The 72,089-nt window shown below is 33.1% G+C and overlaps 1 protein-coding gene across 1 annotated transcript; it reads right to left on the bottom strand.

Moving 5' to 3' along the window:
• Window positions 1–37,557: 37,557 nt before the first annotated feature.
• LOC139868257 (uncharacterized) lies at window positions 37,558–39,681 on the bottom strand. The gene has a single exon (XM_071856584.1). It carries the CDS (start codon window positions 39,679–39,681, stop codon window positions 37,558–37,560), a length of 2,124 nt encoding a protein of 707 aa, XP_071712685.1.
• Window positions 39,682–72,089: the final 32,408 nt, after the last annotated feature.

Genomic DNA, 72,089 nt, shown 5'->3' with positions numbered 1-72,089 from the left:
CGGGAAAAGTGTGCAAGTAATCGGTCCGAAGGTCCTCAACCTAAGACAAATAGTACTAAGTCAGTAAATCGTCTTAATAGGTTTAAAAGTATGTAAATAAGGTCTTAAGGGTCATCATCATTCATCATCAAACAAAAGGTGTAAAGTAGGTTTCGTTCATGAAAGTAGTTTAAAACAAAGGCTGATTGCGATCAGTCACCACAGCCTCTACCCTTACTGAATTAAGGTGAGACCAGTGGCCATGGCTCCGTATATGAGTCCTTTAAGTGTGGTAAAATTTACAGAAGCAAACTCGTCTTCGTTTAACCGTGGTGACGGTTTAAGTGCGAGTAGGTCAGAAATTTCTGCACAACGTTAAAAGGACATAGTGACGATCGGAGGGCCATAAATCCTAAACCGTAACTCGGATTAAGACAAGTCCTATATGAAAATTTATCTACTCGAAAAGAACTATTTGAAAATCAAGGTCTATTGCCCAGGTCTACTGGTATGTTACAGAAACAGTAGGACAGAGGGCTGTAAACAGAAAACAGGAAGTTAAAAGTGAGTTCCGGTGGTCTTGGTGCTTGATGTTCATCATGGTTCTCATCCTTGATGCATATAGCTTCAAGTGTACAACTCAATGATGTGCTTACATCATCTTGACCAAGATTTGACCATCATAACCCAAGTGCAAGTCTAAGACATGAAGCACAACTCACTTAAGTGTTGCAAGTGTTTTGATGAACCAATGTTACATCAAAGTCTTAGATCTAACACATACATGAACTTTAAAGGTAATATTGAACTATAAACTTGAAAGTAAGCTAACTAATCAAGATCTTAAGGTGTAGAACATGGTTCTTAGTTAGATCTTGAAGATTCAAGACCCAAAAGTCTAGATTAAGCATAAGTATACAAAGTTATATTTAAAGAAAACTTATTTGTGTGTTCTTGTACTTTCAAAGTTAACTTTTAGTTCAAGATTAATGAAATCAAGACTAACTTGTAGTACTTGACCATTTAAACTAGTTACATGAAATTAAAGTGCAAGAATGAAGAAGTAAACTAAGTAAACAAGTAATTAGTTCATGGTTTGTTCATACTTTAAAGATTCAAACCAAAGTTTGATCTTTAAGAAAGTAAACTTTAAAGTTTACTAACATGACTTACAAGTATGATTTTAATCAACACATGAACTTGCAATCTTTAAAGAAAGTATATGTAGAACCTAAACTAGAGAGTTTAGTTCTTGAATGTTCTTGTTAATACAAGATAAAGTGATGAACAAACTAGTGAGTTTGATTCATAATAACATGTAAGTAACTAACTAACAAAGACAAGTAACTAACAACAATGAACAACAAGTATCAAACAACAATTGATGATGATGATTAGAGGTGAATATGTCACGGTTTTACCAACAAAAGAAAAGAAGAAAATTTGCTCAAACACTTACAAGAAAGAGAGAAAAGTGAGAGAGAATGGTTGAGAGAAAATGAGAGATAAGTGTGTGTTTTGGAGAATGAGAGAATGAGAGTGAGGAAGTAATGAAAAATGAAAACCAAACTCTCCCCATATGCCATTAAGGCCGACGGTTTGAATGGGCTAGGGGAGGAGGAGAGTGTTCAATGGTCCATGCATGGTAAAACTCATAAAAGGTGGTTATTAGATGGGGTTTCATGGGGATAAGTTGCTAACTAGATTCCAAGTGCAACAACTAACTAGTTTCCATCAAATTTGATACTTACACATGAAAGAGTGGGCTAACTAAGTCCACTTAAAAGGTAGGGTGGGCTTATAAGCCCAAGTTCAAGAGTCCATTAACTTTAAACAAGTCCAAGTCCAAATAATAACAAGTTAATCCAATTAAAGCCCAAGTAATTAACTAATAGTTTTAGTTAATTAAAATGATTAATAAAATTAATCATGAATGCAAATAATATCTAAAAATATTATTCGTGAAAGTTTCGTGTGTCACAAAGACGTTTCGGGCATTTAAAGTCAAGTACGGGCAATCATGGCAACATGTAAATGTAATAACATACATTCGTTTAATCACAAGTATTAATAATAATAATTATTAATAAATAAAAGTTGAAAAATCCAAGGTCGTTGCATATCTTCTCGATTGAGATATTTTCAAGAATCATGAAAGGTTTGAACGCAGATTGGAATCGTCGAGATACAAATGAGGTTTAAGATGAAATCAAGTGGCAAACTTGAAGAAATGTTTAGTTTCATATGTTATAATCAATATTTTAATTTATTCTAATTGTCCAAAGTTATTAGTCCACAGTCGACAGTCCACAGTTGACAGTCCAATAATTCATATATAGTTAAATATATAATATTCGAATTAATTAATACGTATCGTGACCCGTGTACATGTCTCAGACTCGATCACAACTCAAAGTATATATATTATTGTAGAATCATCCTCAACCCTGTATAGAGAACTCGATCATTACTGCATATAGAGTGTCTATGGTTATTCCAAATAATATATATATATATATATATATATATATATATATATATATATATATATATATATATATATATATATATATATATATATATATGCGTCGATATGATATGTCAAAACCTTGTATACGTGTCCTCATATTTAAAGTGCGTAAAATAAATACATAAATTAAATGACGATAAATAAAATGCGTAAAGTAAATAACAGAAATTTAAATGACAATAAATAAAATTGCGAGAATATAAATTGCGATAATTAAATTGATATAAATAAAGTGTAATCAATTAGCTAGGAACAGTTAGCGTGGATTCTTAACAAAAATTTTCTCATAGTTAAATTGTTTGTTTCTAACAAATTTTATTTTTTTTTTTTTTGTCCCATGTTTTCTTCATTATGCCACTTGTTGGATTCTGATAGGTCAAAATCCAAATATGAAATTGAATGAAAATGATTTTCCTGCGGCGAAAGGATACGTATATTTGTGGATGTACATAGGATAGTAAATGACCGTTGAATCAGATTCGAAGAATGTACAGTGCAACTTATTAATGTGAAATCTAAATATTTCTCGGGTATTACCTACCCGTTAAAATATTTTCACCATTAACAGTTTGTACGAAAGAATTTTTAATTACAATCTTTATGAAAATATATATACATATATATTTTCTTCAGATGTAATCATGAATTTAATGAGTCAATATTGTGATGCCCCGTACAAAACCATCGTGTACGAATCATCAACAACAGGATCATTACAAGGTTAAGTACTATATGCGTTTTCAAAAAAAAAAAACAGTTTGCATTCATTAATAAAGTGATGTCTAAACCAACATCGAATTTTTTACAATCCAAAAGCATGCTTCACTAAGTAGAAGTAAATAATAAGTGTAAGTGACCACAATGATCGTTACAAGTCATAGTTCAAAAGTACTAATGTTTGAATGCAAAATAAAGTAGTTCATGCGATGAAAACTCTAAGCAGCGGGTGTCTACATCACAACTAGTACACAGCGGAAGCTAACCTCAAGCACCTGAGAAAAACATGCTTAAAAACGTCAACACAAAGGTTGGTGAGCTATAGTTTAAGTATAACCAGTAAGTAAGGTAGGCCACGAGATTTCAGTGCTACAAAGAGCGTTTCAAAATAGTATGATAAAGTATATGTTAACCGTGGGTACTTGGTAACTAACTTAACGTTTATACCCCCTGAAAGTACACTTGGCAAGTGAGTATGTCTACGAAGTATTAAACACTCGTTAAATTCTAGCGCTACTAGCCAGAGTGGGGAAGTCAAACCCTATGGATCCATATCTAAGATTCCCGTTCACGGTTCAAAAACCAATGATTAAACGTTACCGAGCTAAAGGGAATGTTTATGCCGTTGTATAACCCACACATATATAAGTTTAAGTACTCGTGCCTAGTATGTAAAACATAAAATCCGTATGTATTCTCAGTTCCCAAAATAAGTTAAAGTAAAAAGGGAATGCTATAACTCACAATGATAAAGTAGCGGTAAAAGTCGAGTCGGGAAAAGGTGCAAGTAATCGGTCCGAAAGGTCCAACGAGTCCTCAACCTAAGTCAAATAGTACTAAGTCAGTAAATCGTCTCAATAGATTTAAAAGTATGTAAATAAGGTCTTAAAGTTCATCATCATTCATCATCAAACATAAGGCGTAAAGTAAGTTTCGTTTATGAAAGTAGTTTAAAACAAAGGCTGACTTCAGTCAGTCACCACGGCCTCTACCCTTACTGAAACAAGGTGATACCAGTGGCCATGGCTCCGTATATGAGTCCTTTAAGTGTGGTAAAATTTACAGAAGCAAACTCGTCTTCGTTTGACCGTGGCGATGGTCTAAGTGCGAGTAGGTCAGAAATTTCTGCACAACGTTAAAGGACATAGTGACGATCGGAGGGCCATAAATCCTAAACCGTAACTCGGATTAAGATGAGTCCTATATGAAAAGTTATCTACTCGAACCAAGCTATTTGAAAATCAAGGTTACAGCAGCCCAGGTTTACTGGTATGTTACAGAAACAGCAGAACAGTAGGCTGTAAACAGAAACATGAAGATAAGTGGGTTCCGGTGGGTTTTGGTGCTTGATGTTCATCATGGTTCTCATCCTTGATGCATATAGCTTCAAGTGTACAACTAATTGATGTGTTTACATCATCTTTACCATGGTTTGACCATCATAACCCAAGTGCAAGTCTAAGACATGAAGCACAACTCACTTAAGTGTTGCAAGTGTTTTGATGAACCAAAGTTTTATCAAAGTCTTAGATTTAGCACATACATGAAATGTAAAAGTAATACTAACTAAGTTTTGACAATTATGACACAAGTGTGAGTTTAAGACATGTAGATCAACTCACTTAAGAGTTGTATGAAGTTGATGAACCAAAGTTACATCAAGGTCTTAGATCTAACACTTACATGAACTTTAAAAGTAAAAACAAGTTACAAACTTGAAGTAAACTTATGAAATCAAGATCTTAAGTAGTAGAACTTAGTTCTTAGTTAGATCTTGAAGATCCAAGACTCAAAAGCCTAGTTCAAGCATAAGTGTACCAAGTTATAATTATAGAAAACTTACTTACATGTTCTTGAACTTTTAAAGTTGACTTTAGTTCAAGAAAGTATGAAATCAAGACTAACTTGTAATACTTGACCATTTAACAACAAACATAAATTTTAAAGTGCAAATAAATGAAGAAATAAACTAAGTAAGCATGTAACTAGTTCATTGTTGTTCATACTTTAAAGATTCAAACCAAAGTTTGATCTTTAAGAAAGTAAACTTTAAAGTTTACTAACATGAATTACAAGTATGCTTTTTACAACCATGAACTTACAATCTTTAAAACTTTAAAAGTAGAACATAAACTAGTAAGTTTATGTTCTTGAGTGTTCTTGTAAATACAAGATAAATGAAGAATAAACTAATAAGTTTGATTCTTGAAAACATGTAAGTAAGTAACACAAGTAAGTAAACAACTATATGTAATCAGCAACAATCAAGGACAAGCAACAACAAACAACAAAGTATGATGATGATGAAGATCTAGGCCACGGTTTTACAAGAGAAGAAGAGAAGAAGAAAACTCAAGTTACTTACAAGAATTAGAGAGAAAAAAAAGAGAGAAAGTTTGAGAGAAAATTTGCAAGTAAATGTGTGTGTGTGAAATGTGAAGTGAGTACTAGTGAATCAAGTAGGAAAAAAAAGATTTTGAACTCCACAAAAGGGCCCTTGGCCGACGGCTAGAAGGGGACCAAGAGGGAAGCAAATATCCACAAGTTAATCTCATGCAAAGGTTCCAAAAGATGGTTACAAGAGGTGGTTTCATGGGAATGGTGTGTAACTAGATTCTTCAAGTATTAAACTATCTAGTTAATCCCTAAATGATACTTACACATGGAAGACATGGGCTAATGAATCCATTTAAGATGTAGGGTGGGCTTATAAGCCCAATATGTATGTAAGTAACAAGTTAAATAAATAAGCCCAAGTCCAAATAAAATAATAATCCAATAAAAGCCCAAGTAATTAACTAATGACCTTAGTTAATTAAAATGATTAATAAAACTAATTGATAAGGCTAAAAAGGAACATATATTTCATAGCATTATCCCCCAAGAAAGACAAGATTTTAGTTGCAATTGTTCCATTTTCAAGTAATATTCGTTTATATTAAATAAGTGCGAAGACAAAAGGCGAAAACGACGAATTGAAGACACAAAGGTCCAAAAAGCTCAAAAGTACAAGATACAATCAAAAAGGTTCAAATTATTGATGAAGAACGTCTAAAAATGACAAGAGTACAAGTTACAAAACGCAAAGTACACAATATAAAATTGTACGAAAGGACGTTCGAAAATCCGGAACCGGGACATGAGTCAACTCTCAACGCTCGACGCAACGGTGTAAAAATTACGAGTCAACTATGCACAAGAATAAAATATAATATTTAAATAATTCATAATAAGAATAATATTAAATATTAAAAAGTTGTTAATTGAGCATAGTTCAGGGGTCATAAGTGAAAATTTCAATTTATCATTTGCCTATAAAAGGCCATCTAAATCGATGATTTAGATACAACTTTTCAATTCTCTTTCTTTGTAACATATATATTTATATTTATAATATTAATTTTAATTTTAAGTTTAATAATAATTTTGGGGTAGTGTAACAAATGTTTAACGGGTTTTAAGTCGGAACTCTGTCCGTGTAACGCTACGCTATAAATAATCATTGTAGGTTATGTTCTTCCTTTTTAAATTAATGTCTCGTAACTAAGTTATTATTATGCTTATTTGAGCCGAAGTAATCGTGATGTTAGGCTAAAATATTAAGATGGGGTTATTGAACTTTGGACCATAATTAAGGTTTGGGCAAAAGACCGACACTTGTGGAAATTGGACTATTGACTATTAATAGATGGGGGGTATTGTCTAATTGAGTGACAACTCATTGGAGTCTGTCGAACCTATCTTCAAATTAATTAACCTAATAATTAATAATGATTATGGTTGTCCTATTTAGTGACGTTCATTTGGAATCTGTTATAATCATTTAATTAATCAATTGGGTTGGGTAATTGATTATTCATTCTGATCAAGTGGATGAATTAATATTCATAAACTAATTAAAACAGGGGTGGATTACATACAGTGATAACTGGTGTAATTGTTGACAGAAGTGATAACTGCGTCACAGTTTAAATCCTTAATCAGTTGGAATATTTGACTTCGGGTATAAGGGTAATTTGACGAGGATACTCGCACTTTATATTTATGACCGATGGACTATTATGGACAAAAACCAGATAGACGTATCAAATAAACCAGGACAAAGGACAATTAACCCATGGTAATAAATTAAAATCAACACGTCAAACATCATGATTACGGAAGTTTAAATAAGCATAATTCTTTTATTGTATTTCTCATCGTATCTTTATTTACTGTCATTTTATTACTCGCAATTTTATTTACTGTCATTTTATTTATTGTCATTATTTTACGCACTTTAATTATCGTCATTTATCTTTGCGCTTAAAATATAGAATCGACAAACCGGTCACTAAACGGTAAAAACCCCCCTTTATAATAATAATATTACTTATATATATATATATATTTGTATTTTTACAATTATTGTGTGTAAAAAAATATAGTGTTATACTTCACGAGCTCCCTGTGGAACGAACCGGACTTACTAAAAACTACACTACTCTACGATTAGGTACACTGCCTATAAGTGTTGTAGCAAGGTTTAGGTATATCCATCCGTAAAATAATTAAAACTTGTGTAATATTTTGTAGTATTTCGTAGTAAAATTAATACTATTTCGTACCCTCACGCTACAACATCAAGTTTTTGGCGCCGCTGCCGGGGAGCGCTAAAACGCTATATTTTTAAATATAATAATATTGAAATAAAATATAATAATATAATAATATTGAAATAGAATATAATAATATAATAATATTTTAGATAGAATATAATAATATAATAATATTTTAGAATCAAAATTTGATACGTAAATTTTAAAAAAGTTGTATTTATTAAATACTTCAGGGGTATATTATGTAACTTATAATTAATAATTTCTATAATGTCGCTTTCATGTGAATAGTAAATTAATTAATTTCTTTTCATTTACTATTCATGAATAGTAAATGAGTTAAAAAAAATTGTGTAAAAAAAAACGTTTTTTTTAAGAAAAAAAATTCGTTTTTTATAAAAAAAAAATTGTAAAAAAAAAACGTTTTTTTAAGAAAAAAAAATTCGTTTTAAAAAAAAAAATTGTAAAAAAAAAAATCGTTTTTTTTAAAAAAAAAAAAAAATTTAAAAAAAATAATAAATAATAATATTTTTTTTTAAGTTTTATTACCTTTAGATTTTTAGATTATAGTCGCAACTTTTAGTATTAAGTTTATTTTTGGCGTAGTTATTTTTTTTATTTCTAGATTTTTAGGCTTTGCCGTAAAATCCCTTAAGTGCTTATTCCTTAGACTAAGATTTAGGTGCTTTAGAATTTTGCGACGCCATTTTTCGTGCTACCTTCTTATTTTTATTTTTCGACGCTTATTTTTCGACCTTTTTATTTTTCGACACTTTTCGACGCGCAATCTTTTTCTTTCTTATTTCTCGACGCTCTAGTTATAGGATATAGAATTTTCTTTACTTCTTATCTAATTCTTCAAACGGAAAGAAAAATTATTTAAGCGGTTAAGTTAATAGACGTTGACATTTTTCTGGTTCGTAGTAATAGTTGGATTTGTTAGTGGCAAGTTGTGGGCTTCCGATTTAAAGGGTCCTGGCTTCCTGCTGCATCTTTTGGCTATTCGAAACGTGAGCAAAATCAGAAAAGTCTATTAATTGGACAACTTATATAAGTTTTTCTTATTTTTATAACTAATAGGATATTCTGTGAATGCACCGAGCAAAACGTTCACCACCTTTCATACGTTCACCGCCTGTAACCAGATCAAGACATCTAGCCAATATTGGCGCCGTTGATTTTTCTTTAGAATCGTCATCTAGTCGACCAAGAACTCCAACTCAAATTTCTGACAATCCATCTTTTGAACCCGACTTCACAACTAAGAACCCGGAGGATATTCAAGGACAATTCAGAGATCCTGAACCACTAATCATTCCTCCTGAACCACAAACCATTAAATCAGAATCTTCTAGTGATTCGTATTCAACAAATTCAATTATGGAAAATCTGGAACCTCTAAGTATGGAAGACCGAATGAGAGCCACACGCACGGGCCAAGGTCACGCCATTATTAAGCCAGACATTAATGCGCCAGATTATGAAATCAAAGGACAAATCCTACACATGGTAACTAATCAGTGCCAATATAGTGGTGCGCCGAAGGAAGATCCAAACGAACATCTTCGTACGTTTAATAGGATCTGTACACTATTCAAAATCCGAGAAGTTGAGGATGAACAGATCTATCTCATGTTGTTTCCCTGGACTTTAAAGGGAGAAGCCAAAGATTGGTTAGAATCGTTACCTGAAGGGGCGATTGACACATGGGATGTTTTAGTTGAAAAATTTCTTAAACAATTCTTTCCGGCATCCAAAGCCGTGAGACTTCAAGGAGAAATTGTTACGTTCGCGCAAAAGCCAAACGAAACTCTATATGAGGCGTGGACAAGATTCGGAAGGATGTTGAGAGGATGTCCTCAACACGGTCTAGATACTTTTCAAATAGTGCAAATCTTCTATAAAGGCGTAGACATCGCTACAAGAAAAGACATCGACATAACAGCCGGTGGTTCCATCATGAAGAAAACCGCAACTGAAGCTTACAAAATTATTGATAATACAGCCTCCCACTCACATGAGTGGCATCAAGAAAAAAATATCTTTCGATCATCTAAAGCGGCTAGAGCCGATTCTAGCCATGACTTTGATTCCGTTTCCGCAAAAATAGATGCTTTCGAAAGACGAATGGAAAAGATGAATAAAGATATTCACGCAATACGAATCAGTTGTGAGCAATGCGGTGGACCACACTTATTGAAAGATTGTCACATTGAACCAACATTGGAACAACGAGAGAATGTTTCCTATATGAACCAAAGGCCTGGAAATAATTATCAAAATAATTATCAACCGCCAAAGCTAAACTTCAATCGAAATCAAAACATTCTTTACAATCCAAAAGGACCCGAAAATAACTGGTATAACCAACAAGGTCCGAATAACCAACCAACTCAAAACAACACTTTCAATCAACAAAGACCTGGCTTATATAAACCACAACAACAAACCGAAGAGAAAAAGTCAAATATGAAAGACGTGGTATTCAAGCTAGTTGAATCTCAAACACAATTTATTGAAACTCAAACCCAAACGAACGAGAGGTTTGATCAGTCATTAAGAACTCAACAAGCTTCCATTTTGAATCTTGAAAAACACGTAGGTACTCTTGCTAGCATGATGAGTGAGAGGGAACAAGGAAAGCTACCGAGTAATACTGAAGTAAATCCTCGGAAAGAGAATGTTAATATGGTGTCAACAAATTCTGAAAAACCAGCTCCAGAAGATGGGAAGGTTTTAGATGTGAGTAACAATGAAGAAGTTACATCACCACCACCACCCGAGTATGTAAAGCCAGTGGTGACACCATACAAACCACCCATCCCGTTTCCAAGAAAAGGAGTTGAGTATGAGCAAGTAATAAGTAATAAAGATTGTGATACTTCTGGAAAGAAGAAGAAGAAAAAGAATAAGAAAGTACAAGAAACAAAAGCCGTAGAAGTAAACCCGGTGAATACAGTTCCACCAAAACCTCCACCTAGGGTAGGTGATCCGGGTGAATTTATTGGTCCTTGTCTACTTAGTGATTGTGTCATGTATGATGCACTAGCAGATTTAGGTGCAAGTGTGAGTGTTATGTCTCTTTCATTATATAAGAGATTAGGAGTAGGTGAGTTAAGTCCAACGGATATGAGTGTTCGACTCTTTGATCAAACCATTAAGCACCCAGTTGGAATTGCTGACAACCTACCCATTCAAGTAGGTAATTTAACCTTTCTAGTCGAATTCATTGTCATTGACATAGAAGAGGACCCAAGCATTCCTCTAATTTTAGGTCGACCATTCTTTGCGTCCACCGGGGCGTTATTTGATGTAGGAAATGGAAGAATGACACTTAAAAGTGGTGACAAATCTATCACCTTTATGATTCGAAAGTCTAAATCTCCACCAACCAAGACCGTTGAACCAGAAAAAATGATTGGTAAGAACCATGTTGTTTTACCAACTCCAATGGTAGTGCTTAACAATAATAAAACGCCTAAGTGTGGGGAAAATGAAGTAACACCTAATGATGACATGATAACAAAGAACCCCGTTGTTGATACGAAATTAGATAATCCCGTTATTAATAGTTCAATGAAGAAACTTATTAAACGGATTCGCGATGCTAGAACCAAAGGGAACTTTAAGTTATGTAACCGGTTAGTATCCAATCTGTCACCTAAAGAAAAGGCGAAGCTAGTTGAAATTGTGGATATAACACATGAATCCGACCAATGGCTTAAAGAAAAAGTCACAGATATGCAAGTTGATTATGGACCAAGAGAAATTGACGATGAAGTTAATCACAATTTCAACACCACAGCTACCTAAATGTGGGGAGATTCAAATGTTCTAAAAAGAAGACGATGTTATCTAGAATTAGTTGTTCCATTCTCGTGTAGTTCCGAGAATGGAATCCGATTGGTCTTTTCCGCTAGCAGACACTAAAGAACTAGTTTTCTCCCTCCATTCTGAATTTTTTTTTTAGGTTTTATATGAAATTAATATGCTTTTTAAATTTAATTTTTGTGTGTATTTAAAAACAAAAATTTACTTTATTTCATTAAGTTTAAAAAAAATGATTTCTAAAAATTCGTCGAACACTAGGTCATTGAACCGAAATTGCTTTACCCGAAGGCGAGGCAACAAATTTTGTTATCATTATTTTATTGATTTAAAGTATGCCAAAAAAATATTATATTTTATAAATTTTTGAACGTGGGGTTATATACCAAACTTCAAAAATATGTATATATATGTTTGTATTTTATGTTATATACAAAACAGGGTAAAACAACGCACTTTCAAAGACTGTCATTAAGTTCAGCAAAAGGTACTAATTTTGATGACAAGAAGCAAAATATCAAATGTGAGATAACAACAAGATGTTTGCAAACTGGGTATTTTTAATCATTTCTCTACGCTAATCACCCTCATGAATTTATAATTATAGTCTGATTTCATGCAAATGAGGGCATTTCATGATCTTAAGTGTGGGGAAGGGTTATAAATTCTCTCGGGTTTACACTTGGTTTATTTGCCAAATTTTGTAAAAATTTGAAAAATTTTCAACTAAACGAATTCAAAATCATGTTTATACATATTTATGAACGATGAAAACTAGGTGTTAATACCGAAATTATCGTTACCTCGGAAAGGACATAAATTGAGAAACAACCTAAAACGCTTGAATTCATTTAAAATGGAATAAAAGAGAATAAAAAGGCAAAGAAAGAAACTAAGTGTGAGGAGAATATACCAAGTTATTCAATTAAAAACTATCTATCACATGTTTCTGTAAAGTTATTGCAGGTACTTTTGTTTTGAACGAAACTAATCAGTTTTACCCGATTTATTGTAATACTTTTGAATGAAAGATGGATCTACACCATGAATCAATTCCATCATTTAAAAGGAAGTAAAGTCTTCCGAAAAAGACACGCGCTTCTTGATTTAGGTCATGAAGTTGTCGTCCAGACCAGCTGTAGGTTGACGAAAAATCTAGAAAAGTCATCTCTAAAATCAGCAGGAAATCCACGGACCTCAGCATCAAACAGGGTCGCCAAGTGGTCAGATTTATCCTAACCATGAGAAGGATTTATCTCGTACAATGGGGAGGCACCGTGCAAGTTAGCTTGATAAGACTAATGAATCAGATCCCTAGAAAAGGATAATCTCCTTAAAGATTAAAAATCAGCTTTTAAGACTGATAATACTCAATCCTAGAGATTGACCTTAAAGATTGAGAATTCAAACTCATGGAATTCGATGATATCTAAACTCGAGCATGAACGAGAAAATATTTTGATCAAAAATACAAACCGATTTGTTTTCTGAAAATCCATTTTCAATGCGTTCATTACCATTGAACGTAAAATCCTAGGAATTCACCTGGAATTCATTAGGTCACCTGAACCAAATCAGGTGTCAACCGTAAGAACGGTGGTTGCATAGCATGGTCGAAGACAGGACCTTGTGCCAGACCGAAAAATCAAAGGATGATCTTTACTATTGCTCCTACCAAGGATAGTTCTAGCATCCGACACGTTAAAAAGACCATAATCATCTGCATGTCACAGGACATTGCCCTAACAGTTTCTTGTTCATCGCTTTCCTTTACAACCGGACGGTAGTTTACCGAAAGGTAATATACGGAACAAGTAAATTGGATGTGTGCTTTCCGATACCGGGATAGCAGTGGATTACACGAACCTAAAAGTTTTAGCCAAAATATTGATCCACAAACATATTTTGCAACACCGATAGTGGGTTAAATCAGAAAACTTGTCTAGGGTAAAATCTAGCTTGAATTTTCAAAAGATCAAATGTTTTCATAAAGATCCAATTTCTTTACGGATCTAAATTTTCATAAGTCATGTGGGACTGTAAACCGCTTTTCAAATGTGCACTTTGCTTTGGAAACCGAAAGTAAATCGGCTATTTGATTGCAAGTGTCGTTGACCTAAACCCAAGGCAACTGTGGATGACACAACCACCTTTAACCATGGTTCTATTGTTAATATCATTGTTTATACCGCTCTATCAAAATCACTGATGTACAAAGTGTGAAGAATAAAGAAGTGATTCGTGTGATGTATTATATTATTTCAAGACTATATTGCTTGAGGACAAGCAACGCTTAAGTGTGGGAATATTGATGAGGCTAAAAAGGAACATATATTTCATAGCATTATCCCCCAAGAAAGACAAGATTTTAGTTGCAATTGTTCCATTTTCAAGTAATATTCGTTTATATTAAATAAGTGCGAAGACAAAAGGCGAAAATGACGAATTGAAGACACAAAGGTCCAAAAAGCTCAATAGTACAAGATACAATCAAAAAGGTTCAAATTATTGATGAAGAACGTCTAAAAATGACAAGAGTACAAGTTACAAAACGCAAAGTACACAATATAAAATTGTACGAAAGGACGTTCGAAAATCCGGAACCGGGACATGAGTCAACTCTCAACGCTCGACGCAACGGTGTAAAAATTACGAGTCAACTATGCACAAGAATAAAATATAATATTTAAATAATTCATAATAAGAATAATATTAAATATTAAAAAGTTGTTAATTGAGCATAGTTCAGGGGTCATAAGTGAACATTTCAATTTATCATTTGCCTATAAAAGGCCATCTAAATCGATGATTTAGATACACCTTTTCAATTCTCTTTCTTTGTAACATATATATTTATATTTATAATATTAATTTTAATTTTAAGTTTAATAATAATTTTGGGGTAGTGTAACAAATGTTTAACGGGTTTTAAGTCGGAACTCTGTCCGTGTAACGCTACGCTATAAATAATCATTGTAAGTTATGTTCTTCCTTTTTAAATTAATGTCTCGTAACTAAGTTTTTATTATGCTTATTTGAGCCGAAGTAATCGTGATGTTAGGCTAAAATATTAAGATGGGGTTATTGAACTTTGGACCATAATTAAGGTTTGGGCAAAAGACCGACACTTGTGGAAATTGGACTATTGACTATTAATAGATGGGGGGTATTGTCTAATTGAGTGACAACTCATTGGAGTCTGTCGAACCTATCTTCAAATTAATTAACCTAATAATTAATAATGATTATGGTTGTCCTATTTAGTGACGTTCATATGGAATCTGTTATAATCATTTAATTAATCAATTGGGTTGGGTAATTGATTATTCATTCTGATCAAGTGGATGAATTAATATTCATAAACTAATTAAAACAGGGGTGGATTACATACAGTGATAACTGGTGTAATTGTTGACAGAAGTGATAACTGCGTCACAGTTTAAATCCTTAATCAGTTGGAATATTTGACTTCGGGTATAAGGGTAATTTGACGAGGATACTCGCACTTTATATTTATGACCGATGGACTATTATGGACAAAAACCAGATAGACGTATCAAATAAACCAGGACAAAGGACAATTAACCCATGGTAATAAATTAAAATCAACACGTCAAACATCATGATTACGGAAGTTTAAATAAGCATAATTCTTTTATTGTATTTCTCATCGTATCTTTATTTACTGTCATTTTATTACTCGCAATTTTATTTACTGTCATTTTATTTATTGTCATTATTTTACGCACTTTAATTATCGTCATTTATCTTTGCGCTTAAAATATAGAATCAACAAACCGGTCACTAAACGGTAAAAACCCCCCTTTATAATAATAATATTACTTATATATATATATTTGTATTTTTACAATTATTGTGTGTAAAAAAATATAGTGTTATACTTCACGAGCTCCCTGTGGAACGAACCAGACTTACTAAAAACTACACTACTCTACGATTAGGTACACTGCCTATAAGTGTTGTAGCAAGGTTTAGGTATATCCATCCGTAAAATAATTAAAACTTGTGTAATATTTTGTAGTATTTCGTAGTAAAATTAATACTATTTCGTACCCTCACGCTACAACATCACTAATCATGAATGCAAATAATATGTGGAAATATTATTCGTGAAAGTTTCATGTGTCACAAAGACGTTTCGGGCAATTAAAAGTCATGTACGGTTAATCATGGCAACATGTAAATGTAATAACATACATTCGTTAAATTTCAAGTATTAATAATAATTATTAATAAATAAATGATGAAAAATCCAGGGTCGTTACATTACCCACCTGTTAAAGAAAATTTCGTCCCGAAATTTTAAGGAGTGACCAACAATGGTACCGTATTCGAACAAGAAGAGGCGTATTAAAGCTCCGTGGGACTCGTAAGTTCAGAAGTAAGTTGTTTTACCTTGAAAGGTATTTCGGTGTACGAAAGTAAGAATAGGCATCTGCTGTTAATTAAGTCTCTTGTCCTAAGTGATCAACAAATTGATTCCGTTTCCGATTAACCTGAGTATGTCATATGAATGTATATCCACAAAGAAAAGATGGTGTGTTTAGCCTTACAGGCATCTTCGGTAAGTTGGATGCATGAAATGCATCATGAATGTTTCTAGGCTCATCTAAAACATCGAGTGCTTATGTTGTAATACAAAGCTGACAGGTAGGATGGAAAACATGGTGATCACAACCATGCGATTTGATTTCTGGATAGTGTTAGCCACGAATTTTTACTAACCCCTTGACTTCGGAAGGGGACCATAGGCATAAGGAATCCGATATTTAAGAATGTTTCATTCGAATGAATGTATTGAAATTTTAGCTGGAGGTAGCTAATCGGACTTATATGCAATGCAAGCCGTAACCACTTATAGTGTCTTCAGGACGGTGTCTGAACGAACAATGAGGAATATCACCTAGTTTACCATACTGCAGGTGAACCTATCCTTGGATGAAAATGAAAACACAGTTCCGCAATGTAACTACATCCTTTCAGTTACATGTTGAAGTTAGGGTTAACGTTAACTAGAGCAACATATAGTTGTAACCAATGAAGGAGGAACATATAGAGTATCCATATCGGTGTCGTAAATGTTTTAAGCAGTCCCCTCCCAAGTGATAACAAGATTCATAGGTTCTCAAAGTATCTTATATTACATTTCCGAAGGAAGGTCGCATGAAAGGTGTGGTCTTTGAACGAGAGTGAACTCTTCGAGTGGTTCGCTTTGAATTTATCTGTGTACTTAAGGGGACAAGAGGATGAGAAGATACGTGAACTCTTGGTCCTAACGAATGGTTTATTCTGAGTGAAAAGAATCTCCAAAATGATTCTTGTATCTCAACATACTGATTCATAGAGATGATGTTTACGAGGGTGTTGCGTTTAGCCGTGAAATTTTGAGAGTAGGAACTCACCTAGTGCCTGTCCTACGATGGGGTGACTACTGAGTGTACCCTGGTAAACTGATTTATTGGCCCGCGTTTTTATCATGTCTAACTTTAAAGAGAACATTTTATGGGTGCAGAGATTTTTCTAACAATTTTTATAAAACCGCCATCCAAAGTGGCTCAAGAGTTTTTTTTTTTTTTTTTTTTTTTTTAAACAAAAGATCTGAATAGTAAGTTTCATCTCTTAACAGAGGGCGAGAAAAAGTGTGTTCCATACATGGTGTAGTATAATACGAAATCCTTTAATAAAATCAACTAACGGAGTTTTGAAAAACAAAACCTTTAAATGTTTGTTGTGACAACGTAAACGGAACGAAGTTCCTAGTAAATTTAGAAGTAGGTACAACGTGTACCATTTTGCACAAAACTATTTGACTTAAGTTGAATAACTCGGTAAAGGAGCGGTTTTTAAATAATTTGAAGATATAACTTAGTATCAAAATAAGTAAGTATAAATTTATACATATACGATTTTACAAATCGTATAAGTGACAGAAAAGTTTTTAGTATTTTCATTGTTTGTAAATCTTGTGAGGACCGCACAAATAAACAACGTGTAGAAATTTTGATAAACATAGTTTTTCGTATTTCAAAGGTTACGAGTTGAAAAAGATTGAGTGGAAAAGCTTTGAATCATAGGGTGACCAGTTACTAGGTAATGAAAATTAATGACATAAATGTAGTTTTGGTAATTATCTGAACACAAGTCTTTGGGCCAAAATATTCACGTGCGAAGCCATTGCTAAAAAGTGAGGTACGAAGGACAGAGCACGAGGATGTGAAATTAATCGCTTCTTGAATTTGCAAAATGCCAAACAGGTCGTGACTAATAATGAAGTCAGAATACCGATGGTGTTAATGTTACTAAATGAGAGTTTCTTGGAATGAGTTAGGACTTAGAGTTACGTAAGAAAGAGCATTGTTCCAACATGTGTGGCGAAGTAAATCCATGGGGTAACGGAATAGTCTTGAATGGTTTATGTGGATGTCCGAAGGCCTTACATGACGTGGTAGTCAGTGCCTTTATCACATATACATGAATCTCTCGATTTCGACGGTTATAAAGCCTTTATGATGACTTGGATACGAATAACACGAAAAGTTTTATATAATAAGCAACGAAAGTTTTATAGAAATTGTTTATGGTGACAATGTAAGAGAAGAAACGAAGTTCTTAGTAAATTAGGGTCATGTACAACACGTACCGTTCAAGGTATAATATCTTTTAAATGAAAGATTTGATTTGTAAAAGTGAAAGTAAAGTTTCATATATATTTATCAAAAGTAACCATTTACTTTATTTTATATAACGGGTAGGATTTCAAAAATTTGTATGAATGGCAAACAGAATAAATTTATTTTTATAAAGCCTTGAGAGGATAGCACAGTAAAATAAGGTGTGTAAAATTTTGGCAAACAAAATCTTCATATTTCGGAGGTTACAAGTTGGAAAAGGTTGATGAGAATCGAGTAAAAGACTATTGGAAATTTCGTATGATATTTGAGGTAATAAAAACCATTGAATTTATATGTGTTTGACGACTATTAGTAGGGTATAAGTCCTTGACCAAACATGTTTAAGTGTGAAGTTGTTGCTTATAAGTGAGATACGAATGGGAGAGTATGAGGATGAGAGTTAACCACTCATTGATTTTAGGAAAATTTCGAACTGGTATGATTAATATCGAAGTAAGAAGGATGATGTTGTGGTTATCATCGAATAAGGAATCTCTAGAAATAGGTGAGGGTTTAGAGTCACGTAAGAATAAGTATCAAATGAGATTCTTGGGTAATATTTAATATAGAATTTGAACTGCTGAAATAACGGAAAAGGATTTCCTTTATGTATTGTTGTACAAGTTTGTTCATTGTATCGGTTTCTTTCATGGCTAGAAAGTAAGCAGTTTGGCGAGACGGTCAATAATAACCCAGATGATGTCCTAACCGCCTTACCGTCTTTGGTAGTTTAGTGATGAATTTCTTCTCATTTCGATTGTGGGATTTGGGGTTGTTGTCATGTTAACTAATAAGGTTAAATTTTCGGGCTACATCTCTTCCCATAATAGTTTCACCATTCTTGCGAGGTATACGAATATATTTTCCTTATTATAAATAAATTCTGCTTTCATCCTTGAAAGTCAGTTCGTTCCAACTATTTCATCAAGCTTCCTAACTTGATGAGTATTAAGTTAATCTTAAAGTTCATTCCAACTAAGTCTTATTATACTATCGCGAAAAATTCTATCAACCTTCTCAAATAGCATCTGCTTGTGCGTAGATAACCAGTCCTTTCCAACTACTACTTTAAAACTCCCAAGTTTGGTTAATATGAGGTCATTTCCAAATGACCCACCTGTTAATCTTAAAGTATTACCTTAAATTATTCCTCTATCTTCCTCAGCTTACCATGTGCTTGCCCTATAGAATACTTAACCCTCATGGTTGTTAATGGCTTATTAGTTGTAACACTAAGGTTCTTAGATATAAGGTTTCTATCGCTCCAATATTAAACAGCCTTGAGATAATAAGATGTTGTGATGAAACGTACCCTAACTAAAATCAGGATCCATGCAAGTCTCCATAACGATTGCTTTACCGCAGGAAATTTTAAAGTTTTTCCCATGTGAGAACTTTTTCCTTAAATGTCCAGGGTGTCGATATCTACAGCAAATTTTCGGGTTATCAATTCTGCAATCAAGGCCCCTCTTGTACAGTATCTTGGCTACGTGGTTATTCTTTCCCTACCTTTAACAGGCTACAATGTGTATGCTCAAGTGATTCCTAACAAAATTTTTCCTGGATCACCCCATATTCCTCATGTAGTAACATTGGAACTTCTACATGATTTACTTCAATATAATCACGCTGGCCTGGCGTCATTATATTGTACTAAATCGTGCGTTCATTCCAATACCATTCCATATGGTCAATGTAACGTGATCACTTTCAATTATACACAATTTCATCTAACGGTTCTTTATCTATACCATCTCAAAACAGAATCGACATAACTAATCTCGCAGTTTCTCGATGTAGGTGCGTAGGTTCCGTAGATCATGTATTAATGCCTAAGTGTCCCGAAGTTTCTTCAAAGGTTCGGATTCAGGTAACGTTGTTAGGTTCCTTCTAAATATTCAATCCGGGTCTCGCGTCGGGTTGTACGTGTAGCAAGTAGTAATATGATATGTCTTGAGGCGACTCCCAAGTCCTTGGGTATGGCTGAGCATCAGTAGAAGACACTATGACCTCATTAAAGGGAATGCCTTCCCGACTTCTTCAATGTCTAGGAGTGTTAGGGACCTAAGTCCAGAAGTGTCGTGAGATCGTCGAGCAGTGGTAAAGAATGAAAGAGTTAAGTGACGGTCATGAAAGCGTACAGGGTATGTGTCAACCGAACAATCTTCCAGATCGCGTGAAGAAATGTTTCGATCTCTGGAACGGTGGAGGAGTAGTAACAGGTGGATGACACTGTCATAACCCTAACTTTTTCTACTAGGTTATTTAATCTAACCTTTCAAAATTAGAATTTTTTTTCTTGACTAGTATATTTAATAAAATACGTCTTGATTTATTTTAGGGTTTGTATAACCCTGGTTTTACATTTAAGTCTTGATTGATCGAGGATTGTTATACATATACAAAATTCCTAGAAACCCTAGTTTACCACCATAAATTCTAAGACTTGAAAAAAAAAATACACACTTGTATACTTGTGAAATTAAGGATATAACATGATCAAGTATTATTGATTAAGTAATCATCCTTAATCCACCTAGTTAGTAAAATACTACAACATTAGTCATTAACTAAGTCTTACTCAAGATTATAACACCTAATTATATACTTACATCTAAACTTAAAACTAATCTAAGATTAACCAAAAGACTACATGTAATTAACATTACTTAATTAGCACTAATTACATGCAAATATAACAAACACTTGTCATTTCCATGCATAATTAACTAAGTAAAGATTGATTAGTCATCTTCTCTTTTCTTCTCCTTATGCCACATTACATACACATGTCACTTCCATGCATGATTAGCTAGTAAGTGTGCTTAGTCATTTAACCTCTTTTTCTTCTCCATGTTACATGCCATCATCATCATTTCCATAAGATCAAATTGGTAACTCTTGAACTCACTTACTAATCTTAATCATTCACTAAATCCTCTCTAAGTTACAGCCATTTCTTTCTTCTTTGTTCATCTTCATCAACTCATACATCATCATTACTCAAGGTATAATTACCAAGAACACTTCTTTTATTTCATACCAAGTTACTTTCAAGAGAAATGGGTGTAAAAGCTTAATCTAGAGTGTTAAAAACACTCAATGATGATTACATGGCTAACTCTAATCTTGATCATAAGTAACTAAAAATATGTTTTACATATGTTTAACGACCTAAAATAAACTTAAAATGAAAAGGGATATAGCTAAAATGTATTAATATTACTAGTTAGTTCTTAACTTACAAAGAAACCAAATCAGTCTTCATTTGGTGGAATTTTTAGAAAATACTTACACTCACTTTTGCTACTGGAATTGTTTAGATTCTAAAACTTTTATGAGTCCTAGACCTTCTGTAAAAATCCCATGATTTATAAAGTAGTTTAAGTATTTCTTTTGTATTTTTACTTTTTATGGGTACTGATTTGGACAGAATCTGTCCAACACACATGTATCACCAAACATGAGGTACCAACGTTTAGATATGAAAACTTAAGAGATTTTCATTATAAAATAGACTAAAAATAGAACATGTTAGGCTTTGGAATCATATAAAAAGCTTAAGAAATGATTAGGATATGGTCTTGTACATTTAAATAATGGGTTTTAAACTTGTTGAAACTGTCACCACTTAGAATATAAAGAAAACGTACACAACTTATGTTTTCTGAGCAAAACGAATTTTTGAACAAAAATATAACTATATTGGAGTAAGACTTCAAAAGGATAAGTCTAAATAAATTAATTTACTATTTTTAGTGATATTAAACTTTAAACTAGTCAAAACAGTCCACTTGTAGTAAAATAATTCTATAAAATTCATTTTTATGATATAAATTACAAACCTTATATTTTTAGACCTCCAACACATATACCTTCACATATAAAATAAGAATTACCTTATATCACTACTTTTTAAATAAGAAATCAACTTCTAAAACTACTTGTAAAATCAGTCCACATAGAAACCTTAACTTGTAAACCGAGAAACCGTCTTTTAAAAGCCGAGTACACTATGTTACATTTGAACATAAATCAAATCATTAGTATTACTAATGTTAGTAATAACACACCTCTAACCTTAACTTATGTATTTAGGTCCCGAGCTCGAAGTACATCAAAGTACTTAAACCACAAATCCAAGCTTTATACCGCATAACATCATCTGTGAGTATCATAGTCCCATTTTACTTGCTTTTAGCAAACTTACTATTTTGGGATGAGAAACATGCTTCTTTTATGTTTTACATTATGGACATAAGTGCTTAAAACTTTATTCTATTGTGTTGAGTTTGTGACTTAGCTTAAACCCCGATTCTGATATCGTTAATTACTTGTTTATGGTAAACGCGAATAATGTGGATAGATCTATTTGAGGGTGACTCCTCACATCCGGCATAGTCTTCAGGCTAGCAGATGCATAACCTTCGACTTTGTAGCTCTAGCTAAGTGAGACTACATGATTTCGGGTTCTTGATTGTTAAGTTCGATATCGGGAGCTCATGTTTATTTAGAATATATTTACAACTGTTTATACTTGAAAATCTTATGGACAATACATTTATATACATTAAACCTATGATCTCACCAACATTATTGTTGACATTTTTAAGCATGTGTTTTCTCAGGTCCTTAAGCAGGAGTCCGCATACATTCAGGTTGGCTTTTGGGATGTCGTCAGGATGTCGGGACGTCGTTTTAAAAATAAATCATCATGCACTATGTTTAAGTGTTGTACTTTGTTATGTTATGGTTGTAATTATTGTACTTTACTTTTAAGTCCCGACATGTAACTCAAAACTTGTACTTGTGTGTTGAAATAAAAATGTTTCCGCCGTCGTCTTTAGAAATCGTTAACTATAACTGGGACACCTATCACGTCACATTTCGGGATCGAAATGGGGTCGTGACAGACACTACTAGTTCTTAGGGTTAGACGAGTGGGAAAGTAGTTCAGGAAAACATCTGAACTAGGTAGGATAAGTTCTCCAAGTTGGTATAGCGAATAGCAGGCATGTAGCAAGAGTGTAATCAGGCATATCAACTACAGCAGCCTAGATCATTTACAGCAGCACGTAGCATGGCAGTAGTAACAGTATCATGCCGAAGTAACATGCTAAAAGAAGATAGTAGCATGCAGTAGCGAGAGTAAGCAAAAGCATACAACGAGTTTTCATAGCAGTAGAAGGAAACGGTAGCATGCAGTAAGTTCAGTAGAAACAAGTAAACTAGCAAGTTGTAGATTAGTCCTATTAGTGAATCCTACTCGGGTCGGTCTTAGACTCACTAATGCAAACTAATTCCCTACAACCAATGCTCTGATACCAAATGTGATGCCCCGTACAAAACCATCGTGTACGAATCATCAACAACAGGATCATTACAAGGTTAAGTACTATATGCGTTTTCAAAAAAAAAAAAACAGTTTGCATTCATTAATAAAGTGATGTCTAAACCAACATCGAATGTTTTACAATCCAAAAGCATGCTTCACTAAGTAGAAGCAAATAATAAGATGTAAGTGACCACAATGGTCGTTACAAGTCATAGTTCAAAAGTACTAATGTTTGAATGCAAAATAAAGTAGTTCATGCGATGACAACTCTAAGCAGCGGATGTCTACAGTACGACTAGTACACAGCGGAAGCTAACCTCAAGCACCTGAGAAAAACATGCTTAAAAACGTCAACAAAAAGGTTGGTGAGCTATAGTTTAAGTATAACAGTAAGTAAGATAGGCCACGAGATTTCAGTGCTACAAAGAGTGTTTCAAAATAGTATGATAAAGTATATGTTAACCGTGGGCACTTGGTAACTAACTTAACGTTTATACCCCCTGAATACACTTGGCAAGTGCGTATGTCTACGAAGTATTAAACACTCGTTAAATACTAGCGCTACTAGCCCGAGTGGGGAAGTCAAACCCTATGGATCCATATCTAAGATTCGCGTTCACGATTCAAAAACCAATGATTAAACGTTACCGAGCTAAAGGGAATGTTTATGCCGTTGTATAACCCACACATATATAAGTTTAAGTACTCATGCCTAGTATGTAAAACATAAAATCCGCATGTATTCTCAGTTCCCAAAATAAGTTAAAGTAAAAAGGAAATGCTATAACTCACAATGATAAAGTAGCGGTAAAAGTCAAGTCGGGAAAAGGTGCAAGTAATCGGTCCGAAAGGTCCAACGAGTCCTCAACCTAAGTTAAATAGTACTAAGTCAGTAAATCGTCTCAATAGGTTTAAAATTATGTAAATAAGGTCTTAAAGGTCATCATCATTCATCATCAAACATAAGGCGTAAAGTAAGTTTCGTTTATGAAAGTAGTTTAAAACAAAGGCTGATTTCAGTCAGTCACCACGGCCTCTACCCTTACTGAAACAAGGTGAGACCAGTGGCCATGGCTCCATATATGAGTCCTTTAAGTGTGATAAAATTTACAGAAGCAAACTCTTCTTCGTTTGACTGTGGCGACGGTCTAAGTGCGAGTAGGTCAGAAATTTCTGCACAACGTTAAAGGACATAGTGACGATCGGAGGGCCATAAATCCTAAACCGTAACTCGGATTAAGACGAGTCCTATATGAAAAGTTATCTAATCGAACCAAGATATTTGAAAATCAAGGTTACAGCAGCCCAGCTTTAGTGGTATGTTACATAAACAGCAGAACAGTAGGCTGTAAACAGAAACAGAAAGATAAGTGGGTTCCGGTGGGTTTTGGTGCTTGATGTTCATCATGGTTCTCATCCTTGATGCATATAGCTTCAAGTGTACAACTCATTGATGTGTTTACATCATATTTACCATGGTTTGACCATCATAACCCAAGTGCAAGTCTAAGACATGAAGCACAACTCACTTAAGTATTGCAAGTGTTTTGATGAACCAAAGTTTCATCAAAGTCTTAGATTTAGCACATACATGAAATGTAAAAGTAATACTAACTAAGTTTTGACAATTATGACACAAGTGTGAGTCTAAGACATATAGATCAACTCACTTAAGAGTTGTATGAAGTTGATGAACCAAAGTTACATCAAGGTCTTAGATCTAACACTTACATGAACTTTAAAAGTAAAAACAAGTTACAAACTTGAAGTAAACTTATGAAATCAAGATCTTAAGTAGTAGAACATAGTTCTTAGTTAGATCTTGAAGATCCAAGACTCAAAAGCCTAGTTCAAGCATAAGTGTACCAATTTATAATTATAGAACACTTACTTACATGTTCTTGAACTTTTAAAGTTAACTTTAGTTCAAGAAAGTATGAGATCAAGACTAACTTGTAATACTTGACCATTTAACAACAAACATAATTTTTAAAGTGCAAATAAATGAAGAAATAAACTAAGTAAGCATGTAACTAGTTCATTGTTGTTCATACTTTAAAGATTCAAACCAAAGTTTGATCTTTAAGAAAGTAAACTTTAAAGTTTACTAACATGAATTACAAGTATGCTTTTTACAACCATGAACTTACAATCTTTAAAACTTTAAAAGTAGAACATAAACTAGTAAGTTTATGTTCTTGAGTGTTCTTGTAAATACAAGATAAATGAAGAATAAACTAATAAGTTTGATTCTTGAAAACATGTAAGTAAGTAACTCAAGTAAGTAAACAACTATATGTAATCAACAACAATCAAGGGCAAGCAACAACAAACAACAAAGTATGATGATGATGAAGATCTAGGCCACGGTTTTGCAAGAGAAGAAGAGAAGAAGAAAACTCAAGTTACTTACAAGAATTAGAGGGGGAAAAAGAGAGAAAGTTTGAGAGAAAATTTGCAAGTAAATGTGTGTGTGTGAAATGTGAAGTGAGTACTAGTGAATCTAGTAGAAAAAAAAAGATTTTGAACTCCACAAAAGGGCCCTTGGTCGACGGCTAGAAGGGGACCAAGAGGGAAGCAAATATCCACAAGTTAATCTCATGCAAAGGTTCCAAAAGATGGTTACAAGAGGTGGTTTCATGGGAATGGTGTGTAACTAGATTCTTCAAGTATTAAACTATCTAGTTAATCCCTAAATGATACTTACACATGGAAGACATGGGCTAATGAATCCATTTAAGATGTAGGGTGGGCTTATAAGCCCAATATGTATGTAAGTAACAAGTTAAATAAATAAGCCCAAGTCCAAATAAAATAATAATCCAATAAAAGCCCAAGTAATTAACTAATGACCTTAGTTAATTAAAATGATTAATAAAACTAATCATGAATGCAAATAATATGTGGAAATATTATTCGTGAAAGTTTCATGTGTCACAAAGACGTTTCGGGCAATTAAAAGTCATGTACGGTTAATCATGGCAACATGTAAATGTAATAACATACATTCGTTAAATTTCAAGTATTAATAATAATTATTAATAAATAAATGATGAAAAATCCAGGGTCGTTACAAATATGATATTAAACTCATCTAATTTATTGTTAGAACTAGAATACATAATCTCTAAAACATTAGAGATTACACAATCGCCAGGTAGAACGAAGATAATTGATGTAGAACGATATGTAGAATGATGATTATACTCGAGGTACAGAATGGGATGCTGAGGCATGTGTTGTTGATGGTACGGGTGCTATTGCTGGTGGTCTTGTTGATGTCGGTGATGTTGCTGAAGCTGGTAAGTTTTGCACCATATTTTCCAAATTGATTACTCGAGCGCGAAGTTAGTTGACTTCTCCTATTATTCCGAGATGATTGTCGGTCGGAACAAGCGGATGAATAATGTTTAGAATTTTAGATAGAATATAATCGTGACGAGATATCCTGTGAATAAGGGTGAAAATGGTGTTTCGGGCTGATTCGCCGGAAAGTGTTTCAGGTTATTCGCCAAGAGGGAAAGTCGGTGGATGGAAAGGATCACCTTCTTCTTGTTTTCGATGATTAAGTAGACTACGAACTCATCATGTGAATTGGAGATGATTGATTGATTGATTCATTCTGGTGACACCGCTTTCGGAGCTTAGGTGAATATCCCTGTCAGAATAGCTGTCGGAATAACTATTGGAATCTAAGGGACTCGAACTGGTTGAGGGATTCATCTCCTACGATCAATTGAAGGATTTTCGATAAGAAATAGATTATAGGAGATAGATTAGTACTCTTCAATACATAATTTACATATACATATATAATACTAAAATCCCATAAGTTACGAAGGAATATACGGAAGCTGTCAGGCAAAGTCTACAGTAACAGATATGCTAAGATATAAATTAGCAGATACGCTAAGATACGAATTTTGTCTATACACTATTCATGCAATCATTGCAGTAAGATGTGTCTAGACTAAGAATGATAAGCAGATAATTTCCTAAGGATGATAAACAGATGATTTCCGACAAAAATGATAAGCAAAACTTTTGACATGCAGACACGGTCGAAGTCCAGACTTACTAATGCATCCTAACGACTATCAGTTAGACACACTAATGCAAAACCTGGTTCACTAAGACCACCGCTCTGATACCAACTGAAATGATCCGTCCTAATCTGTCTGGAAAAAGTCATCAACATCTGGTTCCATTGCGATGATCGACTCTAATTAAGGTCTTTACAATGAGCAAATGCACAGCGGAAGATTTCTTTCATACCTGAGAATAAACATGCTTAAAAGTGTCAACCAAAAGGTTGGTGAGTTCATAGGTTTATCATAACAATCACTTCAATATCTTAATAGACTACAAGATTTCATATACTCAAACATTTTAAATAAAAATATTCTAAGTGGTTGAGCACTTGATAACCATACTTAACATTTAATCAACGTCGCATATTCCCTTTATTATGAAATCTCACTACACCGTACCAAGTGTAGTCATCGAAACGAAGTAATGTGCAACCGTTGAATACTGGTCATCCAGTCCGGTTGGGGTTGTCAGGCCCGATAGATCTATCAACAGGATTCGCGTTTACAATACCGCATGTAAATAGTAGTTACCAAGTTACAGGGAAGTATGCTAGTGGTATAACTCAACGTAGAATATATATTTTTAATCACTTGTGTCCATAGCGTAAATCATAAAATGCATGTATTCTCATCCCGAAATATTTAGAGTTTAAAAGTGGGACTATATACTCACCATACTGTATTTTGTAGTAAAAATACATATAACATCATTGAACAAGTGTAGGGTTGGCCTCGGATTCACGAACCTATATTAATTATATATATTAACACATATAATTTTTTAATCGCACAATATATATATATATATATATATATATATATATATATATATATATATATATATATATATATATATATATATATATATATATATATATATATATATATTATTAATTGTTATTTTATTAATTTATATTTTAATAACTTAATTAGATATATTTATTTTTAAATGCTTTAAATAGATAACTAATGTTTATTACAAAAATATTAATATAGTTATGTTTTATGTCATAAATATATTTTTATATAGAGAATCTTTATTTGATATTTTAATAATACTAATAACAATATTGATAAGAATAATACTAATTATACTAAAAATCATGATAATTCTAATAATACTAATAATGAAAATTTTAATAATAAATAAAGATAATTTTAATAATAGTGATACTACTAATAATATTCTTATTGATATTGCTAATACTAATGTTAATAATAATAATAATAATAATAATAATAATAATAATAATAATAATAATAATAATAATAATAATAATAATAATAATAATAATAATAATAATAATAATAATAATAATAAGGGGGATGATTCTAACACACCCTTTTTGATCCTCACACACCTATTTTAACCTTTTACTCTTCTAATAATACTCCATTTCTTTAAATTGGTGTGTGAGGATCGAAAAAATGTGTGTGAGAATCATCCCCCTAATAATAATAATAATAATAATAATAATAATAATAATAATAATAATAATAATAATAATAATAATAATAATAATAATAATAATAATAATAATAATAATAATAATAATGATGTTGATGATGATGATAATAATAATAATAATAATAATAATAATAATAATAATAATAATAATAATAATAATAATAATAATAATAATAATAATAATAATAATAATAATAATAGCTACCTCTCAGGAAAAAGTTTCAAAAATAAATGCTAAAGCCCGGGCTCGAACTCAAGACCTCTCGCTAAACACAACACCCTTATACCACTCCTCTATTCCAGTTTTTTGATTCATGATGCACTTAATTTCATTTAAACCGAATCATTGGCCCATCGGTAGTCTCAAAAGCCCAAGTTTTACACAAGTCCACTTAGCAATTAAAAAGCCCATGATGCAAATCACAGATTTGGGTTTTGTTTCTGTGTTGCTCGATCAGGATCAAAACAAACAGCCGCCATCATAACATTATCATTATCGTCCCATCATCTAATCATAATCATCATCATTATCATTCGTAATTCTTCATCATCCTACTCGCCCTTATAATCCATCATCATCATTAGGTCATCTTGTCGTCATACTTAATTATTAACATAATCATTAACATAATCATTAACATATTCATCGATCATAATACACGGTATCATCACAGTGACATCACAAAATTATTATTGTACTATTCATCTTCTTCTCCATGATCATGCTTCACTATTCATCACCTTCTTCATCAACTTGTCTCATCATCCCTTGTTCGAACAGACATAAACGTAGCAGTAGCAAAATTGTGGATTCTTGGTTGCCATAACAGTCCAAAAGTGATGGTTTGTGGGTTGGTGTTTGATGGTTACAGAAAGTGGAAGTCACAAAAAAAAACAGCGGTGATGTTTGACGATGGTAACAGGAATTTAGCAGCAGTAGGTTGCAGTTTAATGGGTGGTGGTTGTAGGATGGAGCTCCGGTCAACAGGAACAAAACAGAAGGAGTCTAGATGGTGTGTTCATGAGCTTCGATATAGTTGCAGAGAAATGATGGAGTGGATGTTAACGACGGTTGTGGTGGTTTCACGTGGTGATCGAGCAGGTGCAGGAGGTGATCGGTGGTGGTTTGTCTTTGGTTCAAAACAGAAACGTAACAGTAGCAGTAATATTATGATGATGGTGGCGGTTTAGGTTGATTCGAAATGGTGGTGTCTGTGAGTTCACGAAGAAGAAGAAGAAGAAGAGAAAAGAAAGATGGTGGCGACGGGTTCAAATAGAAATGGTCTAGTTTTCGTGTAGCTTTGTAGTTGTAGTTGATGGTGGATAACGAAACAAAATTTAGAAGTAGAAGCAAGCGATTTTTGGTGTGGTTCATGGGTGTTGTATGGGATACCGGTGGAAAATGATTTTAGGATGGAGGCCACCGGTTAGGGTGGTCAAGGTGATGGTTGCCGTAGATTAAACAGAACAAGCATGAGCCATGGTTGGTGTTGGTGTTTAATGTTATGTAGGAGTGAGTAATCAATTTGTTTGCAAGGTTCATATATAAATCTATATACTCCATAAAATTTAATCTAATGAATCCTAATAATAATATAATATTAATATTAAATAATCAAGTGGAGAAGGAAAATAAGAACGTGTCCACACATTTAACAGCTCATGATTTGTTGTTTATCTGCCGACACTTTTCCCCGGATGGCTATATCGTGTCCATTGCTAAACAGTTAATGTATAAAAGTGTCCCTAAAAATCCTAAATTTTTAGATTAAATATATTTAATTATTTCACTCATTAACTGTTTGAAACCTGATCAAAAAGGTTCGATAAGTATTTATTTTCTGTTCCAATTTATATGTACGGAGTACTAATATTTAAACTTAAAAAGGTAAAAATATTTTTAACAAACCTAACATCTTCGTAATTGATTTACAGTTCAACTTTTATTTTAGTCCTTTATGGACATGTAATATATCTATATTAAAACCAACGAAACGTCAACCGTGTGTTACTGACGTTTACTAATTAGGCTCGAAATCATTCATTTTCAATATACACATTCTATATATATTTATATATATATATATATATATATATATATATATATATATATATATATATATATATATATATATATATATATATATATATATATATATATATCCAATCTTAGCTAACAAGTTTAAGTAAATAAATATATTAATTATATTCTTTTAAACAACTAAATATAATATTATATATTTATAAATAATATTTACATATAAATGTAATATCTATATATATATATATATATATATATATATACATATATATATTTAATAACATAATTGTTTTTATTACATCGCATAACATTTTACATATTTATTTCCTACAATTAAATCATATATTATATCAAATAATATTTCAAATTATTATCATATATATATATATATATATATATATATATATATATATATATATATATATATATATATATATATATATATATATATATATATATTTAAATATATAAATGTATCTATTTACAAATTGTTGTTCGTGAATCGTCGGGAACAGTCGAAGGTCAATTGAACAGTTCAAAATTTTTGAGACTCAACATTACAGACTTTGCTTATCGTATCAGAATTATGAAATCGTATCGAGAGTTTGGTTTAAAATTAGTCAAAATTTTTCGGGTCGTGACATATTCTAACTCAAAGAAAGCATTTTGCTGGTAATAATGTAGGAAAGTTGCAGCTGACGAGAACACCGGCCATCTACTGTTATTTGAACCCGAGCATTAATGAATACGAATAATCCATCAACACGTAAGTATTTAGGAGATCTTTAATGGTTTTTATCTAATTACACGTTGATTAAAGATCTTTAGGTATGTGAAATTTTTCTAAATGCCTGATAATTCGGTCGGTATTTAGCAGGGACGGAGCCAGGAATTATAGTTGAGGGTGGCTCCGCATTTTTAAGTCAATATAAATATAATAATACTCCGTAATACTCAATCCCATATATGTCGGGTTTTACACATCAATAACATATATTTTTACTCAATTTTAAAAGTTCTCCGTATCTTTTACTAACATTTTTTTTATTTTATGAATCTTTTTCACCAACCATATGTTAAACCAATACTTCGTATAAGAGATTTGCATAGGTAACCTTCTATACTTTTTATCTCAGTAAACAATATTTATTAAAAAAATTTATAAAATTCAAGACTATTTAAAATCACTATATCACCCATTAAAAATTTGCATTCCCCACATAAAGTTCTTTTGATCAATTATTAAAATTCATGGAAACTTATGTGTCATTTCGCAAAAAATGAAGGTCTTTTGACCTTTCCCAAGAAATCATACGGAGTATTTATCTACATATCTAAAATTGAATATTAGTAAACACATTCATAACTTTGAAGGGTTCTAAGGGAATTTAATAAACTAGTTGAGGGACTAAAGTTAAATATTGAGAGAAGGTCTTCTTCTCCTCCCCCAAATTGACCTGCAACATACCCGTAACCTAATTTAACATTTAAAAATTTGCTACTAAAAATCCCATTAAATTACAATTTAATATCAAATTACAACTAGAGTTGGCGGATGCTGAACACCCCTCCACCTCCCTACTAGCTCCGCCCCTGGTATTTAGGATTATAAAATGACATCTTTATGAAAAACATAAAGATTATCGCGGGTAATTAACTATTAAATTTAGGGTACAATCTACCATTGAAAATATTCGGATTGTTACCAAATGCATGCATCATTATCCCTTAGGTTACATCTACCAATGAAACGAGCAAAGTGAAACTTGCCAAGTTTGTTCAAAGGCAATATTTTTATCTTTTGTCTGCCATTTGACTTTTAATAGTCAACATAATAAAGTTTAGAAGAATACAATCCTTCTTTTGAAGATTAGTATCTTCGTTATATGTTGTTGTCCCGTATATATCTATGTAATAATCTGAAGTAAAAATAATAAATTAACTACACAAAAAATTTTGCATCTGAAGCTTACTAATTTGACCATAAAAGTCAATGCTAACAGTTCATTATTTATTACCGTGTTGCCTTTGTAGGTGATGGTTTTTGAGGAGATGAATTAACACCAATGCCCTTTTGAGTTATAGATGATACTGTAGATTTTTCATGTTTGCTTGACCACTATATCGCAGTTGTTTTACTCTTTGATTGCGCAAAAGAATTCGAGCCCATATTACATATACAAAACCTCTTTCGCCAAATTGTCGAACTATACTTTAATGAACATGAAAAACACCAACTTTCCCCTCTTTTTGAACATTGTAGCATATATATCCAATAATAATATGTGTGATGTATGTCTGCCATTTGTAGCGATGTATGTGTGAAACAGTAATGCACACAACTTACAATATCCGCTGCAGCACACACACAACTTGATCAAACAAGAACTTTTCAGTAACAATGGTAAATATCGAAGCCAGATGCTTACACAAATCACACCCACAAACAATCTTATTGCTCCATCTGAGAGGAAAATGACTATAAAATCTGAAAATAAAACTGGTGGTTCATATATCTTCACAAACCATGCACAGTGTAACCGAGACACGTATGATGTAGCGACTATCGAGCAAGAAGAAATGTTACCTGTTGAGATGGCTACCACGGACGTGCATGATCCACTATCGACTGTAAACGATTCTCCAATAGATGAGGAACCACTTTCATTTCAAAGTGATGATATGACGAGGACGATGGCATACCTAACTTTTTCGACGTTGATTTTCTAAACTTAAATCTTTGATTTGATAGTTGAATTTTAATTTTTTTAAACTAATACTGCAGATACTTGAGGAGGATTCGAGTCTAGATCAACTAAAATTATGTTTGAATGGAATTGAGATTTTTGAGCACTTTACAGAGTACGTTATTTTGTTATACGGTTACCTACATTTTGTGGATATGATATATCATTTTGATGGACTTGCTAATATGCATTTTGTATGTACGATTTTTGGCATTCTGTATATGGTATGGGAAGAAATATCTTGCTTTACTATAACGATTTTTTCAGTGCCTATCGATATAATCTTATTCACCCTTTACTATTTATGGATCGTTACCAAATTACATAAGAAATGACATGATTTATTTCACTGGTTCTTATGGCTTCTAATAAATTAACGTGGAATTCATAACTCCATAGAGAATCATCTTTATTAAAACCTTACTATTAACTTATATTTACCATTCCGAATGTATTTATCAATACTTCAATCATAATGGGTGTCAATATCTCATTCTACAAATGTCTACTCTATGATTAATTGCTTTGTGATGTTAGCTTAATTTTTGCAGCCTTTATGTACGATAATAATGCAGACAGCCAGAAGAGGATCATGAGGTTGGAACAGTATGCTAATCATATTGCGAGAAGAGATATGACATCACTGGGAACTTATGCTATTTTACAAGGATGGGATATGAAGTTTTATGTTAAAATTCAGAGGCATTTCAAGCGTAATTGGTATATTATCTGAATTGTCTCACTATCTCATTAATCGTATCAATACGTATTGTGGTTTAGGTTTTAACTGGAAGAGCAACAGAGAATAATAAAGTCCACATTGACTTAGAAAGAAAAGGTCAAAATAGTAGAGTATCTTAACGGCAGGTCAGCTATACCTCAACAATGTAATTGAATCATATGAGTAAGTTATACATGAACCAAGGGTTTCTTCCACATGAAGAATCAACAAGTTTTGTTCATTTGTTTATCTTCTCAGCTATTATTATTACCAATTTAGAGTTTATGTTTTTGTTTTATTCACATACGTTATTACCAATTTAGAGTTTATGTTTTTGTTTTATAGACATGTGCTCTTCATGAAATCGATTCGGTCAATTTCATTCAGATACTTCATTGATCGATTCGATGGTTATATGAATCAGATTAAGTCAGATGCTTATGATAAAACAGCAAAGCTTGCGAGATTAGAAGGTTTTATAATCAGATTCAATTACATATTTCATCAATTGATTCTATAAATCAAAATATGTAAGTAAACGTCTGTTATCTCAATTCTAATGATCAATTCAACTTTTATTGTTGTTGTGAATATAAAAAGTTAGGGTTTTTTTGTTGTTGTATCAGATTCCAACAGTCTATACCATTCTCATGTACTTCTCGACAATCTACAGTTGGTGTTGATGCGATAACAATGGGTATTGTGTGCTTTGGTTTTCTTTTGATATTATTGGTATATTTTTATTTAACTTCATTTTTTAATATCTATTATTTTTTAGCTTGATTGGATATAGATCATAGATGTTGCTAATGTATGTTTTCTAATTTATGATCACGGAGTAGGAAATTAGAATGAAAAAAAATGTAGACTGACGTTTTATCTCTGAACCCAATTTATAGGGTTAATCAACCCTAATCTCACATATCCAAAGCGACCATTATCGCCATATACGGCTATCCCTGTTTAGAAGATTAATCTTCATTGATCAATGCCCAAACTTAATCCCCAAATTATCGTATATACTACTGATTTTTTGTTTTTATCAAAACTTCCTGTTATGTTCTTTGCTACTCAAACCCTAATTCATTGTGAGTCTCATTTCACAATATCCGCAATTTTAATGCAAATTGCGGTCTTGCCAATTGGTAAATTTATGGCTGCAACTTTACCAACAAGCGAATACAGTTTGTTGGGTCGAAAATTTAGTTTAAACTCAGGTCCATTTAACATGAAAGAACATGTTATAATTACGGTTTTCGCGAATTGTGGTGTTTCGACTAGTGGCGGTGATGCGTATTCGATTGGTGAGTTTACGGTTATGAAAGCTTATTATAGACAAAGCTAGAGTTTCTTGTGTGGGTTGATTATTGTCTTGACAACTCATGTATGTTTCTTCATTTTTTTTGGTTACTTGATTAATATTTGTTCCTATCTTTGGGTGGTTGATTGTTGTCCTAGAAAGATAGTACAATTATTGGGTATTCATTGTCGTTTTTAGGAGAAAACTCTCCAAACTCTCTGTTTTATCAAAACTGGTTCCTTTTTGTTACTCCGTTTTAGTTGAAAATTGACATTTAGATGTCATTAGAAATTGCATTATCAAAGAAAACCATTATATTGTTAAAAACCCCAAAATCTATATCAAATTCCCCTTTTTAACTTAGGATTTTTCTAAAATAACCCTGAAGACTATATTATTTTCAAGCATAAACTTTTTGTATATTGAAGTAGTTAAGTGTAGTGAGTGAGTGTTTATTACTTAAGTACAAACATTTATTATCAAAATTGTATAATATTATAATTATAATTATAATATATACTTCGTAATTTTTTTTTTTGTATATGTAAAGTTTACACGTTGATTGTATTTTTCAGAAAATTCCTCTTGTAATGGCTGGTCGTCGACCTCGTGATGCTGAGGTGGTATATGCGTCAACAGAAAAGGTTATCTTAAATTATATACGCAAAAAACCATCTTCGAATTGTCGGAAATGTGTTTTTGTGTTTTTACTAACATTGTTTCATAATCAATCTTTTGCACATTAACTTTTAGATCAATCTTTGTTTTCTAGGGTTCGTTATGTTGATTTTCTGGTTATTTGGGTGTTTAGATAGGCCCTCTAATCCTATTGCAAAAGCAATTGGAAACTAATTCGTTGTGTATGTGTGATAGCTAATCCATGGTTGACAACATTTTGATCTTTAAATTGGTGAGGTCATATCTTCATGCTTCTGTGTTTAAACACGATAAGCTCAAGGTATTGCCTTCTTATCCTTGCATATTTTTGTTTGTATATGATCCCGATATTACCTGCCCTTGAATATTTATTTATTTTATTTCCTTTTTTGCGTTTCAGGTTTTAACCCTTTTAATTTGTTGCTCCGGTGGTGTTTGGACTTTTTTTGCAGCTTCCTTCTTTGGTGTTGGTGAGGAAAGACATTTTTATTGGTTTTGGTAAGAAATTATAACTCATGCTTTTTTTTTTGAAAGATCAAACTTTATTATAACTTAAAATTGTTACAATTGGGCCGACGGCCAAAAACTCGAGAAAAAACATATAACACGAAACTATTGCAGTTACATATATTGCTAAAGTCTACCAATCTATGAAGAAAACTCGAGTGATATGAACAGGGAAAAACCCTCAACTCACAAAATCATCCTAGGTTTTCCCTCACTTGAAAAACAAGCTGGACCGAATTATCAATACAGTGCTAATCAATTTTAGCGACAAAGTAATGAAAAACCGGTTCATTTAGGTAATTACCAAAGGATTCAATTGCGAGAGAGGATGAAAAAACCCTCTTAGTTAACCGATTCCTTCTTTCCTTGGTAGGTTCACATCGTATATCAAGGGGATTGTTAACCAATTTAACCAATCTAAATTACCATTAGATAATCTCGAGGAGATCCATTCGAAAGATTTGGATTGTATCTCGGAAACAATTTTTGCAATGCAGGATCTTGACTTATTAAAAACGTGATCGTTTCTATTTTTCCAAATGAAGTAGGTTGTAGTCCAGACAACCGCTTGCCAAATTTGGTAGCCGGTGCTAGTTTTTACCTTCGTATTACTTCCACTTGCTAACTCACGGGTATCGCTGAAAATTACCATATCAAGGTTCCACCACTTAAAGATTCTTTCCCAAATGGAGAATGAGGATTTGCAAAGGATAAGCGTATGGTTAAGGGATTCAATTGCATCATCGCATACCGGACATCTAGTTGAATGCAAGTCAATGCCCCGACGATCAAGTTCGGTTCTCACCGGGAGTTTATTTTGAATTGCTCTCCAAATTAGGATCTCTATTTTTTGCGGGATTAGTTTATTTCTAATAGTTGGATCGAAACCTGAAGGTGAATTGAGATGGTTTTCCAGGTGCAGCAACATCAAACGAGTAGAAAAAAATCCATTGGAATTCGGTACCCATTTCCATTTATCATCATTACTGTTCGAATGGTTGTAAGCAGCGACCAGCGATTCTAACTGTTGCAATTCAGCAGCAACTCGCCATCTCGGCATGGCAGTCCAGTCCCACATGAAATGCGTTTGTCCATCTCTCCATTCCACTCTATTTGCGATTGAAGCAGACTTTTGAGCTTCAAGCCGGTAGAGTCTTGGGAAACTCGACATCAATTCAGCTTCTCCAATCCATTTTTCTGTCCAAAATTTTGTTTCCAAACCTGAACCTACACACTTAACAAATTGGTTAGAGATGTCACACCCTAACTTGGTTAGGGTGTGTTTGATATTAATAATATTAAACCACGTTCTTCCCGTGAATTTTTTAAGATTAGGCACATTAGAAGATATGCAATCAAGCCCGCCATTACATCCATATATGCTTTTTATCACATTTACCCAAAGTGATCCTTTGTTGGTTAGGAATTTCCACCACCATTTAGCAAGTAAGGACAAATTTTTGTGTTTTAAGGAACCGACATTTAAACCACCTAGCTCATAAGACAATAGGATTTGGTTCCAACTAACCCATGCCATCTTTCTTTGCTCACATGACCCACCCCAAAAAAAATCCCTTCTAATTCCCTCGAGATCATTTAGCACCCCTTCCGGGGCTTTGAAAAGAGAGAAAAAATATAGGGGTAGACTAGTGAGGACCGCTTTAATTAAAGTGAGTCTACCCCCGAAGGAAATGGTTTTACTTTTCCAATCCGCAAGACGATTTTTAAATTTATCGAAAATGGGCGACCAATTTTTATAAAGCTTGAGATTTGCCCCGATAGGTAGACCTAGATAGGTAAACGGGAAGCTACCTTCTAGGCAACCGAACCAAGATGCAAGGTTTTTTTGCTCAATATTTGTTGTGTTAATGCCATAGACGCAACTTTTGTTTAAATTAATTTTTAACCCGGATAAGTTCTCAAAACATTTTAAAATCTTAAGGGTGTTACGAACTTCTCTTTTATTCCAATTACCGAAGATGATGGTATCGTCCGCATATTGCAAGTGCGACACCGTGACATTGTTGTTTCCCACTTTTACCCCATTTACCAAATTTTCCCGTAAGGCTTTGTTTAGAAGATAATTGAGGCCCTCACTAGCAATAATAAAAAGAAAGGGGGAAAGGGGGTCCCCTTGTCTAACGCCTCTCTTCGGAAAAAATTGATCGGTTGGAGAACCGTTAATTAAAACCGAGATAGACGTTGAGTTTAGGCAAGCGTTGATCAACTTTATCCATTTTTTACCAAATCCCATAAAGTTCATGATTTTTGACAAGAAATCCCAATTAACACAATCAAATGCTTTCTCGAAATCCACTTTGAAAATGAAGCTTTTTTGTTTTTTTGCTTTTAAATCATCAACCGTTTTCAGAGCCACTAAGATGCCATCTAGAATATTTCTATTACTAATAAAAGCACTTTGTTCGTCACCTATTAAATTTGGGATTACTTTTCTAATTCTATTAGCCATTATTTTCGATATAATTTTATAATAACTATTTATTAGGCTTATAGGACGAAAATTAGAAAAGTTGAGGGGGGTCTTTTACCTTAGGAATAAGCGTGATGAAAGAGGCATTGCACCCGTTTGAGATCGACTCACTTTGCCAAAACCAGACTATTGCCTTCATAAGATCATTTTTTATAATGTCCCAAAATTTGATGAAGAAGGAAAGATTGAAACCATCGGGACCCGGCGCTTTATTTTTTCCACAACTTTTGATCGCTTCTAGAGTTTCACTCTCGGAAATTTCCTCTTCTAACATGGCTGCCGCGGTAGAGTCGATTTTTGAGCCACCCCAATAGTCGAGTTCAAATTTCTCGTTTTGATTATTTGCAAAAAGATTTGAGAAGAAATTGTGTGCTTCGGTTTTGATTTTTTCAGGATCCGAAGTCCAAATTCCATTAACATTAACTCCATGTATGTTGTTTTTGTGTTGTCTTTTTCGAATACATGAGTGGAAAAACTTACTATTCTCATCCCCCTCTAAAGCCCATTTATACCTTGCTTTTTGTTTTAACATTTCACTTTGATTTCTTTCCTTTTGTAGTAACTTATCTCGATCGTCGTTCCACTTGGCTAATTCTTCTTCACTTAAATCTAACGATTCCGCCTTGATTTCCCAATCATTTACCATCTTTGTAAGTTCTTCAATTTCACCTTTTAATTTACGATGAGAGGTTGAAAACCACTTTTTAAGTTCCATTTTCGTATTTTTCAATTTTTCTCTAAAGATAACATCCGGTTTCCATCCCTTGACCTCTATGTTCCAAGCTCTTTTGACAATCTCCGGTGCCTCTTTTTGTTTTAACCATTCATCAAAGACTTTGATCGGTTTTGGGCCAAAATCAATGTTACCTTCACTTAGAACAATCGGGCAATGATCTGTATGTTTTTTATCAAGAACCATCGCATTTAAATTAGGCCATTGTTCAAGCATATTTTCCGAAATGAGGAACCTATCTAGTTTACTGAATTTATGGCCGTTATCGCTAATCCGGGTATACATACGACCACCGAGGGGAACATCAAGTAAATTGCAATCTTTTATGAATTCATTAAACCATTTAGCTCGATTTTCTATGAACAATGAGTTTTTCCTTTCTGATGCGAATCTCACTTCATTAAAGTCACCAAAAATACACCACATAGCACTATCATATTCCATAACCTCTTTGAGATCCTTCCACATTTGTTTTTTGCCCTCGTCATTGTGAGGTCCATATACGTTTATAAGGGTCAACTCATCACCTGCATTTTTCCACTTACCTTTTATCGCAATAAAGGTTTCACGCTCAACAATATGGTTAGTAACAAAAAGGTTAGGATCCCATATCAAAATTAACCCACCCGAATTACCATTTGCTTGTTTGCTGCAATATTTATACTCGGAACTATTTTCATTATCATTAAATTAAATAGTACTTTCGTTCCTTGTTTTGTGCTCCGTTTTGTCTAATGGTTGCGAGTGTTTGTGGGTTTTGTCTTTCTTAATTCATTTGTGGTCTCTTTTTTTAGACCAGTTAGTGTTCAATATTGTTGTCTTTAATAATCATAATGGGTAGTAAGAAAAGAAGTAAAAAGGGCGTTGTTGGTGAATGTTCTACCTCACCATTGAGTGTCGGTGTTGCTGAACCGTTTGTATCTAGGGTCGTATCACAAAGGCAACTTGCAAGGCATGACTATTTAAGAGACTGTTGACGTTTGGGTCAGGTGCTTCATGGTGATTATTCAGAGGTTGTCTCCAAATCTGTTTCGCCCTCTTTGATTGGTTCGGTCAGCACTCTGATGACTCCTTTACACGTACCCTTTCTTATTCATGTTACTTTGTTAAATATCTGTTAGTTGATTAACTTATGTACATGTTTTAAATTTGTAATTTTTGTTGTATTATGTTTGATTTCTAATGTTGTTTCGCCTTGCTATTATTATTTATGGTGTTATTTTAAATCTGTATATTTAAACAAAATGTATTTAAGTTTATATAAATCTCATGATGTACTTTTACTTTTGATCTTACAAGGAAATAAAATAAAATAAGGGCTACAATTTATAATTAAATAATGGGTTATTTTTATTCATACCTTCAAAGAATGTAGTTTTATTGAAATTACCAACTTTTATGTGATACTGGACATAAACAAATTCAAACTTGTGGACCATGAAGTTAAAATCAGTTTGTTGAAAAAAAACTACACTCAAAAGGTATCACTGATTTACTATTCTTAAAGATATATACAACTTCGTTACTTTTAAGGATGTTCAAGAGTGGTTTCTCTTAGGGTTTATTTAGGGTGTAGGTTATAGTTTAGGGTTTAGATTTAGGTTTAGATTTAGGGTTTTGGGTTTAGATTTAGGGTTTAGGTTAGGGTTTAGGGTTTAGATTCTAGGGCTTAGGGTTTAGATTTAGTTTTTAAAACAAAGCATTTAGAAGAGTTTATGGTTTAAGGTGTAGGGTTTATATTTTAGGGTTGTAAGGTTTAGATTTTATGGTTTAGATTATACGGTTTAGGGTTTAGGTTAGGCATATCCAAATTATCATACGTGATCTGTAATATGTACATTAGTTTTACTAACTAAATCTCTAATCTATATATATTATGATGTATTTTTGCTATAATTATTTATGGTGTTATTTTAAATCTGTATATTTAAACAAATTGTATTTAAGTTTACATATAAATCTCCTAATACTTTTACTTTTGATCTTACAAGGAAATAAACTAAGGGCTACAGTTTACAAAAATATAATGGGTTTTTTTTAATCATACCTTCAAAGAATGTAGTTTCGTTGAAATTACACAACTTTGATGTGATACTGGACAAAGATGAATTCAAACTTGTGGACCATGAAGTTAAAATTAGTTTGTTGAAAAAAAGTATAGTCAAAAGGTATCACCAGTTTACTATTCTCAAAGATATTTACAACTTCATTACTTTTGAGGATGTTCAATAGTGGTTTCTCTCCAAAGAAAACAGTTGGGTTTAGAGTTTTTAGGGTTTAGAGTTTAGGTTTAGGGTTTAGATTTAAGGTTTAAATTTTAGGGTTTAGATTTATGGTGTAGGGTTTAGGTTAGGGTTTGGGGTTTAGATTTAGGGTTTAGGGTATATATTTTAGGGTTTAGAGTTTAGGTTTTTAGTTATGGGTTTAGGTTTAGGGTTTAGGGTTTAGATTTTAGGGGCTTAGGGTTTAGGGTTAGGGTTTAGATTTAGTTTTTAAATCAAAAGATTTAGAAGAGTTTACGGTTTAAGGTGTAGGGTTTATATTTTAGGGTGTATGCTTTAGATTTTATGGTTTAGATTATAAGGTTTAGGTTAGACATACATAATATTATCATATGTGATCTATAATCTGTACATTGATTTTTACTAATTAAACCTCTAATATAGGTTTAGAAGCAGCTATAAAACACTAAAAAAAAAAAACAGGTTCCAAGTGTTAGAATGACAATAGTAATTGTTAATTTCAAGCTGTTATAATGAATGTACAATTATATTTTTTTTATTGTAGACGTACATCACTAAGATGGAAGAAAACGTTATACAACTGAACATGGAAATACAACTAAAAAATAAACTACTACAAAAGGTACTTTTTTAATACATGTTCACTAAAAAATAGAAAATATACTAATTTATGACTTCCAGTTCTCAATCCATTTACAATTACATGGCTAAAGTATTATATCACATTTATAGATTGCCAGGAACCAAGACCTCAATCGTGGTACATCTTAATTTTATATAATTTATATACTTCGATCTTTTATAAAACAAAACTATTAATTAGAAAACCATTTTACTTTTGTAATTTAATTAATTGATTAGGGACAATATGGTAAACATGACTAAATTTACTTTTCATATTTGGTAGTGGACAATTAATCTGGGACATCTCGAAATGGAATAGTGGACGTTTAATGTGGGACGGAGGGAGTACTATGTATACCTTATAAGTTTTTTTTAAATATTTTCTGAAGATCCAATTAACTTTAGCAAAAAGTATAGTGATTGGTTTGCTGAACATCACCAACGTATATACAACTACGTAGAAGATTGATTGGAAAATTCATTGAAGACGACATTCTACCGATTATCGAAAACATATTATCACATTTCTATAGCTTCTTTAATATGAAAAAATTTGCTACTTAATTTGATGTCTTTAGTATTACATATGGTACTTGGATGTGTCCTATTCAGCAGTATATAATGTTGATTGGTGAATTACGTCCAACTGATATGCTACATGCAAGTACACGAAACTATTTCTTTACCTTATTTATTATTATATGGTTTATAGTAACTACTTTTTCATATTTCAATTTCGATAGTTATTACAATTCTATGTCATTTTTAGTTTGAAAGCTTATTATTATGCACAACTTTATGGATGGGTTATACTAAATCATAAATTTCATACATCTTCCAAATAATTAAAAAAATAATACAATATTATGCTTAATATTACAAATATAATGCTTCAACTCATTATAGGCTGACGAATTACGACAGAAAATTTTCTCAGGGATGCACAAAGTACTAACAAAAAGACAAAGAGTTATGGCATTATTCACAATTCATGATCATCTAACAAGAATAACTGCATTGTCGAAAAGTGGGAAAATACAACAAAGATCTGAGATAACCATCCAAAATTCTTAATTCAATCGCCTAAAACTACATCACGATATCGGAGATGATTTATTTAATTTGAATCAAAATTTTGCTTTTTCATTTATTCGTTAGTACATTTTGAAACTTTAAAAATTTAAATCCCCTACAAAACAATTGGTTTAATGTTCATCATAGACTTAATAATAGTTCATTACTACATTTTGAAACTTTAAAAATTTTAAACCCGTAAAAAACATTTGGTTTAATGTTCATCTAGACATAATAATAGTTTTTTAATTTATATATTTAACTTTATAGCTTAAATGGTTAGACCCTTCAAAAATCTCGCGAAACCGCGGGTCTTTAACTAGTGTATATATATATATATATATATATATATATATATATATATATATATATATATATATATATATATATATATATATATATAAAATCGTAAAGATCCAGTGGTACACACGAACGACAAAAAATTGAAAGGTCTCGCTCTTAACGTCCTACATACAATGGACGAAAAATTGAAAGAGAGTGAACACATTGAAATTGTAAGAAACAATACACATGTACGTACAAACCACCAAACCTAAATCTAAAACATACATAAAATTGGTCTCGTATCTAACACCACAATCGCCGCTACTCAAAAGCCACACATCTAAAAAGAACGTCGGGCACTCCAGCATCACCTATCTCGAGGTCTGCAAATCAAAAATACCTCTCGTACCCGATAAACCATGTAGCAACTCCAAATTAGAGAAACACTAGACCATCGAATAAGATCAAATTCCCGTTCGAGCGGAAAAAGGACCCCGAGAGAACACTCCAATATACATCAATTTTCTGAGGTCAAATAAGTCAACACACGTCGGTAACGACATCGAGCCCACCCGAATAAACTCTACTACGGGAAAAGCATGAACTAATCAGACAAGCAGCAACCAAGCAACCAAACAGCACAAACCACAGAGTCAAACCAATAAGAATCCAGGCCATCTCCGCCAAGTTTTCTGAGGACATACAAACCCGCAGACCTAAGCAACCTAGAACCAGCAAGTAGTATCCGCCAATGACCACCAACGGCAACCGGTAGCCGTCAGCAGACCCCGACTACCACCACACCGACATAGGCTACGGACAGCAACCAATGACCGTCAACAGCAACTGGATCACCGACTACCGACGACAGCCACTAGTAACCGCCAAACAGCCACCTTAGCGATTAACAATAGCCCTCACCCACTAATTGTAACCACCCACAACCACCTAGAATCGTCAGGGCTAGTAACCACTCAAGGCCGCTATCAGCCTTCGAACACCCACATAGTAGGCCGCAGGTAGCACACAGGCCACCGAAACCCACAGGATTTCAACACAAAGCAGCAACACTCGCCAGTCAATTACCCGCTACCTAACCATAAAACGAAACAGAGAACTCACCCTAACGATTGTAGAATTCTGTCAGGAATTCGTCGCCTACAACCGCTACAAGAAAGAGGACGGCTTCAATCAGCGGAGAGGAAGATTCCGGCTAACCATCTCCGACAACGGTCCAAAAACCCCAACAAAACCCAGTTCCCGTGAAAAGAAGCTCGAAATCGTCGCCTGGAAGTCGCTGAGAGACCGGAAAAGCTGAACGGAGAAGAAGATCGTCGGAAAGTAGGACGAGAAGCTGCATATATTACACAGAAAGCAATTAAAGCCAAAACCACCGGCGAGATGCCGGTGGTCGGACGTCCGAATAGCAGTAGGGCTACAAAACGGTACCAGTAGATAGATCTAGAGGGTTAGGTAAGGATGGCTGCTGCAGACAAGATAACAGTTGAAGAATAAGAAGTTTGTTAGCAAACTGTGTAGATGATTTGGAGAAATTGAAATACCTCTTGTGAAAAACAATCAGGTCAATCACTTCTTAATTTTGCATTACAAACAGAACTCACATCAGATTTTCTCCCGCCTAATATATTTATTTAACCCAAGTTTTCTCCCGCCTACTATATTTATTTAGCCCTAATTTATACATACATTTTTTAATCTACACACACTTCGGTGATCCAAGTAAAGGAGATTGATAAATTATCATCATTATCATCTTCTTTTGTTCTTATTTATTAATCCATTAATTAAGTGAAATATTTAAATGATACTACAATTTGATTATAATTGCTATCATGTATTTCAGAAGTTTTTATTGATTATTGATTAATAAGATGATGACATATTCCAAATATCAATTTGATGATGATTTGTGATGTTATATTTTCGGAACTTTCAGAGGACACATTGTGTAGAGTTTCTTTCATCTCCAAAGTGTTTGATTAAATGCTACTTGAAATAAAGAAAAAAACAAATGTCAACAATCTTTGTGCTCGAAATTAAAACTTTACATGTTGATGTAATGTTTCGAAGAATTTTAAACATCAGGAACGTTTGCTCTTGTTGACCAAGGAGACTGTAATTCGTAGGGCAACTGGACCAAAAGATGTGAAAGTTATTTGTAACATGTTTTATCATTCATTATTATATTTGTATTCTACTTTATTTTTATATTTGCTCTTCCGACAAGAAAATAAGAATATCCTGATAATGATAGTGATTCAAAGCTATTACGACACTCAAAGAAAGGTAACCCTTTAAAATTGTGTGTATATATGAACATATTTTATATGAGATTGAAAGCAATGTGAATGTTTATTTTCAGCTACACATTGGCCTAAATGAATTAGTAGCCCAATCGAAGCTTAAGTCAACGAAAACGTAAAGCTTCTAGGTGTAGTGTCTAGTATCTGTTGATTTCCAAGTTGATGCTTGTGAGAAGGTTCGGCTTGATGGATATTGCCAACATCTAGTATCCACTCTTCAATGTCAATAGATCATCTTTTATATTTTCTGAAATATACTTTGTCCCATAGCACCTCAATGTTTCTATTTTATTTTTATCATTCTAGAAATATCGCAAAGATCTCGATGCTTATATCGATCTATTAGTAACATCATGACATTTTCGTACACATGGTGTAACTAGTAGTATGTGTAGCCACATTGTTCTTGTAGCTAAAGAAGAGGGTATGATGATAATCTTTTGTCATGTCTACAAGTCCAATGAACTTTATAGAAAGAAATTGCAGAATGTCAGGTTGAAGAGATCAACTTTTTATACATTTGAACTTTTTTTCTAAGCAAATTTTTACTAAAATAAGTTAGCGATATTAAATTTTGTTAGGTGATCAGTTTGTGGGCTTCGACTAAAAAATTGTAGTATGTATGTTTTAGGGGAAGTGTTGGTTGAGAGAAATCCAAAGAGAAACCAAGAAACACACATGTTTTTCCCACGTTAGCGAGGACTTGGTATGCCACTAACACTTATGTGTTTATCCTAGTTTATAACCTATGAACTTCTATTTTCTTACTCTGTCTTGATACAAAAATTTGGCCACATTAGAATTTGGCCACATTAGTATCAAGTCATTTGTGTGGAAGAAAATTAACCAATACCACCACACCGATGTTTTTGAAGCTTTTGCCCACAAATACTAATGTTACCAAAGATTTTATATTACGACACAATGTAAGAAAAAAATCTCACAAGTAATACATAAGGATAACACATACGTTTCTTGCTTTCTTCTTGGCTTTCTCTCGATTAACACTTACCCCAAAACATACTACTTCAGTTTTCTGTCAAAGCCTACAAATTGATAACCAACAAGGTTTAAAATTTGTAACTTACTTTAGTAAAAATAGCTCAGAAGAAAGTGTTCAAAGGTATAAAATTTTTGATACCTCTGAACCAACATTTTGCAATCCCTTCCTAGAGGGTTCATTTGACTCACAAACATGCCAAAAGTTTTCTCCTTACGATCTGCATTGTGGCTACACAGTGGCTACACAAATTACTAGTGACACCATGTCTACGAAAGTGTCTTGATGTTACTAACAAATCGATATAAGCATCGCGATCATAAACTGAACAATCATTTAGCAACCACTTTTTGCAATCTTTCTAAATTGATGAATAAACAGAAACAATGATGTGTTTTGGACAAAGTATATTACATAAAAATATAAAAGATGATATATTAACATTAAGGAGTGGATACCAGAGGTTGACAATATCTATAAAGTTGAAGCTTGTCGTTTTGTTTGCTCCAGGCTTCGATTGGGCTACTAATTTATTTAGGTAAATGTGTAGCTGCAAATAAACATACACCTTGCTTTTATTCATGTACACATTGATTATCAGTTACCTACCTTCATCAAAGTATACATTGTTAAAAAGTTACCTTTCATTGACTTTCATAATAGCTTTGGATCACTGTCATGAAATTATTCATCGGGAGATCCTTAATTTCTTGTCAAAAGAGCAAATATAAAAATGAAGTAGACTACAAATATAATGGATAATGAATGATAAAACATTCTACAAATAATTTACTTTCACATCTTTTGGACTACTTGCCCAACGGATTACAGTCTCCTTGGTCAACCAAACCAGAGCAAAAGTTTCTAATGTTTCGAATATTTCGAAACATGAAACATTATACCTATATCAACATATAAAGATTTAACTTCAAACATAAAGATTGTTGACATTTGATTTTTACGTTATTTCAAATGGCATTTCATCAAAAACTTGGCACATGAAAGAAACTCTACACAATGTGTCTTCTAGAACTTTCAAAAAATCCAACATTACAAATTATCATCAAGTTGATACTTAGAATATGTCATCATCTTATCTTATAAATCAACAAATCGTCTTATTAATCAATAAGAACTTCTGTAATACATGATAGCAATTATCATCAAAATGTAATATATCATTTAAAATTTTTACTTAATAGATTAAAGAACAAAAAGAAGATGATAATGTATCAATCTCCTTTACTTAAATCACCAAAAATATATAAATTAGGGCTAAATAAATAAATTTGGCGAGATGTTAATTGCCCATCAAGAATCTCAAGAGAACACTATTGTCCCTATTAACCCTCATTTCAATTACAAAAAGAATGTGAAATTTAAACATGATGTGCAGCGAGGTGTATATAAAATAGCTTATATTTTACTAGGAAAAACTATTAAATACGATACAATTTTACACAAGATATTTATTTATTTATAGAATGGATATACTTAAACCTTGCTACAACACTTATAGGCAGTGTACCTAATCGTACAGTAGTGTAGTTTTTAGTAAGTCCGGTTCGTTCCACAGGGAAATCTTTAAACAAAGCTCAACGCTATATTAGTTTATTTTTATAAAAATACAAATATATATATAGGTAATATTATTATTATAAAGGGGGATTTTTACCGTTTAATGACCGGTTTGTCGATTTTAAAACTTTAGTCGCAGTTAAAACCTAATGTAAAATATAAAATAAATACAAGACTTAAATTAAAGCGTAAAGTAAATAACGATAATGAAATTGCGAATAATAAAAATGCGATAAAATAAAATTGCGATAATTAAAAAGTACGATAATTAAAAGTGCGATAAAATAAAATAACAATAAATAAAAGTGCGATAATTAGAAGTGCAATTAAATATAAAATAAAGGAAATTAAATATGAAATAAAAGAATTATGCTTATTTAAACTTCCGTAATCATGATGTTTGACGTGTTGATTTTAGTTTTATGCCCATGGGTTAATTGTCCTTTGTCCTGGATTATTCAATATGTCCGTCTGGTTTTTGTCCATAACAGTCCATCAGTCATAAATATAAATTGCAAGTGTCCTTGTCAAATTATTATTATACCCGAAGATAAATATTCCAACTAATTGGGGATTCGAATTGTAACAAGGTTTTAATACTTTGTTTAATGAATACACCAGGTTATCGACTGCGTGTAAACCAAGGTTTTACCACTTTGTTAACAATTACACCAATTACCCTTGAATGTAATTTCACCCCTGTTTTAATTATTCTAGTGGCTATTAATCCATTCCCGTGTCCGGTTAAATGAACGATTATTCGTACATATAAATACCCCGCCCATCGTGTCCGATCGAGTGTATATGGTAATTTATAGGGACGCCCAATTGTAAATCTTTATATTAACATTAACAAACTTTCATTTAGTTAAACAAATATAAAGCCCATTAATAGCCCATAGTCTAGTTTCCACAAGTGTCGTTCTTTTGTCCAAACCCCAATTATGGTACAAAGCCCAATTACCCAATTTTAGTAATTAGCCCAACATCATGATTACTTCGTTTTAAATAAGCATAATAATAACTTAGCTACGAGACATTAATGTAAAAAGGTTGAACATAACTTACAATGATTAAAAATAGCGTAGCGTTACACGGACAGAATTTCGACTTACACCCTTACAACATTCGCTAACATACCCTTATTATTAGAATTATAATTAAAATTAAAATATAAATTATAAATATAAATATATTTACGTATGAAGAGGAAGAGAAAAAGATATGTTAAATTTGATCAGAATTCGGTTGGCTTTATAGCCAGACTTGAAATTTGGGGCTCCGCGACTCGCGGCAAAATGCCCTTAAAACTCCGCGAGTCGCGGAGAGGTATTTACAGCTCACACCCTTGGAGTTTCTTGCTGCCGACGGTTTTTATTATATATATATAATATATATATAATTAATATAATTAATTATATATTATATTATATTTATATACATAGTTAACTTGTAATTTTTAGTCCGTTGCGTCGAGCGTTAAGAGTTGACTCTAGTCCCGGTTCCGGATTTTCGAACGTCCTCGCGTACAATTTAATATCTTGTACTTTGCGTTTTGAATCTTGTACTTTTGTAATTTCGAGACGTTTCTTATCAATAATTGGAACCTTTTTGATTGTCTTTTGTACTTTTGAGCTTTTTGGTCGTTTGCGTCTTCAATTCGTCGAATCTGTCTTTTGTCTTCACCTTTTATTATTTAAACGAATATCACTTGTAAATAGAACAATTGCAACTAAAAGCTTGTCTTTCTTGAGGAATAATGCTATGAAATATATGTTCGTTTTTAGCATTATCAAATATTCCCACACTTGAGCGTTGCTTGTCCTCAAGCAATATTGTCTTGAAATACTAGAATCACTTCTTTATTCTTCACACTTTGTACATCAGTGATTTCTATACGGCGGTATAAACAATGGTAGTAACGATATGGTTTACAGTCCCACATGACTATAAAAATTTAGATCCATTAAGGAAATTGGATCTTTATGAAAACATTTGATCTTTTGAAAATTAAATCTAGTTTTTACCCTAGATAAGTTTTCCGGAATAACCCTTTACCGGTGTTTGCAAAATATTTTTGTGGGTTTGGTGGGTTTCAGATTTGAAAATTTTAGCTCAAAACTTGCGGTTTTGTGTCACCCACTTGCTAACCTTGTATTTGGAAAGCAACACGTCCAGTTTACTTGTTCCGTATATTACCTTTCGGCAAACTACCGTCCGGTTGTAAAGGAAAGCGTTGAACAAGCAACTGTTAAGGCAATGTCCCGTGACATGCTTTTGATTATGGTCTATAACGCGTCGGACGCAATTACTATCCTTGGTAGGAGCAATAGTAAAGCTCACCCTTATAATTTTTCCGGTTTGGCACAAGGTCCTGTCTTTGACCATGCTATGCAACCACCGTTCTTACGGTTGACACCCGATTTAGTTCAGGTGACCTAATGAATTCCCGGTGAATTCCTAGGATTTTACGTTCAATGGCAATGAACGCATTGAAAATAGGGTTTTCAGAAAACAAATCGGTTTATAATTTTGATCAAAATATTTTCTCGTTTAAGCTCGAGTTTAGATATCATTGAATTCCATGAGTTTGTAATTCTCAATCTTTAAGGTCAATCTCAAGGATTGAGTAATATCAGGCTTAAAAGCTGATTTTTGATCTTTAAGGAGATTATCCTTTCTGGGGATCTGATTCATTAGTCTTATCCAGCTAATTTGCATGGTGCCCCCCCATTGTACGAGATAAATCCTTCTCATGGTTAGGATAAATCTGACCACTTGGCGACCCTGTTTAATGCTGAGGTCCGTGGATTTCCTGCTGATTTTAGTGATGACTTTTCTAGATTTTTCGTCAACCTACAGCTGGTCTGGACGACAACTTCATGACCTAAATCAAGAAGCGCGTTTCTTTTTCGGAAGACTTTACTTCCTTTTAATGATGGAATTGATTCATCGTGTAGATCCATCTCTTCTTTTCTTTCATTGGGTAAAACAGTTTAGTTTAGTCCAAAGCAAAAGTATTTTCAGTTATTTGTTATAGATATATGTGACATATGTTTAAAATAACTTGGTAAATTTTCCCACACTTGGCTTTTATTTTCCTTTTTATCGTCCTCTATTCCATTTTAAATGAATTTTAACATTTTAGTTTGTTTCTCAATTTATGTCCTTTCCGAGGTAACAATAATTTCGGTGTTAAAACCTAGTTTTATCGTTCATAAATATGTATAAACATGATTTTAATTCATTTAATTGAAAATTTTAAAAAATTTTACTAGAATTGGGTAGTCAGTATATAAGACTAGGGCTGTTCTTTTTTATCAGAGAGCACTAGATTCTAATACAACTACTGCTTTACTAGTATTTTTAATGGTAACCAAGTGTTTAATATAAAAATTTTAAAATCCGAAAGAATTTAATCCCTTCCCACACTTAAGATCTTGCAATGCCCTCATTTGCAAGAAATCAGTAACAATTTATATTATTGAGGGTGATTTGTGTGAAAATGATTAAATTTTTACCAAAGTTTCCAAATATATTGGCGTTTGTTTGTTGAATGCTAAATGGTGCACATCATTTGTTCATTCCGTCTTGTTGTTATTTCACATGTATTTTGCATCTTGTCGTCAAAATTAGTTGCTTTTGCTGAACTTAATGCCAGTCTTTGAAAATGCGTTGTTTTACCCTGTTGTGTACATAAGATAAACTGCAAACATATATACATATTTTTGAAGTTTGGTTTATTACCCCACATTCAAAAATTATTAAAATCTAAGAATAAAAGTTAGAAATTATAAAAATGATTACAATATTAACAAAAATATTAAATGCATCAATAATTACAAATTACAAAATAATAATAAAAAATAAAAATAAAAAGTAAACTAAGGATGATATTGGTACCAATAGGGGTTCCACGCATAACCATAAGTGCTATAGAATGCTTCGGCAGGGTCATACGTAGGATATGGTGGCTGCATCTCTATCGACCAAGGAGGGAAGACGGGTTTCGGTGTAGGAATATAGTTTCTACCTATATGTTGGCAATGCGCTATGATCTGGTTCTGATGAACTTGCCAATCTTCAAATGCTCTCTGTCTAGCATTTTCGTATTCCTGAGAAGCTATAAACCTATGCATTTCTTGCATCTCATTCCCCCCTCCTACATTACCTTGTTCCTGGTTTCTCTCTACCTGTGGATGTCTACCATTGTATCGTACTGCGGCGTTATTTCGCCGCTTCAAAACTTTCGCACCATGGTATACATTTAAACCTATAGTGTCGCGGGGTTCCGGCTCTTCTACTAATAATCCCCCCCGACTTATATCCACACCGAGATATTCACCAATCAAAGTAATAAAAATACCACCTCCTATTATGCTATGTGGACGCATCCCCCGAACCATAGCTGATAAATAATAACCCACACAATATGGTATACTTACAGCGCTGTGTGGGTCTCGAATACACATATGGTAAAACAAATCTTGTTCATTTACCTTTTCTTTGTTTTTACCCCTTTGTGTAATCGAATTAGCTAAAAACCTATGTATTACTCTTAATTCGGCTCTATCTATATCCAAATAAGAGTAGTTTCCCCCTTTGAAACGGTGATGGCTTGTCATTTGACTCCACACACCGTGTGTATCAAAATTTTCATCTATTTTCCTACCGTTTAGTATCAATCCTCTACAATCGGCAGACGCTAATTCCTCAGGCGTATATATACGTAAAGCCTGAGCCATGTCCAGTAAAGACATGTGGCGCATCGAACCGCCTAACAAAAATCTAATAAAAGAACGATCGGTTAAACTAGCTACCCGATCATTCAACTCTATACTACATAACAACTCTTCACACCATACTTTATATACAGGTCTGCGTATGGTGAATAAACATATCCAGTCATTAAAAGAAGAATTACCATACCTCTGTACCAGTAATTCCCTAATTGGCCCGGCCAATTCTACAGCTTCCAAGGGTCCCCATTCTATGACCCTTGGTACCTCAACAACCTTGGAATGAAGAGTATGCAAACCCCGTTGATATTTTGGATAATCTATCCAAAGTCTGTCAAATCTCAGGTTCGGGTGCAACTGTTCCAAGTGCATATCTGAAAAGGTCATGACTGGATGAGGTACATCCTGCTTGTAGTAGTTATCTACCTCCTGTTGTTCCAAGTTCTCAGCAGGAGCATGGCGGGCCTGGGATGAAGATTCACCCCTTTCATTCTGCAAAACACATCAAACACAAATTTTGTGCATCCAAATATGCATTAGTGTCAGCAAAATCATCAATCAAAATAATTACAATGACATTATCAATTTATATCAAACTTAAGCTTATTTTCACATTTTTATCAAATCTACACTTTTTCAAATAAGCATATACGAAAATTTTCACCAAGTTCATAAGCATTCAACTCAAATAACATGTCAAAATAATCATTACTAGCAAATAAACAAGTCTCAAATGGCATTATCTTTCAAAAATCAAGTTCATGAATTTTGGACTTGAAAAAGTCCACTTTAATTCTCAAAATCATGTTTAGGCTCAAAGTTTGGATCATTTAACTACCTAGACATGTTACACTACTCAATTTAGCAACAATTCATGACAAAAATCGGCCATAACCTGTTTATATCAAAAAGCCCCAAATTGCTCAAGAACACAAACCCTAGATTATTCAAAATTTGAAGTTTAAGGCTTCTAATCATGTTAAACAGCATCAATCTAGGTTATACAAGCATAATACATAAACAATTTAAGTCTAATTACACTAAAAAGCATCAAAATCAAATTGGGTAAAAAATAGCTCAAGAACACTAAAATTCGAATTAAATGGTGTTTAGGTGTAGAAATTTACCGTTTTTCTTGAGTAGTTCTTAGATATCATCCTTCTCAACATGATTTTAGCAAAAAATTTGGTGATTAACGGTTAAAAATTGGGATTTTTGGAGGTGATTTTCGGGTTTTTTCGGGTTCTTTTTCGCAGTATTTTTCTGTGTTTTTGTTTGTGGGAGTGAACTGATCGTTTTAGCTGTTTTATTTTTTTTCTGTAATTTGGTCCCTCCGCGAGTCGCGGAGGTTTGCACTGCAAACTCCGCGGGTCGCGGAGTTTACCCTTTTTTTTTTTTTTTTTTTTTTTTTTTTTTAATCTTTAACTTATAACACAATTAAGAAATTAATTTTAAAATTTTGTTTCCCTTGTTATTTAGGACGAGGTCGTTTCGGATCGATGTCCTAGTCCGTCCCTCGACAAAATTTTAAAATTTATCTTTTTGTAGCGATTGTTTTAAAAGCTAAGATTTTTGGGTTTTTTAATGTTTTTGGCATACTTTAAATCAATAAGATTAAAAATAATGATAATAAAAGTTCTCGTCCCTCCCTCGGGTAAAGCAATTTCGGTTCAAAGACCTAGTCTTCAACTTACGACGAATTTTAAAAATCATATTCTTAACTTAATGAGATAAAGTAAATTTTTGTTTTTAAATTCACACAACTTAAATATAAAATTCAAAATTAAAAATTCACACCAAACTCAAAATTTAAAATGCATAAAATTAAAATTTCATATTTTAAAAATTAAAAATTCACACCAAACTTAATTTAAAAATTCATAAATTTATATCAAACTTATATTAATTTTTCAAATATTTACAATTTTAAATATATTGTTTTTACAAAGTTTACAATATTAACTTAAGATTTAAATATTAAGATTAAAAACATAATAAAATTAAAAATCTTTTTGTCTTTTTATCCCACTTTAATCAATCAAATATTATCAAAAATATGCGCCCCTCTTTTCGGTAAAGTAATTTCGGTTCCAAGACCTAATTTAACTCATGACGAATTTTTGAAATATTTTGGTTTGATTGTTTAAAGATATTTATACCTTAAGAATAAACGTTAAATTTCGCAGTGATGTAATAAATTTTTGAATGATATCAATAATTTCGGTCGCCAAACCTAATTTTATTTAATACCAATTTAATACTTTTTAGCGAACAAATTAGCATTTATTATCAAAAGGTTAAAAATAAAAATAAAAATAAAAACTGTACAGACATACCTGTGAAATAGATTTCTTAGTTATATGATCTATTATATTCATAAGATAGTCGGTTTAATTGGTTTTCCATGGCTGCATAGGCGTAACCTCGAGCATTCATTGTCTTTTCTTCTAAACATATGAACGGTCCGTCTCTGCATAAAGTAACAAATTCGGTATTTGAATAGGTTTGATTATTTGAACATTTACCTCCATGTGACCATTTTCCGCATTTGTGACATCGTTCTAGGTGTCGTGCTCTTCTTTTTTCTGCGGATTTTGATTTTCCTTTACCAAATTGTAACTTATTATCTTCGCATCTGGATCCTTTTCTAACTCCGTCCATTCTTTCTCTGATTACTGATACTATTTCACTCGGGAGTATGTCATTATTACGTTTAGTGATCAAAGCGTGTAGCATTAGACCATGGTTTAGTTCACAGGCAGTCTTCATTTCGTAAAAACCTAAAAAAAATAAAAATTCAGAATGGGGGGAGAAGACTAGTTCTTTAGGGTCTGCTAGGGAAAGACCATACGTGTTCCATTTTCGAGAACTACACGAAAACAGACAATCTAACTCTAACAGAAATATATATTATCCTTTAAAGACTTGATTCTCCCCACAATTAGTTAGCTGTGGTGTCGAAATTGTGATTAACTTCGTTGTCGACTTCCATCGGACCATGTATGTAATGTTTAACTCTGTGACCATTAACTTTAAATTCAATCCCATTTGAATTTATTAATTCTATCGTTCCGTATGGGAAAACTCTTTTGACTATGAATGGTCCAGACCATCTTGATTTCAATTTTCCAGGAAATAGCTTGAATCGTGAATTGAAAAGAAGAACTCTGTCTCCTTCTTTAAATTCTTTTGAACTTCTGATTCTTTTATCATGCCATTTCTTCGTTCTTTCTTTATAGATTAACGAATTTTCGTATGCTTCATGTCTTAATTCTTCTAATTCGTTTAGTTGACTTAATCGTAGACGTCCGGCTTCATGTAAATCAAGATTACATGTCTTCAAAGCCCAAAATGCTTTGTGTTCAATTTCTACTGGAAGATGACATGCTTTTCCATAAACAAGTCTAAAAGGTGTGGTTCCAATTGGAGTTTTGTAGGCTGTTCTAAAAGCCCAGAGTGCATCCTCCAATTTAATGGACCATTCCTTTGGATTTGATCCTACGGTTTTCTCTAGAATACGTTTTAAGGCTCGGTTGGTATTTTCAACTTGTCCACTTGTTTGTGGATGATATGCGGTGGAGATTTTATGAGTTACTCCATATCTTTTAAGAACTTTCTCAAGTTGATTATTACAGAAATGAGTACCCCGATCACTTATTAAAGCTTTCGGTGTTCCAAACCTTGCAAAAAGACGTTTTAAAAAGTTGACTACAACTCGTGCATCGTTAGTTGGGAGAGCTTGTGCTTCCGCCCATTTAGATACATAATCAATGGCTACGAGTATATATAGATTATTATGAGATTTTGGAAATGGACCCATAAAGTCAATACCCCAAATGTCAAATACTTCACATACTTGGATGACATTTTGTGGCATTTCATCACGTTGACTTATTTTTCCGGCCCTTTGACATGCATCACAGGATTTGCAAAGAAGGTGTGCGTCTTTGTAAATTGTAGGCCAATAGAATCCAGCTTCATAAACTTTTCTTGCTGTTAGTTGAGGCCCATAATGCCCTCCTGTTGGTCCTGTGTGACAATGGTTTAAAATTTTACTAGCTTCATCTCCAAATACACATCGGCGTATTATTCCATCGGGACAACTTTTAAACAGATGTGGATCTTCCCAGAAATAGTGTTTTATATCACTGAAGAATTTCTTTCGTCTTTGGTACGATAATCCTTTTTCAAGGAATCCACAAACTAAGTAGTTTGCATAGTCTGCAAACCATGGGATTTCTTTATAATCTATCTTCAATAGATATTCATCAGGAAAGTTGTCTTGTATGGCTGATTCATTCAGAACTTCTAATTCGGGATTTTCAAGACGAGAAAGATGATCAGCGGCGAGATTTTCTGCTCCTTTTTTATCTCGGATTTCAATATCAAATTCTTGTAAGAGTAAGATCCAACGGATTAATCTTGGTTTAGCATCTTGTTTTGAAAATAGGTATCTAAGAGCAGAATGGTCGGTATAGACCACCGTTTTTGCTAGAACGAGATATGATCGAAATTTGTCAAAAGCAAAGACAATAGCAAGGAGTTCTTTTTCAGTAGTTGTATAGTTCGTTTGTGCTCCTTGTAATGTCTTACTAGCATAATATATAGGTTGAAATCGTTTTTCAATCCTTTGTCCTAAAACGGCTCCCATTGCAAAATCACTTGCATCGCACATTAGTTCAAATGGTAGATTCCAATTTGGTGTTATCATGATCGGTGCATTAGTGAGTTTTTCTTTAAGAATATTAAAAGATTTGATACATTCATCTGAAAAGATGAATGGCGCATCCTTTTCTAGGAGTTTATTCATAGGAGTGGCAATTTTAGAAAAATCTTTTATGAAACGTCGGTAAAAACCGGCATGCCCTAGAAAACTCCTAACTCCTCTAACATTGGTGGGATGTGGAAGTTTAGCAATTACATCTACTTTAGCTCTATCCACTTCAATTCCTTCTTTTGAAATTTTATGTCCAAGAACGATGCCTTCTTTAACCATGAAATGGCATTTCTCCCAATTAAGTACTAGATTTGATTTTTCGCATCTAATTAGCATTCGTTCCAGATTAACTAGACATGATTTAAATGTATCACCGAAGACTGAAAAGTCATCCATGAATACTTCCATGCATTCTTCTATCATGTCGTGAAAAATCGCCATCATACACCTTTGAAAGGTTGCAGGGGCGTTACAAAGTCCAAATGGCATTCTTTTGTAAGCAAAAGTACCATAAGGGCACGTGAATGTGGTTTTCTCTTGGTCTTCGGGTGCTATTGGAATTTGAAAATATCCGGAAAATCCATCTAGAAAACAGTAGTAACTATTTCCGGCTAATCTTTCCAACATTTGATCTATGAAAGGTAAGGGAAAGTGATCTTTTCTGGTGGCGTCATTTAATTTTCTATAATCAATACATACACGCCATCCTATTACAGTCCTAGTAGGAATAAGCTCATTTTTCTCATTTGTGATGACAGTCATGCCACCCTTCTTAGGTACGCATTGAACTGGGCTTACCCATGGACTATCAGAAATTGGATATATCAAACCTGCATCTAGCAGTTTAATAATCTCTTTCTTAACTACATCTTGCATATTAGGATTTAGTCTTCGTTGACGTTGCACATACGTTTTATGACCTTCTTCCATAAGGATTTTATGTGTGCAATACGAAGGACTTATTCCTTTAATATCATGAATCTTCCATGCAATGGCTGGTTTATGAGCTTTCAACACAGAAATGAGTTGTGATTTCTCATTTTCAGTAAGAGAAGACGATATTATTACAGGTAATTCAGATTCACCATGTAAATAAGCGTATTCCAAATGGTTTGGAAGTGGCTTTAACTCTAATTTCGGAGGTTCTTCTATCGATGATTTATATCGATATCTGTCTTCTTCTTTTAGCATTTGAATTTCTTCTGTTGTTGGTTCATATCCATTAGCTATAAGTGTAGCTAACATTTCAGCTTCATCAATTGGTTCATTACTTTCTCCTAAAGAACATTCTCCTGTTCCTTGTAATTCTGGAAATTCTTCTAATAATTCTGCATGTGCATCTATAGTTTGAATATAATAACATGTATCATCTGCAGATTGTGGTTGTTGCATTGCTCTATCAACTGAAAAGGTAACACTCTCATCCTCTATACTTAGGGTCAGTTTCTTACCGAACACGTCTATCATTGCTTTAGCCGTGTTTAAGAATGGTCTTCCTAATATGAGAGGAACTTGAGAATCTTCTTCCATGTCCAAAACAACAAAATCTACTGGAAATACTAAAGTACCAACTTTAACTAGCATGTTCTCCATTATCCCTCTAGGATATTTTATTGATCTATCGGCTAGTTATATGCTTATTCTGGTTGGTTTCAATTCTCCAAGGTCTAGTTTAGCGTATAGTGAATACGGCATTAGATTTATACTAGCACCTAAGTCTGCCAATGCTTCTATTGAACTAAGACTACCCAGAAAACATGGAATTGTGAAACTTCCTGGATCAGATAGTTTTTCTGGTATCTTATTCAACAGCACTGCTGAACAATTGGCATTCATAGTAACAGCCGAAAGTTCTTCCATTTTCTTTCTATTTGAGATTAGATCTTTCAAGAATTTAGCATATCTTGGCATTCCTGAAATCACATCAATGAAAGGAAGATTTACATTTATCTGTTTAAACATATCCAAGAATTTGGATTGCTCGGCTTCAAGTTTCTCTTTCTTCATTTTACTCGGATAAGGAAGAGGTGGTTGGTATGGTTTAACATAAGGTTTATCCTTAACTGTGTTATCTTCATTAACCTTTTCAACTACCGGTTCTTTTTCCTTATCTTGATCAGGTTGTGGTTCTTGTGGAGTAGGAATAGTTTCATCAGAAGTTACAGGTATTTCAGGTGGTTTAAGTGTTGTACCACTTCTTGTGGTAATAGCTTTAGCTGTTTCATTCCGGGGGTTAGCATTTGTATCGCTTGGTAGACTTCCCGGTTTTCTTTCACCTATTAACCTTGCTAGGTTACTTACTTCTTGTTCTAGATTTTGAATAGAAGCTTGTTGATTTCTAAATGCTTGAGCATTTTGTTCATTGGTTTGTTTTTGAGATGTGAAAAACTGCGTTTGAGTTTCAACTAGCTTTGTCATCATATCTTCTAAATTCGGCTTTTTATCATCGGTTTGTTGTGGTGGTTTGTTTTGAAAATTCGGTCTTTGCTGATTGTAAGTATTGTTGGATACTTGTTGATTGCTAGGACCTTGTTGGTTGTTGTATGGAATATTTCGGTTATAATTCTGGTTTTGATTGTAAATCGGTCTTGGCGGTTGATAATTATTCTGATAATTATTTCCAGGCCTTTGATTTATGTATGAAATATTCTCTCTTTGTTCCATTGTTAATTCAATACTGAGACAATCTTTTGTCAAATGTGGTCCTCCACACTGTTCACAACTAATTCGTATTGAGTGAATATCCTTAGTCATCTTTTCCATTCTTCTCTCGAAAGCATCTATCTTTGCGGAAATGGAATCTAAGTCATGGCTAGAATCGGCTCTAGCTGCTTTAGATGATCTAATGATGTCTTTTTCTTGGTGCCACTCATGCGAGTGGGAAGCAGTGTTATCAATAATTTTGTAAGCATCAGTTTCGGTTTTCTTCATAATAGAACCACCAGCTGCTATATCTATATCTTTCCTTGTAGTGATGTCGCATCCTTGGTAGAATATTTGTACTATTTGACAGGTGTCTAAACCATGTTGCGGACATCCTCTTAATAACTTTCCATATCTTGTCCACGCCTCATATAGAGTTTCATTTGGCTTCTGTGTGAACGTAACAATTTCTGCTTGAAGTCTTACGGCTTTAGATGCAGGAAAGAATTGTTTAAGAAATTTATCAATTAAAACGTCCCATGTATCAATCGCCCCTTCAGGTAACGATTCCAACCAATCTTTGGCTTCTCCCTTTAAAGTCCAGGGAAATAACATGAGATATATCTGTTCATCCTCCACTTCTCGGATTTTAAATAGTGTGCAGATCCTATTAAAGGTACGTAGATGTTCATTTGGATCTTCCTTCGGCGCACCACTAAATTGGCATTGATTAGTCACCATGTGTAAAATTTGTCCTTTGATTTCATAATCTGGCGCATTAATGTCTGGATGAGTAATTGCGTGACCTTGGCCAGTGCGTTTAGCTCTCATTCGGTCTTCCATACTTAAAGGTTCCAGATTCTCCATAATTGAATTTGTTGACTCGGTATCACTAGATGATTCTGATTTAATAGTTCGTTCCTCAACAATCTCTGTTTGAATGATTGGTGGTTCCGGAGGAAAGTTTAGTGGTTCAGGATCTATGAACCGTTCCTGAATATTCTCTGGATTCTCAATTGTGAGGTTGGGTTCAAAAAATGGATTATCGGAAATTTGAACTGAAGTACTTGGTCGACTGGATGACGATTCTAAAGAAAAATCAACGGCGGTTATATTTGTTAAACGATGTCTTGATCGAGTTACAGGTGGTGAACGTACAAAAGGTGATGAACGTCTTGCTCGGTGCATTCACTGAATATCCTATTAGTTTTTAAAAGGAAAGAAAAATTATAATAAGTTATCCAATCAATAGACTTTTCTGATTTTGCCCACGTTTCGAATAGCCAAAAGATGCAGCAGAGGGGCAGGATTCGTTTGGTCTCAATATAATTGAGGACTGTTTGGCTCCAATAACCCGGTCCACGTACAAATTCAACTATTACTACGAACCAGAAAATTTTGATGTCTATCAATTTAACCACTTAAAATAAATTTTCGTAATTTTAAGAAATTTAGATAAGAAGTAGAATAAAATTCTAAGTCCTAAAACTAGAATAGCGAGAAATAAGAAAGACAAAAAGTTCGTCGCAAAAGGTCGAAAAAGAAAAATGGTTGAAAAATAAAAGGTGACGGAAAAATAAAAGAAACTTATAAAAACTTAAAAATACTTAACTAATTTAACCTTATTACTACAACTAACTTAAAATTATAATCGCAAATTGATATTACTAATTGGAATGATAATTGGTACATAGTAAAAGGTCTAAAAATATTAAAGCTTACAGGAAAAACTAAATCCCAAATGGAAATAACTTAAAAAGAAACTAAAACTTAAAAAGGGCGTCGCAAAATTCTAAAGCACCTAAATCTTAGTCTAAAGAAAAAGCACTTAAGGAATTCTACGGCAAAGCCTAAAAATCTAGGAGTAAAAATAATTATAGCAAAAACTAATTTTAAAATTAATTATGAGCTAAAAATACAAATATTACGCTATAACGATTAAAAAGGTACAAAATATAAAAATATACAAAAAGTTGTAAAAAGTACAATTTTTATAAAAATATTATTTTTATATTATTTATTTTATAAAACTATTAATTTTACAATTTTATAAAACTAATTTAACTAAAATATATAAATAAAAAGTAAAAGTAAAATTAAAACTAATAATAATAATAATAATAATAATAATTAGGTTAAATAATAATAATAATTAAAAATAACCCGTAATCAATGCTTGATTAGGGTTTTGTCCGTGTGTCAGAAGGTCTCCGCGAGTCGCGGCAAAGAGAGAAGAAAACCCCGCGAGTCGCGGGGATCCAGAATTCAGTTGACAGGTTTTACTTTTTACGCGTTTTTCTTTATTTTTTTTTTATTTTTTTTATTTTCTGTTTTTAATTTAAATAAACGATTTTAAAATAAAACTTATATTTTTATAAACTAAAATAGAAATAAAGAAACTTATAAAACTTAAATATTTACAAAATCTTAAAAATACATATATTTTTGTTTTTCTTTTTATATTTTTGAATAATTAAAACGTATTTTTACAAAAGCGAATTTTTAATAAAAGTAACTAAAAATCTTTTTTTATATTAGCGTTGCGCTTCCGGTTTTTAAGATGGATTCCCCGGCAGCGGCGCCAAAAATACTTGATGTTAAAGCTAAGGGGTATAAAATACTATTAAATTTTAGCAGGAAAAACTATTAAATACGATACAATTTTACACAAGATATTTATTTATTTATAGAATGGATATACTTAAACCTTGCTACAACACTTATAGGCAGTGTACCTAATCGTACAATAGTGTAGTTTTTAGTAAGTCCGGTTCGTTCCACAGGGAAATCTTTAAACAAAGCTCAACGCTATATTAGTTTATTTTTATAAAAATACAAATATATATATAGGTAATATTATTATTATAAAGGGGGATTTTTACCGTTTAATGACCGGTTTGTCGATTTTAAAACTTTAGTCGCAGTTAAAACCTAATGTAAAATATAAAATAAATACAAGACTTAAATTAAAGCGTAAAGTAAATAACGATAATGAAATTGCGAATAATAAAAATGCGATAAAATAAAATTGCGATAATTAAAAAGTACGATAATTAAAAGTGCGATAAAATAAAATAACAATAAATAAAAGTGCGATAATTAGAAGTGCAATTAAATATAAAATAAAGGAAATTAAATATGAAATAAAAGAATTATGCTTATTTAAACTTCCGTAATCATGATGTTTGACGTGTTGATTTTAGTTTTATGCCCATGGGTTAATTGTCCTTTGTCCTGGATTATTCAATATGTCCGTCTGGTTTTTGTCCATAACAGTCCATCAGTCATAAATATAAATTGCAAGTGTCCTTGTCAAATTATTATTATACCCGAAGATAAATATTCCAACTAATTGGGGATTCGAATTGTAACAAGGTTTTAATACTTTGTTTAATGAATACACCAGGTTATCGACTGCGTGTAAACCAAGGTTTTACCACTTTGTTAACAATTACACCAATTACCCTTGAATGTAATTTCACCCCTGTTTTAATTATTCTAGTGGCTATTAATCCATTCCCGTGTCCGGTTAAATGAACGATTATTCGTATATATAAATACCCCGCCCATCGTGTCCGATCGAGTGTATATGGTAATTTATAGGGACGCCCAATTGTAAATCTTTATATTAACATTAACAAACTTTCATTTAGTTAAACAAATATAAAGCCCATTAATAGCCCATAGTCTAGTTTCCACAAGTGTCGTTCTTTTGTCCAAACCCCAATTATGGTACAAAGCCCAATTACCCAATTTTAGTAATTAGCCCAACATCATGATTACTTCGTTTTAAATAAGCATAATAATAACTTAGCTACGAGACATTAATGTAAAAAGGTTGAACATAACTTACAATGATTAAAAATAGCGTAGCGTTACACGGACAGAATTTCGACTTACACCCTTACAACATTCGCTAACATACCCTTATTATTAGAATTATAATTAAAATTAAAATATAAATTATAAATATAAATATATTTACGTATGAAGAGGAAGAGAAAAATATATGTTAAATTTGATCAGAATTCGGTTGGCTTTATAGCCAGACTTGAAATTTGGGGCTCCGCGACTCGCGGCAAAATGCCCTTAAAACTCCGCGAGTCGCGGAGAGGTATTTACAGCTCACACCCTTGGAGTTTCTTGCTGCCGACGGTTTTTATTATATATATATAATATATATATAATTAATATAATTAATTATATATTATATTATATTTATATACATAGTTAACTTGTAATTTTTAGTCCGTTGCGTCGAGCGTTAAGAGTTGACTCTAGTCCCGGTTCCGGATTTTCGAACGTCCTCGCGTACAATTTAATATCTTGTACTTTGCGTTTTGAATCTTGTACTTTTGTAATTTCGAGACGTTTCTTATCAATAATTGGAACCTTTTTGATTGTCTTTTGTACTTTTGAGCTTTTTGGTCGTTTGCGTCTTCAATTCGTCGAATCTGTCTTTTGTCTTCACCTTTTATTATTTAAACGAATATCACTTGTAAATAGAACAATTGCAACTAAAAGCTTGTCTTTCTTGAGGAATAATGCTATGAAATATATGTTCGTTTTTAGCATTATCAAAACACATAATCAACATACATCTATATATCTATATAAGTCATCAAATGAGAAAAATGAACACATAATCAATTCAAATAATCCATCCATATGAGATTCCAAACCCTATAAAAAAATTTGTTGCATGTATCACAAATTTCTATATAGATTGACACAAATAATATTAACAATCGTCATCAAAGAATTGCAAGATCCAAAACTAAGAAAATAGATGACAGGGAAAATTAATAATTAAAAAGGCCCTTGATGTGTCTATATATATATATATATATATATATATATATATATATATATATATATATATATATATATATATATATATATATATATATATATATATATATATATATGTATGGCAGGATCAGTGGGGAAGTAACCAATCGGGGGAAGCGGGGGTAAGCAAATTTCTTTCTTTTTTTTTTTCGTTTTTTTGGAATTTTTTTTTTCAGGCATCAAGATCACACGAACATATGAACATTTAGAAAAGACACTTCGTGATGAATGTTATTATTCAGGCGGAAAAACGATCGACAAAAATAACATTCAAGATAATATTGATCGCGAAGAATGTTAACGTTTTTTTTTTTTTTCATGTTTTGTGAAGTAAAATTTAGCCCGATTTAGAGTTTAGGTTTTAGGATTTAGGGTTTGGTGTTTTGGGTTTAGTCCCTAAACCCAAAACCCTAAACCTCAAACCCTAAACCCTAAACTCTAAACACTAAACCGTTCGTGTTAAAACTCAATCTAAATCCTAAATCTAATCCCTAAATCTAAACCCTAATTTCTAAACCCTAATATCTAAACGCTATAAACCCTAATATCTAAAACCTCAACATACGCTCGAAAAACACAATAATTGTTATATATTACTTCTTCGAGCGTTTTCCCGCCAAAATAAAAACATTTATCACAAAGTGTCTTTATTAAATGTTTATATTTTCATCCAATCTATAATGTTCGTGAACAAAGTTTTTTCAATAAATGGAAGAAAAAAAAAGTTTTGCTTCCCCCCGATTAGTTACTTCCCCCTTGATCAATATATATATATATATATATATATATATATATATATATATATATATATATATATATATATGGGCAGGATCAACCCCTTGATCAATATATATATATATATATATATATATATATATGGGCATGATCAATGGGGAAGTAACCAATCGGGGGAAGCAAATTTTTTTTTTCAGACATTAAGATCATACAAAAATATGAATATTTAGAAAAGACACTTCGTGTTGAATGTTTTTATTTAGGCGGGAAAACGGTCGACAGCAATAACATTCAAAATAATATTGATCGTGAAGAATGTTAACGTTTTTTTTCTTCATGTTTTGTGAAGTAAAATTTAGCCCAAATTAATGTGTTTTGGGTTTGGTGTTTTGGGTTTAGTCCCTAAACCCAAAACCCCAAACCCTAAACCCTAAACTCTAAACCGTTCGTGTTAAAAACTCAATCTAAATCCTAAATCTAAACCCTAAATCTAAACCCTAAACCCTAAATTTCTTAACCCTAGTATCTAAACCCTATAAACCATAATATCTAAACCCTAATATCTAAAACCTCAACATACGCTCGAAAAACATGATAATTGTTATATATTACTTCTTCGAGCGTTTTCCCGTCAAAATAAAAACATTTATCACAAAGTGTTTTTATTAAATGTTCATATTTTCATCCAATCTATAATGTTCGTGAATAAAGTTTTTTCAAAAAACGAAATACAAGGAACCGCAGGTGTATGACTTAACTTCATGATGTGCTTCGTAAGAGACTTCGTAGAGAATTTACTGGACCCGCAAAGCTTCCAAGACCAACAATCCTCTTTGTCCACGTTCATCTTGACCCTTGAAATCAAATCCTCAAGCTCATTTACTTCTCCTATCGTTCGACCTGTGATTGCACGCACCCATTCCCATTTTGTTGCACACTCATTTCCATCCCAAGTAACCCGATCGGACACCAAAGCATTAGCGTTTGATTCTAGTCGCACCAATCTTTTAAAAATATCCTTCAAGGGTTTATCTTTTAACCATGCCTCGTCCCAAAATTTTGTTGAGTTGCCATTGCCGAGCACTTTGAAGAAAGACTTGGAGAATTCGACTCCAAGAGCATCTAACTCGACACCTGTTTTCACAATTTTACTCCATGTAGAATTAGTAAAAGAATTAGAAGAGACCCCACCCGTATATAATAAACCCGAGCCCCCATAAATGCTTTTGATAACACTAACCCACAAGAAAGTGAGCTCGGTAAGAAACCTCCACCACCATGTAACATCCCGCGTTTTTCCGTTAAATTTATTTTTAACACCGTCTTTTTTTTTTAAATAATATCTTTCGCTATTTAAATTCCCAATTTCCGTTGACTAACGTTTATAATATTCCGTCATTTAATTATAACATCTCTCGTTAACTTGCGTTTTAAAAATATTCGATCGGTTAAATCCCGCACCCGCTTTGAAACTCGAGGGACCGGAGTTGCCAAATGGGCAAACTAGTTGACTAGGTCAACTAGTCAACCCATTTCATCCATTCCATCATCTCCCTCATCCCTTTTCTCTCCATCTCAAGAACACACACACAAACCCATTCCATTCATTCATCATCTAAATTCAATCTTGGAAGCTCACAACAAATCCGACTACATATTCTTGATCCTCTCATCATCCTCTACGATTTGATACTAACTTCATTGATTTTGGGTAACATTTCTAAAACTCTAGATTTCTCTAAATTCGTGTTTTTGACTTGAAATGGTGTTAGTTAGTGTTTATGGCTCGTGTGTAACATGAATATATGTTTTGTTTGCTCGATTTGTGGTTTGGAGTAACTAGTTTGAGTTTTTGAAATGGGTTTGCTTAATCCTTGATTTTGGATGAGTTAATGTTGTTAGATTGTTAAAGTGCATGTTTTAATTGTGTTACTAGTATCATTAGCTACATTTTGATGTGTAGGTTGATTAAGAAAACTTCAAAAACCCGATTAATGATTTCTTTTGATGTTTGACTAGGGTTTGATAGTTCTTGACATGAACTTTTGGATGCTTAAATGCCATGGAATGTTAATTGTTAGTGTTTAGTAGTAATGTATGCTTCATTACCTTCGAAACGGCATATCATATGTGTGAATTGGATTCCCGAAACTTAAAATGCAATTGATGAACTTGAAACTTTGAAAATGGACTTTTAAATGATCACTTGACGAGAAATCGGTTATGGAAAATGTTGTTTTTGTTTGAGGAAACATGTTTAGTTGTGTTCCTTGTCAAAAGAGCTTTCCAACGGTATAAGATACGCTTTCTAATTGTTTACGGTTTGAGTTTTGCGTTTGTTTGAAATTTTACCAAGCCTTGAACAAGTGAAACAGGCCTGGGACCAGGCCACGGCCATTGTCGCGGCGCGACAGGCCTGGCCGCGGCGCGACATAAGCCGCGTCCAGATTCTGTTTCCCTTGACCTTTTTACTAAAAATGTTTGACATGTTCTAGACCTCCAATTTACATGCAACTTGTTTTAACATGCTTATATATGAATAACTAGCATAGAAAAATAGTTCGGGACCCGACCCGAACGTGTTGACTTTTTCGTTGACTTTGACCAAGTTTGACTTTTAGTCAAACTTAACCAAACTTTTATACAATCATTCTAACATGCTTTTATACTTGTTTCATGTATGAAACTTGACAACGTGATTCACATGCTATACTTAATCGAGTCATAACGAGCCATAGGACTAATTGAACACATTTCACCCGACTTTGTGTCGTAACCGGTTAATTGATACAACTTACTTGTTTAGGTCAAGGCTAAGCAACTTTCATGCACACGTTACTTTGTGAAGTACTTTTATACTCGTGCACTCGAGGTGAGATCATAGTCCCACCTTTTCAACAACTTTTTATACTTTTAAATTGTGGGCTGAGAAACATATACTTTGTTACATTTTGTACTACTTGCTTTTATACTTTGAACACAAGTACAAGGAAAACAAACATTCCACAGCGAGTTAGAACAAAAATCCTCAATTCGATTATCATTAGTTACACTTGCAGGGTGTAAGCGAGAACTTATATTGTGTGGCCATACGGGTTTGACAAACCCTCATTACGGACGGTTCGCTACCGTCTACGGATGAAATATATTTTCGGGAAACAGTGTATGTTCTAACACTATTGTGATGGGGTTCTATGGAAGGAAACGTTAAGTCTTGATAATTGGGTGCTCGCGAACCAACTTTTGGAATGCAACTTTCGGATGATCAATTTATGGAAATACTAAATCTTGTGGTTCAAAATATAACGTTTACAAATACATCTATGATTTCACCAACGTTTTTCGTTGACAGTTTTCTATATGTTTCTCAGGTTCATACTTGGCTATTTGATACATGCTTCCGCGTACACTCATACTTGCTTGGGGTCAAGCATACATGCATACACTCTGATTATTTGCTTGGAGTCGAGCATACATACATACATACGCTAGGGATAGCACTTTTGGATTCAAACTTTTGTTTACATACTTACGCTATTTATAGCAACTGTGATTTTAAACTAATTATGTCGCAAGTTATTTCATTTATACTTTACAACTTTTGTAAACTTAAACTTGTTGTCGATCCGTTTGTTAAACTAAACTTTGCACGTTTCAAATGAATGCGACATAATTTTGGTCAAACGCGTCTCATATAGAGACTATGACCACGCAACGGGACCTAAGTAGCGGCGCCGTCAATGACGATTTGGTCGGGTCGTTACAGATGGTATCAGAGCGTTGGTTGTAGGGAACTAGGACGTGCATTAGTGTGTCTAACAGAGTCGTTAGGACGCATTAGTGAGTCTAGACTACAACCGGATAGTTAGCATTTGCATTCTGACATACATTTGCTATAGATAGCACTTACTTGACTACTTGTGCATTATACTTGAATCATTCTTAGGCAAACTTTTTAATGGTACCCAACCTTCATCATACGAACTCGTATTCCGCCACTTTTTGGTAACACACGTAAATTCATGATTCATACACGTATGGATGACGACGACTTCATTAGTCACACTCGTTCGGGAACTCTGACTCCTTGGTTGTTATTTCCCCCGTCTCATCTTACTATCCATGAATGTTGTAAAGTCACTGTCACTACTCTAGATGAGTATCGTCATCACCATTTATCGCTACGGTTGCGTATTACTTGTTATCATGACTCGTTACTCTTTTCATACCTAAATACAATATTGTCTGACTCGAACCACATTGACGTGAACAATCATTTATACACTTCCCTCGGGGAACGCTTCTTTATAGTTGCACTAATTCCTTCGATTTAATACAAGTCACGTTTGAGACGTCGTTACATTTTGTCCATTTTAGATTTTCGCGATGACACGAACTTGAATCTATAGAGTGATGTGGGGATGGAGGTATGAGTTAGCGTAATATAACGACACTCGATCAACGTGGTTATATTACGGTAAGACATACCAAAGTTCTAGTGACGCGTGATGGTGGTTAGACTCGATCAACCTAAACACCACCATGTGCCATGTACATGACTTCATCTTTTCAGGTTTGGACATCCGAAAACTCCGAGAATATTTATAACAACCATACCGGGGACACACCTTCAATTATTGTCAAATTATATTTATGCTTCCGAATGAATTACCGATTCCATTCGACTTCAACCGTATGTCACACTGGTATACTAGCTCGTCCTCGCGCAGTCTTATTGACTAACTACAATTTACTCGTTATGCTCGCATCGGGGCGGAAACTTCTCTCGCCTTACACTCGTAATTCCGGTTCAGGAAATCTTTTATTTTAAATTCTCAATG

Source organism: Rutidosis leptorrhynchoides, chromosome 9 (assembly GCF_046630445.1).
Source record: "Rutidosis leptorrhynchoides isolate AG116_Rl617_1_P2 chromosome 9, CSIRO_AGI_Rlap_v1, whole genome shotgun sequence".
NCBI classification, from domain to species: domain Eukaryota; kingdom Viridiplantae; phylum Streptophyta; class Magnoliopsida; order Asterales; family Asteraceae; genus Rutidosis; species Rutidosis leptorrhynchoides.
The sequence above is the reverse complement of the archived record's forward strand: the minus strand, read 5'-3'. Positions and strand labels throughout refer to the sequence as shown.

Excerpts from the sequence above, each read along its gene's own strand:
- LOC139868257 (XM_071856584.1), bottom strand. The coding sequence starts at position 39,681 with ATGGCTAATAGAATTAGAAAAGTAATCCCAAATTTAATAGGTGACGAA.